We start from the raw sequence: 72,089 nt of genomic DNA, 5'->3' as shown, positions 1-72,089 counted from the left end.
GTACCTGGCATTGTGTATTAGGAACAAATGCCACGACTTTCAAGGAACTTTGCAAATGGACCTGGACATTGTCCATTTTCATTAAATTTACCATAATATTCACCACCTCTATCAGATCTCATCACTTTAACTTTTCTATTTAACTGTCTTTCTACCTCATTAATGAATATCTCAGGGATATCCACTGATTGAGTCTGTTCATGCAGTAAATATACATAACCGTACCGTGAGAAATCATCGATAAAGGTAATAAAATATTTTTCACATCCCCAAGAGGGAACATCGAAAGGGCCACATATATTAGTGTGTATAAGTTCAAGCAATTCACTGCTTCTTGTGGCTGGAGTCTTTAATGTGTGCTTAGTTTGCTTACCTTTAATGCAATCTATACACACGTCCCAGTCAGTGAAATCTAATTGAGGTAAGATTCCACCTTTCACTAGCCTCAAAATCCTTTCTTTGGATATGTGACCTAACCTTTGATGCCACAAGAAAGCAGAACATTCATTATGTGCACTACGTTTAATACCTATATTGTGTTCAACATTAAACAGGGTTTCAATAAATTCAGCATCAAGATTAAAACGATACAAACTATCAATCAAAGTACCAGAACCATAATAGTACTTAAGTTTGTATAAACCCCATTACAAATCTTAAAACTGAAACCAACATTATCCAACCTCCCTACAAAAACTAGATTTCTAGCACATTCAGGAACATAGAGACACTTTTCAAGATCTAGATAACGACCAGTGTCCAGGATCAATCTATAAGTCCCAATTCATTATATTCGTGCCTTCATTCTGTTTCCCATGAATAGGAACTTTTCAGTTTTGTTTATGGGTTGGATCGAAAGAAATCCTTATATAATATGAGACATATGAGTAGTTGCACCAGAATCTAACCACCAGGTATTATTAGGTACTTCAATAAGATTTGATTCAAAACATACTGAAACATAAAGTATACCTTTCTTTTCAAACCAAATCTTCCTTTTAGGACAGTCCTTCTTGAAGTGACCATTCTTCCTACAAAAGCAGCACTTCAATTCCTTACGGATTTGGCCCTCATTAACCTTTATTGGGGCACTGTCCCTTTTCTTGCCTTTCTTCCCTGATTTGTTATTGCTGCTGCTAGCTCCATTATGAAAAGTGAGATTGATGGAGTGTTCCTTCAATTTCTTTAATCTCCCTTCCTCTTGTATCAACATGGCCTTGATTTCCTGAATGTTCCATTTTTCCTTAAGGGTGTTGTAATTCACCTGGAACTAACCAAACTCAAGAGGAAGTGAGTTAATAATAAATTGAAATAAAAAGGATTCACTCACATCCATTCCCATTGATTTCAGTTTGGCTGCCAAATTCTGCATGCCAGTCACATGATCATGAATGGATTGTGACCAATCAAACTTCTTGGTCGTCAGCTCACTCATCAAGGATCCTACGATGGACTTATCAGCTATGTCCGATTGGGAGTATTCCTTAATTTTCAGCATGTACTCTCTAGCATTGTCTGTTCTAGGCATTGATGGCTTAACATTTTCAGCATGTACTCTCTAGCATTGTCTGTTCTAGGCATTGATGGCTTAACATTTTCAGCCGTTGTCATCCTCATTAAGTTCAAGCTTAGCTTGTTAGACCGCTCCCAAGCCTCATAATGAGACTTGTCAGCTTCAGTGCTGGTCTCTGTAATGGCTGCTGGCTTTTCAGAGACTAATGTCAGATCCAGGTCCAGAACTCCTAACTGATAATGGATTTGTTTGGACCAATCAGCATAGTTCAATCCATTGAACTTAATCAACCCAGTGCCCATAGCAAACATGTTAAAGGAAGCTGTAACATTACACATATACTCCTGCGTTAATGCTTTGAGTAAACATAAAATGGATTCAAACAAATAAAAACTTTAATTATGCATCTAGATTCACATTTGGGTAATATTTAAATGCATAGATTTAATCAATAATGATGCCAAGAAGAAAAATACTTTAATAGACTTTCATTGTGGAGCAACTTGCGAGCCTTTATGCAAGTTAGAGAGAACGCCCGTGCTCATTGTAGCACGCCCGTGCTCATTGTAGCACGCCCGTGCTCCTTTCTGCAATCCAGTTGCTTTTTTTTTTTTATTCCATTCAACTATTCAATAATGCTCCATACAATATACATGTTATCTTTAGATATACATTCATATTAATTCGTATAATGATAAGTCTCTTTAATGCCATTGATTATAATTAATGGTCTACCTTTGGGTAACCTAACAAATTATAATCAACGAGCTCAATTGTTCAATTTTCACTTTCATGTCATATAACGGCATCACACAAATATGAACAATTGAAAACTGCATAATCAATGTCTAAAACAATCCAAACAAGGCCACTTTGATGACTAACAAGTTTTCCATTCATTAAACATTGATTTATACAAAACTTTTATGAGATTAAATTAATATCTCAAAACTTTAACGACATAACCCAATAATATGTCAGAACCATTCTCTATAAATAATAACAAAATAATTTATAAAGCATAAAGAAAACAAACAGTTTTCAAATTTCTATAATTTTGGCTTCGCTTATACCATATAAATCAATTTCACCATACGAAATTAATTTTCATTAATTAAGCCAAACAAAACGCTATCATACAAATCTAGAACAGGTACAGGCTCTGATACCACATGTTGAATAAACTTTAATATAGCCCAGATCTATTGTTCATAGAATTTGTTTGACAAGAATATACAATAATCGGAAGCGTACCTTGATCCATAACGGCATATCTATGTTATCGGTTACCTCGTTGGGACAATTCGATTCTCACCGTAACACCAGATCTACGTTTCTTCACTCTGGCCTTTTGTCCGTAAGTGCTCTCTTAATGGTTAGAGAATAATCAACAACTGTGGGAGTTTCTTTTATGAGCTCTCTCAAACAAACTATCTCCGTATGTGTTTGAGGGAGCCGTCACACTCTCTTGTTTCTGTGTTAACCCTAATCTGTTGATTCCTTTTTCTTTTATAAGGCAGAGGAAGGGTATTAAAACCCTAACTGACTCTTATTCATTAAGCCCAATAACTATCATCTTGGACCACCTTAATTAGAACCACTCCTTTAATCACATGGGCCACATATAGATTATTAAAATAATCTAACATAAATGTGAGAAAAAAACATAAAAAAAATGATAAATTGTGTTGGAGTAGTGGTAGTGGCTCATAATTGGCGATAGTAAATAGTAGATTAGTATTTGGAAGATGTTTTTAACTTTGCAACCATTTATGGATTTGTTTCCATGAGATAATTGAGATTGCGCATTAGCTGAAAATGCAGTTTTAGCAGTAGAGATGCAGAAGACTGATAGCTAGTTTATTTCAACTGGCAAGTAACATATGATTTGTTTTACTAATCAGTTGTATGATTTATTTTGTTAATTAGTTGTGGTCTGGTTGGTCTTCTCATTTATGTGAATAAAAAATATATATATATATATATATGATTCGTTTTTAGATGATATATTGCCTTTTATTGTCTATAAAACTATAAAAACTAAATAAATTATATAACGTCAAAATTTGAAAATAAATAAAACTTTTAAAATTTAATTCCTATTTTATTAATTATAAATTTTAATTTGAAAAAACTCATTAAAAAAAACAAAATTTAGTTTAATTGATATTTTAAGCGAAAAAAAACTTTTAGATAGATATATTATAATCTAAGAAATTAACGAATATACTAATAGGCATACTGAAACCTTGCTTAGTGAATAGAACTCGATTTTTGTTGATTGCGGAGAATTGATTGAACAAGAGTGTTCCATAAACGACAAAATGGGGTAACTCATTCCTTAGCGGGTTCACCATTTACAAGCTAATCCTATATTTTGATGAACCCATTAGCTATACTATTAACGACGGTCTCCTTTTTTTTTTTTTCTTAAAAAACTACTATCCCCCTTTCGTAGTAACGCATTTTAAATTTCATGTCCGGTAAAAAAAACTATTAAATTTGTTTAATTTAAAATAAATTAATGAGTAAATTGACTATATTATCCTTAATTATATGTTAATTATCTAAAAAAATTATTAAATTAAAGTAGTAATTATTAGTCATATACAAAGAGTAAATATGGAAAAAAAATATTTATTACTCTTTAAAACTACAAATGTGACAAGTATTTTGGAATAAACTACTAGTATTTTCTTGAATGTGTCAAATATTATGGAATGGAGGTAATATTATCTATTATTACCTATACTATTAACAAATATAATACAGTCTATAGTAGTTCATTTAATCAAGTTAATTAAATCAAGTAATAAATTTGTCAACTGAAAAGAAAAGATAGAACAAGAAAGAAAGAAAGGAAGGAAGAAAAAACAACGACTTAGTTTTAGTTCGAATGATGATTTGAACTGTTAATCATTCCAATCTTTAGTGGGAAATTTCTTATTTTTCTCGGTGAAAAAAAAAATACAACCTGAATATATTTATGAAGAATTAAATGAATGAAAAACATCATGAAATTTTGAATAGTTAACAAAAAGAGAGAATTCCAAAAAGAAATCATACCTAGTTTGGAGATTTGACCAAGTAATTTGCATTAGGGATGGAGGTGGTATAGATATTTTAGGGTATCTGTCCGGTTTTATTTAAATAAGATATGGGCAGTTATAAATGAGTTTGAAACGTATAGATAATGAAATTACTATCAGTAATAGATACGAGTGCAGGTTTTTGGATATCCGCTTGTTGACGCCTAATTTTATGCCTCGACCTGACCCGATGATGATATGAGGACAAGGGATAAGGTATCACGATAAACCAGAAGTGTTTGAACTAAAAATTGAATCAAACCGCCCAAAGGAGCCTGACCCGCGTTAGGGTTGCGTCACGCAGCTAGTACCTGCGTGACGGCACTCTTAGCTGCGTCACGCAGCTCTAACAGGGCTGACACCTCTGGCGCGCGCCCGTGCAACGGCCTGCACTGTTTGTATGGATACGCGGCAACTGTACGAAAAGTAAGTCACGTCACGCAAGCTTACGGGTGCGTCACGCAGCTTCTACCCACGTGACGCGACTGCTCTGTTGCCCTAGCCATATAAATACTGCATTTTACAGCAAAAACGAGACTCTTTTTTTGAACATTTTTTGCTCTCATTTCCTCTGAAAAGATAACCTTCTGAGATTAAGTTTTGGATCAACGACCAGATCTTTTCCTCAAGAACTCAACTGAGTAAACTCGAGGAAGATCAGGTCATAGATATTCTAGGTTTAAGATCAAAAAAATACAAAAAGGACAAAAAGAGGAAAAGAGAGAAAAGAAAGAAAGAAAAAGAAAAACGATTTATTTTTGTGAAAAAGTTGGGTGATCACGCTTCTGGGATCGTGAAAAATTATACCAGTGCATGCAATCCTCAAATTTGAGGGCTAGGTAACGATTCTAACTTTCCTTTTTCATTTCTAGTATTCTATCTCTTAAAAATCTCATTTTCATAGTGTTTAGTTGACCTATTATTGATAAAACGTAAGTTTGCCCATTGTTGAACATTCCTGTGTTGGTTTTAATCGCTTTTAATAAAAAGACCACGTAGAAAAGAGTAGTTTGAAAGGTAGTTGCGGACCAGAGCAGTCGCGTCATGCAGCTACTACCTGCGTGACGCGACTGTTCAAGTCCAAAAGCCTTTAGCCCGGATTGGACCACCTGCGTGACGCAGCTGTTCATGCGCTCAGTTATATTTTGTTTTATATTTGTATTTAATGTTTCACTGTAAATAAATAATCAATATGTCTGAATATCTTGAATGAACCATGAACAGCTCCGTCACGTAGCTAGGAGTTCCGTCACGCGATTGTTCTTCATAGAACAGCTGCGTGACGCAACTGTTCTTCATAGAACAGCTGCGTGACGCAACTGTTCTAGTCTACAAGACCATAACCAGAGTTCCGTCACGCGACTGTTCTTCATAGAACAGCTGCGTGACGCAACTATTGCAAATCCCAGAATAAAAGATAAGAGTTGCGCCACGCGACTGTTCTTCCATAAAACACCCGTGTGACGCAACTGTCTTCCAGCTCTAGGCCCTTTTTTATTGTTTTGCCTTAATTTCACTTTATTAAATAAATTTCTAAGCTTAATCCAGGAAATAATCAACAATGGGTAAATCGAATTTTAATCAAATTAAGTCAATTAATCTATTGTGATTATGGTATTTTGAGATTTAATATTTGTTATCTCCTTTTGATTATATTATTAAATCCGGTTTGTGGCCCGCCTTTAACCATAAGGCAAGAGCGGGTCTTTTAATTTTATTTGATATGTATGGTGGATGAATGATGGATGTGATGTTTAATTTATGAATGAATGCAATGAATGTATTTACTTGGGACGGTTAATTAATTTTCCACATAGGAACTCGGTTCGATTTGTTCGAGTTGGGTTTAAATAATCGGCTTTTTCTGAAAATAAAATCAATTAGAAATCGTAGGTTGAAAGAGGCCGGTTTTCCCGGCGTCGGCTTCCAACGGGCCGACGTACCTAACTCCCTTACCTAGAATCGTACTTGGTACGCCTGACCAGTTTTCTTTCAAATAATTTGGCCTTAAATAAAATTGGGTTAAAAGAAGTCACTTTTATAAAATAAAATTGGAAATGGTCCCATTGCCGAAATAATGGGTGGCGACTCAAAATAATTTATAAGATCGATTTATCGGCATCGTACATCCAAAACGATTTTTATCACCTTTTTTCCAAATAAGAAAAAAAAATATATATATATATATATAAAAGATGTTTTCCGAGGTCCATCCGGGGTTCGGGATTTCGGCGAAAACACCGCTGCCCACTACTCGCTACTGAATATCCACGAGTATCCTATCCACTATTAACAAAAATTATATTTTAAATAAGTTCGGATTTGGATAGTTAAAATTCCCAAGTATCCTACCCGTATAAGGATATTTAAATGGGTATGGATAGCAAAAATTTAAACGGGTTCGGTTATGGATAGCAAAACTTTAAACGGGTTTGGATACAGGTATTTAAATAGATATTTAAATGGATATGGATATTTTAAATTTCGCAGGTATCTGCCCCGCTTCCATCCCTAATCCTTCCTTGTATAATTACTTTTTATGAATACACAACCCCAATCAATCATTTAAAGTGGATTTGAATATTAACTAAATAGATGTGCAATGAGCACGGATATTAAAATTTACACAGATTAAGATACGAGTAATTTAAAAGGAGTTTTTTGCTTTTAAACAAATTTGATATGAAAATTTTAAGAGCATCTCCAATGCAACCATGGATTGTGTCCGATGTGTTTTAATAAATAGAAATTTTGGATGGTGATGTGACTGAATATTTATTGTAGATATTAGATTTTAAAAAGGGTATAATGTATATCAGTAATTTAAAAACAATGCTTTCACTCAAGTGCAAGTTGATTTCTTTTGTGAGAATGATCTTCTAGTGAAGAGAACGACAATGTCGTAGAGTTTTCAAACATTGAAAACGACTAGTCAGTCTTAAAGCTTAGTTTAGACAGAGCCCAAAATATAACTGGATCAATGTCAATCACAGGCTATTTGATTTTCTTTTTGGAAATTTTGTTTAAAAAAAATATACAGAGCCCAAAAGAAGACAGGCAGCTGTACAAAGTGATTTTTCCAAAGTTGTTCCTTACTATAAAGCATGTAATTAGTAAATTAAGTGTGAGAGTAGACTTCTATCATAGATTCTAACTTTGTCATAGCTTTCGTCTCTCTTCTGAGAGTTTGTCTTGCCTAGGGTGCAAGTTATTCTGTCATTGTGCTATTGCTTTTCTCTTTTTTCATGGCTGAAGGTGACCGTATTTCTATCGACATGGCGAGCCTATCAGTGGGAGACGAGGATGAGGATGAAGGATTGCTTTATCAATCCAACGATTTGGTTGTTAACGAAGACTTGTCTCTTTGCTTGGTGGGACGTTTCATCACAGATAGGGTAATCAACTATACTGCTATGTCTCAAACCCTAGCTACTTTATGAAGACCTGCACGAGGCGTTCAAATTCGGGAATTGAACGACGGACTTTATATTTTTAAGTTCTATCATCCGGTTGATCTATATCGGATAATGGAAATGAGTCCCTAGACTTTCAACAACCACCCCATTATTTTGGAACGCATGGAGGGCTACTCTTTGCCTATTGAGGTCCTTTTTTTAAACTGTATATTTGGCTGCAAATTCATAACCTACCTCCTGGGTTTAGGTCTGAACGTGTGGCAAAAGATATCAGCGGAAAGGTTGGGGACTTTATGGAGTTTGATCCTGAATATTTTATTGATATGAGTGTTGATGTCTTAAGGGTACGGATCAAACTGGATGTCAGGCGGCCATTAAAGAAGGAATTTCGTTTGAAACAGGAAGGTAGTCAGTGGTTTTACGTGCGTTTTGCTTATGAGAGGTTGCCGAGCTTCTGTTTCCTTTGTGTTGTTATGGGACACACTGAAGGCTTCTACTGAAAGCTCATAGAATTTCCTCCAGGAAAAGTTGTACGTTCATATGGTCCTGAACTTCGAGCTTTGCCTCGTCGGAAGAAGGTGGAGATGGGTTCACGGTGGCTGAGGGGAGCGGATGATGCGAAGGTCAACACAGAATCCTCACGGTTTAGTAGCAGCGGATTTCGGGGGATGGCTAATCCATTATTCAAAAATCAGTTTGATGAGGATAAGGAGAGAGGCGGGTTTTCTGGGATTAATTCAATAAGGGTTAATGTCAATGATTCGGTTCCAACTTTTAAGGATCCTAATTCAGAGCAGTTTCTTGATGGGGACCAAACTGATGTTATCATTAGTGAAGTCAAAAGGAAGAGATTAGGCTTGGATCTGCAAGCAACTGCAGCCTAGGATTTTCTGGAAGGCATGTCTAAAGATCCAAACAATGTACCAGCGGTGGGCTCCGGCAAAATAGCCCGCCGACAGAAATGAGTTGCCTTAGCTGGAATTGCCGTGGGATGGGCAACCTACAGGCAACACAACACTTACAGTTTATTGTAAGGGGAAAAAGCCCATTTTTATTTTTTTAATTGAAACTTTATGTTCAAAAAATAAAATTAATGAAATAAAAACTCTGTTGGGTTATGACGATTTTATTTATGTTGATGCTATTGGCCATAGTGGTGGGTTAGCATTGTTATGGAAAAATGCTACCATTCTTAATACTTTTCTTACTTCCCAGCGATGCATTGATGTGGAGGTAAAAGTAGATTCCATTGGGGTTTGGAGGTTAACTGGATTTTATGGAAATCCTAACCGTAATTTACATCATGAGTCATAGCAACTGCTTCGACAACTATCTTTGATTAATGATTTGCCTTGGGTTGTTTTAGGGATTTTAATGATATCTTAGCAGTTACTGAGAAGAGGGGAGGCAGAAGGCAACCTGCTAGTTTAATCCATGGATTTCGATCAGCAGTTGAGGATTCAGGTCTAATTGATTTTCCAATGGGTGGTTACCCTTTTACCTGGGAACATGGTAGATGCTCTGGAAGGCTAGTAGAATCAAAGCTCGATCGAACCTTAACTAATTCTGCTTGGCGTAGCTTATTTCCTCTTGCGAAGGGACACATTTTAGACTATACTTCATCAGATCATCTTCCGATTTGGTTAGAGGTACGTACTATTATTCCTCACAATGGCCCTAGGCTTTTTCGGTTTGAAAACTCCTGGCTTAGAGAACCTAGTTGTCGAGATTTGGTGGAAAGGGTCTGGAATGAATCTGGAGCTGGAAATTTATTGGATAAGTTGAAACTCTGCTTGGAAGAACTATTAGTTTGGGGGAGGGAGTTATGCAATCTGCATAAACAGGAACTCCAAGCTTGTCATACGAAAATGAGGCTGCTTCGAGGTTCCAGGTTTTCGGTTGACATTCAACAGTTTGAAGAGGCTAAACATCGTTTATAGTTTTTGTTAAATGATAGAGAAATACAATGGAAGCAAAGAGCTAAGGTATTTTGGCTCAAGGAAGGTGATGCAAACACTAGATTTTGTCATGATATGGTTACTACGAGATTTAAGAAGAATCAAATTACGAAGTTGCAGGATTCTATGGGAGTTTGGAGGGAAAAGAATTCTGGCCTTTCTTCTTTACTGCTTGATCATTTTTCGTAGTTGTTTAATGCATCTCCTGGGAATATGGAGCAGGTGTTGGATGTTATTCCTTCTTATGTTACAAATGAAATGAATGAGGAACTGCTTGTTGAATATTCTATTGAAGAGGTTAGGGCAGCAGTTTTCAGTATGAAGGCTGACGAGTTACCAGGTGCAGATGGGTTTAATCTAGGATTCTTTCAGAAGCATTGGGACATTATTGGTATGCATGTTACAACGGCTGTTATTACTTATCTTAGGGAAGGGTCCTTTCTGGTGCAGTTAAATGAAACACTTCTGGTTCTTATTCCGAAGAAGGAAAGGCCGCAGATGGTAACTGATTTACGTCCCATAGCATTGTGTAATGTCTTATATAAGGTGATGAGCAAAATGATTTCTAATAGATTGAAATTATTTTACCAACGCTTGTTTCTCCTTCTCAAAGTGCCTTTGTGCCGGGTAGGAGTATTCAGGATAACTCCATTATTGCATATGAATTGATGTATTTCTTTCAGAATCGTAGAAGGGGAGCTGACTCTTTTGCAACTCTTAAAATGGACATTAGTAAAGCGTATGATCAGTTAGAATGGAGTTACATCTCGACTATACTTTTGAAGATTGGGTTTGCTCCACGATGGGTGAGTTTAGTGATGAATTGCATCTCTTCGGTAAAATATTTTATTCTTTCGGATAGAGATAAACTTGGGTCAATTATTCCATCGCGTGGTCTACGACAAGGAGACCCTATATCACCCTATATTTTTATTCTCTGTGCAGCAGGGTTGTCCAGACTGATTTCAGCTACCATTAATGAAGATTTGCTCCATGGCTGTGCTATTAAAAGGGGTGCTCCGATCCTTTCGCGCCTATTTTTTGCGGATGACAGCCTGCTAATCTTCAGAGCAAAACTTGAGGAAGCTATAAAAGTTAAGGAGCTAGTTGCTATTTATGGGAAAGCTGCTGGACAAGACATTAATTTCACTAAGTCTTCCGTTTGCTTTTCGAAGAATACGTCAGAACAGGATAGAGCAAATGTATGTGCAGCTCTTGGGGTAGAAGAGAAGCAAGACTTGGGATGTTACTTGGGCCTGCCTTCAAAAGTGGGAATCAACAAAAAACAAGTGTTTCAGTTCTTGAAGGATCGTATGTGGAAAAAATTGAATTCTTGGAACAAAAGATGCTTGTCTCGTTCAGGTAAAGAAATAATGCTAAAGACAGTTTTGCAAACCTTGCCTAATTATGTCATGAATTTATTTTTGTTGCCGAAAGGAATTTGCGTTGATTTACAGCAGATTATGGCTAGGTATTGGTGGTCGAAGGGTATTAATCATGATAAAGAAATCCATTGGATGAGCTGGGATCAGAGGTGTTTGCCGAAATGTGCAGGAGGTCTTGGGTTTAAAAAGTTACTAGAATTTAATTTAGCTATGTTGAGTAGAAATGCTTGGAGAATCTTTTCCCAACCAGATTCTTTAGTTGCGAGATTGCTGAAAGCTAAATATTTCCCTCATCGTAGCTTCTTAGATTCGGAACTTGGAGCAAATCCCAATTATCTTTGGAGGAGCTTGTGGGAATGTAGGACTTTGTTGTCTATTGGAGCATGTAGGAGGATTGGAAATGGGAGGAACACGCTAGTTTGGAGTGATCTTTGGGTACCATCTCTACCAGCTTCAAAAATATTCACACAACAACCTGCTAATACTTCTATTTTTTTAGTTGCGGATCTCATCATCAATCGCTGTTGGGATGAGAATGTTATTCGATCATTATTTCAGGAGCAGGAGGCAGCATCAATTTTGGCAATCCCATTATCCCAGGGACAGCAAAATGACGGTTAGTTTTGGAAGCTTAAGAGGAAGGAGCGTTTTTCTGTTAAAAGCCTTTATAGAGTTCAAACGCAATTAAATTTGAATGCAGAACAAGAGGAGCTCAAGATGATGTGGTCTCGATTTTGGAAAATAAGAGTTCCTCCGAAAGTTCAGAACTTGGTCTGAAGGGCCTGTAATTTAGTTATTCCATGCAAAGAAAATCTGCTGGTACGGAGGGTGGCGGTTTCCACTGTCTGTGTGTTTTGCAATGGGGGAGGAGAATCGGTAAAACATGTTTTAGTTGATTGCAATTTTGCCAAGTGTTGTTGGCAGGTTCTTAGTGTTGGTTTCATTGAGTCTGAGGCTTTGAATTTAACCACGTGGCTGTGTGAAATGTTAAAAATGATAAAGGTTGAAGACTTCCAATTTGTTCTAATGCTGTTATGGGCAATATGGGAACAAAGGAACCAAGTAGTTTGGCATGGCAGGTCTAGGAGCTCAATTCAAGTCGTCTCTTATGCAAGACGGGTGTTGAATAATTGGCTATTGGCTAAGGGGGTCAGCAACATGGTCCAAGCAAATTATGTGGCAGTGTGTTGGTTGAAACCTGCTATTTGTATGGTGAAATGTAATGTGGATGCTGCAATATTTGCCAAAAATAATGTGGGTCTAGGTTTGGTGGTTCGTGGGCCCCAAGGAGACTTTATTGGTTCTTTGCAAAAAAGGGTGAATGGAAGATTTGAACCTTTAATAGCTGAAGCCTTAGCCATTAGGGAAGCATTAAGTTGGATTAAAAGGTAGAGTTGGTCCAGCGTGATTATTGAGTCAGACTCTCAAATTTGTGTGCAGGCTTTGGTTGACCCTCTATATGAGGATGATTCTGCATTTGGTTCTCTAGTGTTAGATTGTAAGAGTCTTATTTCTGAGATTGTGAGTGTAAGCATCTCTTTGTTCGTCGGTGTAACGCCCCAAAATTTTCAAATCTTAAAATGATATTATTTTATCGGGTCATGATTGGTGCTACAGAGAGGGGGATAATATTTTATTTAGATCCGAAGAAGATATTGAGTATAATTAACTATGAATAGATAGTGATTTATCAGTCTATGAATAGTAGCACCGGTCTGTGAATAGTACTACCGGTCCGGGAGTCGGTATTATTTTGGTCTGGAAAAATTACTATATATGTTTTATATTTTTTTAATATTTTTGGAGTATGTATGCATGATTTTTATGGGTAGAAAGTAAGTAATTAATATGTTTGGAGAATTTAGATAATTAGTGAATAGTGAATTATGATGCTTTATTAATTAAGAAAATTTGAGGAATTATTTTTATGGAGTAATTTGAGAAATTTGTGGAGATAAATAATATTTTGAAGGAATTGAATTGGAGAATATTTTTAGACATTAGATGAGATTATTTTTGACTTAATCGTAGCCATCCAATTGTGGGAAAAGACCAAAACACCCTTAGTTGCTTTATAAATATCAACTCCAATAATTGAGCAATCACTTTTTCTCTTCTTCTTTTTCTCTTCAACGCCAACTTCCTCTCCTTCTTCTCTTTGTTTTTCTTCAACTTCTACTTGCTAAATCCACCAAATTCACCTCATCCAACTTGAGTTAAGCAATTAATCTTTGAGAGTGAAGCTAAAGAAGTGATTTTTGGTGACTAATTTCAAGAAATTTGGAGATTTTCCTACTTGGGTCAAAGGGTGGAGAATCTTCTACCAAAGAGAAGGGCAAGCTAAGGCTTAAAGAGTTTTAGTTAAGCTTGTTAGAGCTTGTTTTTAAGGTTAGTGTTCATAAACACACTTACCTTACTTGAATTTTTGATTTTGTGCATATATGCTATATTTTGGGATTTTGTATGACATGATTGATTTATTGAACTTTGGTTGCAATAACATGCTCTTGGGTGATGTTTGATGAGTATTTAATATGTGGTAGAAACCTCTACCTTGTATCTATGTCTTTCATATTCTTTTCACGGTTAAAGTAAGCTGAATTTGGGAAAAACGTGTTATTGAGTGAGATTAAGGACCATTTTTCGATCCTTTCTAGTTTCCGAGTCCTTCATAGAAGTTATAGGTCTACTTCTTAGCTTTCCAACCCATCCTCTTGTGTCCAATTTGGAGATATATAGCTCAACTTATGATTGAAACACCCAAACTGACTCTGTTATGTCGGACCACATGCATCACTGAATTGAGTGCCTATTTTGCCCACTTTGATGACAAGATTATGTTCTGAGTTCTTCACGAGAGTTGTTGCCCTGTGTCTTGAGACTTCCCTGGTTTTGGATTGGTTTAATTTGAATGTTTGGTGAAGTAGGAATTTAATAAACATTGAACTTAGTTCTGCTGAATCGGGTCTGGACTGTTGGTCTGTGTTCCTAGCTTTTGTTTATCATCTTACACATTGATCTGGGTTGTGGTCCCTTCATAACATTTGTAGCATCTTGTCTTAGCTTTCTAATGAATTAATTTCATTCAATTTGGAGACCTATAACTCAAGTTATGTCTTAAAAACACAGCAAAGGTCAAGGTTATTTTAATGCTGGAAATTTCATATGCCTCGAATCCTAGGTTTATTTGGATAAATGTATGTATGAATCATGTGTGATGAGGTTCTCTTGATTATTTGTATGTTTGAGGATTTATTTGACAAAACTAAGATATAAGTTTGAAAAGTGTTATTGTGGATATATTTTCAATGAATATAAATGGGACAAATTGTTGGAAATTTTAGGATAAAGTGTGGCATTAGTTTAGATAATGCATGATGAGGATAGAAAATGGATACCTTGGTGCATAAGAGTTATATTAGTATGCTTAGTTGGAGAAGAAAATTCCTCCCCTTAGTTTTCATTAAGAGGCCAAACCACTCTAGGGTGGTAAGGCTTACTTAATTATTATTTGTTTTTTTTTTTTTTTGTATGGTATGCTATCTCTATATATATGACATAAGTATGATTATTTTGATAACTTTCATATGTTTAGAGTTTTTAAAAAATAGGTATTTAAGGTGTATGTGCTTTGAATTTTGAACAAGGAAAGTATGATTTTATATGATAAGAAGTTTCTTATGATAAATTTCATTATGCCTTTAAGCAAGTTTTAAACGAAAAGGAATTTATGAGAAGTTTCCTATATTAAGTAATTATGTTTAAGTATGAAGTTTTCATGAGTCGCTTAAGTTCAAAAGTAAGCTTACATGTATGATTTCATATGATAAGAAATTTTCTATGTTAAGAAATTTTCATGAGTTACTTATGTTCTAAAGTAAGCTTACATTATGAATTTAAGAAGACTAAAGAATATTACAAGTTTTATGAGAAGTATTATGAATTAAGAATTAGAATATGGATTTTGGGCTCTAATATACTTGGCGTGAATTTGATGCGAGATTTGATTTTATTATGTATGATGAGCATGCTCGGCATTTGATGCCATTATGATAAGAAGCTATGAAAAAAAAACATATTACTCGCTAAACTTGTGAATACTCAATTACTTCTAATTCATAATCTAATTTTATAATTAGTATGTTAAGTTAAGACGGTGTCTCCGGCACCGAATGTGGCATCCGTCATCGGGTCTCACAGGACTGGGCAGAGGGTGTTACAGTTAGTCTGCTAATAAGGTTGCTCATGTGTTAGCTAGAGCGTCTTATTCTGTGACAGATCAGGTGGAGGAGTTGCCTATTCCACCCTTTTGTATTGAACAAGCTTTGAGGTTGGATAATTAATGAAATTTCCATTATTATTCAAAAAAAAAAAAAAAAGGTTCTCCAATGCATTAAGAATAAATCAGTTTCAGTGCAAGAAGAAAATAAAAAAATAAGAAAAAAATGAATAAATAGGAAAATAAAAAACTAAGTCACGCTGTCTAATAGACCCTCTGAAAATAAGAGTAACTCTAACGGGATTATGGATTGTGGCTTATCTAATTGCCAAATCACAGTTGAACAATAATATCTTTTCTAATACTACTATCTATTCAATCTGTTAAGCTGACATGTAAAAAAAAAAAGTTCACACTGTAAACCACACCCTCTATTTTTTAAAAAGTCTGTTAGACAATGTGATTCAACTATTTAATTCTTTTTTTACTATTAATTTTATTTTCTTTTTTCCACCATCTTTTTTCAGGCTCAATTTATTTTCTTTTATTTTAATTAGATACAATTTAAAAAAAAATACACATCATTATAAAATTCTATTTTGATTAGAATAGACTGAAGAACCATTTTTCAAATTCAATATTCACAAATAGATTTATAGTCACATCACTGTTAACATCTTTTTATTCAAAATGCCATATAAGCTACAACCCATAATCACATTGGAGTTGTTCTAAAAGAGTGCGGTAGACCGTAAACAATATCTCTTTTTCTTTTTAACACGTGAAATTCATAGATTAAATAAATAATGATATTGAAAAAAATTTTTATTTTTAACATTTAATTTTACAGACGTCGTAAATAAATCAACGCGACAGATGCATTTTGCGTTTGGAGTTGCTCTACGCAAATATGGCTGTCGATATGGCAGATATATTGCGGCTAGCAGCGCCACCTTCATCCCTAATCAAAGCCATTAAAAAAACAAAAATCAAAACAACTTGGGTTTTCATGTATGGTGTTCGATTCAAACAAAGCTCATTCTGTCTTCCTCTACCAAAGCGCTTTTTCTTTTTTGTTGCCTCATCACTCATCGTAGTTTTGCCTATTGACTTTTATCCAAAGATTGAATCTGATGACAACGGGTGGCCCTCTCCAGATCAAGCTCTGTGCTAGATGACCTCTGTGCCTCGCAAGTGCAGTCGCAAGGTATTCTGCTATTGTTAAAGCTTAATTATCCTTTTTATTTTTCTTTTTGTTAAAGCTTAATTGTCCTTTTTATTCCCTTTGTTAAAGCTGTAATCAAATGAAACCGCTCTGTCATGAAAACATGTTGTTTTTTGTTTTCCCTTTTCACTGTTGATTTGGGAAATTTCTTAGGGTTTTGCTATTGTATTTAGCGTACTAGTGTGACTCTGAACTGACATTTGCAATGGGTAATAGATGATAATTCTAAAAAGATTATTTACTCAAGTTCTTTCATGCCTTACCTATTTGATCTTATGTTTTTATGTTTTTTTTGCTTCTGTTCATGGAATTGTTAACTTTTAATGCAGTTCTGATATTGTTTTTGGATATGTATTTACTGCAATGTCCTTTTCTTTCCCTCCCATATGCACTTCTCTTTCTTTCATTTTCATGAAATAAAATTCTGTTAGTTTCATAAAAATACTGGATTAGCTTGTATTGTCATAAAAATAAAAATTTCTGGATTGAATTATAAACAAAAATGAAAAAGAACATACTGCAACAAATTAACATACTTATAACAGTACCTTATCTTATATCCACCAACACACTCCCAAATCTGTTTTTAGACTCTTATTTAGAATGCAGAAACTAGGGAATTGTGAGGGTTATTCATCTCTCCTTTTCTTTTTCTTTTTCTTTCTTTTTTTTTTTTTTCAGTTTCTACAGTCTAGGAGTTAGAAACAAAAAGTTAAAATGAAGTAGTTTTAAGTTGTTGAAATCAATTATACACAAACAATTAGAAACAGGAAAACATTGCCAAGATTCATTTATTGAATTTATTTCAGTTCCTAGGTCATATATGAAATAATGATCTTTGCCTTTCATTTCTTGTTGCCTCTTCTTCTCAAACAGCAGTTTGTAAGCACTACTTAGTTTTAACTGAGAGAGTTACACCTTATTGAATTCTTTATTGGAGATGCTTTGTGATGTTCACACTATGCCTAACCAGGCACTAAGACATTGAATTTCTCCTGAAATGTTTAGGCTGAGATATGTATGTCTATAAAATTTTTTAATCAATAAGTCATGAGAAAAAAGAGAGCAAAAGGCATTGATCCTTGGAGCCATTTGTAAGGTGCATATTTAAAACCTTGAAATTCATGAGTCCATCTTGGTACAAATAAATTATTAATCTATTGTTAGTGAGTTGACCTGTTTCGATTTTCTATTCAAAACCATAATCTGCTGATCTTTTTATCTAAGCAATGAATTTAAACATAATACATAGAAACTCAACTCCATTAATATTTAATACTCTTTTCAAAATTTGTGCCCTGTCTCAAATTAATTGAGCATGGAGCATTCTAGGCGGTAAGTTAAGCACAAGAAAGTTGCTAATGTCTAAAATGGATGTTTATAAGCAAAAAGAGTTTGAATATTGATCTCAAAAATAAATATGATAGAATAGTGACCTTGCATTGTTTTATTTGTATTTATATATATTACAGCGACAATACTGTTTTTCCTTTCTTTTTCTTTTTGAAAAAACAGTTTTGAGTTTTTGTTGGATGGCATGCAGATCTCAGGATGAATCTGTCTTTCCAATTTATATTGAATTCTTTCTGTTAATTCTTTTACTTAGTGCTGTTAAATTAATCACCTTTCCAAAAAGAATTCTGCTTTCTGTTGTTTTCTCCAATTTTTGTACTGTAACGAACTCCTAACTAATAATAAGGTACTTTATTCCCCTCGTAGACTGTCCTCTGGTGCAACCATAATTCTATTATCCAGTTTGTTTGACAAAAACACAATCTTGAGAATCATAAAAATAGTCAAAATTTTAGAATTTCTGTTTCTAGTTTCTTCTTTTTTTGAATAATTGTTGTATGTCTAAGATATGAGTTGTTTGTTTTGTTTTGAGTTAACATTTTGACTATGGATGTCAATATTTAGTTTGGTTCTTCTGAAATTTTGTGTCACAAGGTATATATTTGGATTGAAAGAGAATCAGTATTTGAGTAGAATATTAAGTGCAATGTTTTGTTTATTTAATATAGGCACAACTTTTTTTTTTTTTTTTTTTTGTTTGTTGTTTACTTTAGGTGCAATGTTCTGTTGTTTGCTGTATATAATAGATTTGATGAAGGAAATGTATGAAATTCATTAGGAAAGAATGGAAGGAGTAAGAAAATCTTGATGTTCCAAATTTTGTTGGGAACTTTGGAATTTGACTTTTTAGACTACATAACAACAACTGAGCTTTAGTCCCAAATTCCCAAATTAGGTGGGGTCGGTTGTATGAATCCTTTGTTTCCAATATTCACTCTGATTATCAATGCAAAGCAAAGTCTTATGCTTTTTGGACTATAATTAAATTAAATCATTATATTAATATTATTTTTGAGAATTGTAATTAAATTAATTCCCAAAATTAATTGTAATGTTTAGTTTTAAGTTTTGAATGAATATGATTTTCTCAATCTTATGCTTTGTTCATTACTTAATAAAGGGTTAAACCATACCCGATACCCCAAAGTTTACGACTTGTAACATTTGCACCTTAAATTGAACTTAATTTCTCTAATACTTCAATTTGAAACCTTTGTAAAAATTGCACCTAATTACAAACTCAGTCAAAATTGACATTAAAATATAATAAAAGTGGGACCCACTATAGTAAACTAACCCAACTCAGGTTAGAATCATCTAAACTTAACATTTTGTTGTTGCAACAAACTCAACCCTAATTCATCTAAAACCCATCTCTCTCTCTCTCTCTCTGTGTGTCGCGTTCTATCTCTCTACCATGGGTCTTTCCTCCATTAAAAGTGACTCTTCTCTAGCATAGGCTACCATTCTCGGTAATACACACTTGGATTTATCAGAACCAGCTTTTCGACCCATAAAATGTAGAGGAAGGTACCTTATAATCTTAAACTCATTGATTAATTAACGCCTTGTAATAAAAGACAAAACAAAAGCAAAAAGAAAGAATAAGAGCTAGGGTAATAAGAAAAATTGCTGCATCTAGATGGTTCCCAACCAAAACTCAATCGCCTGTGCTGCTGCAAACAGCTTGTACATGTACTATGCATAAAGATGGTCCTATAAATGTATTTGCTTGGTGAACTTTTTTGGGTTGCTGTTGGAGAAGATTTTTACAACAAAAACTAAAAGGATGTTCAATATTTGCCACAAGGTCTTAAGGTAAAATATAGTTTTTAAGCAAATCTTGGTGGGAAAGAGCTGTTGAAAACTTGCAATGCTTTTTTTTATTGATGCTTTGTCATGTTTGAGACTCCATCCTTTTAGTCCTAAGATAATTGTAGATTTTATTTTTCCCTTTTTTTTTTTTCTTTTTTGGTCATTGATTCTTTGTTCGTAGGAGGATCACCAACTAAATTACTGACTTGAATTGCTAGATTTTGATGTTATTTGGTGAGGAGGATGTTTGGTTTTTGCCACTAGTTTTATGATTATATTGTAGTCTTCTGTTGCCTTCCTTTTTGGCTTTTGCTTTATGACCGAGTAGAGAGAGAGATATATTGTAGTCTTCTGTTGCCTTCCTTTTCGGCTTTGTGCTTTATGACCGGGTAGGGTTGAGTTTGTTGGGTTTTAGATGAATTAGGGTTGAGTTTGTTCCAACAACAAAACGGTGAGTTAACTATAGTGGGTCCCACGTTTGTTATATTTTAATGCGAATTTTGATTGAGTTTGTAATTAGGGTGCAATTTTTACAAAAAGGTTTGAAATTGAGGCGTTTGGAGGATTAAGTTCAGTTTAGGGTGCAATTGTTACAAATTGCAAACTTTGGGGTATCGGGTATGGTTTAGCCCTTAATAAAGCAAATGATTTTGATCTTTCAATTTTATGTTTTACTTATTATTGCTATTAATTGAACAGAGCCAAAAGCTAAAGAGAGAGAGAGAGAGATATATTTGGGGTTGGGTTTTAGATGAATCAGGTTTGAGTTTGTTGCAACAACAAAACGGTGAGTTAACTATAGTGGGTCCCACGTTTGTTATATTTTAATACGAATCTTGATTGAGTTTGTAATTAGGGTGCAATTTTTACAAAGTTTTGAAATTGGGGCATCTGGAGGGTTAAGTTTACTTTAGGGTGCAATTGTTACAAGTTGCAGACTTTGGGGTATCGGGCACGGTTTAGCCCTTAATAAAGCAAATGATTTTGATCTTTCAATTTTATGTTTTACTTATTATTGCTATTAATTGAACAGAGCCAAATGGAAACAAAGCTAACCCCAACTAGTTTGAGATTAAGGCTTCGTTTTTGTACGCTTTGCTTATTATTTGATAAAACAAAGATGTAAATTGCTTTGTTTATTATTTTCTACTGATTGTATGCATTTTTTCTTTGGTATACTCTAGTTATTATGCAATTAGTTGATTTATTTTTTTATTTTCTATTTTTTTATAACACAAATTAAGCTCAATATCAAATCAAATTTTATGATCTTCATTAGTAAGCTGTCACAGTGTTTTGAAATTCCTAAATGGTTATTTCAAATTTTGTAGATAGTGCTTTCAGTTACAAGTTTGAGTTTTTGGGTTAAAATTTATTTGAGTTTTTGGATTAAAATTTATTTGAGTTGTGATATATAAGTTGCATGAATATTTTCACCAATAAGATAGTGAATATTTTCAGTTACATAGTGATGCCTTTTCACATATCACCTGGGACAATAATTATTGAAACCAAATAGAACTCTTTTAAAATTATCAATCACAAAAATTTAAATATTGTTTATAGCATAAAGCTAACATTTTTTTTTCAAACATGCAGAGATTTTCTTCCATCTTCTTGCAACTATAAGTTGTAGCTCATTACTCACTAGCTGAACATAATCATGGCAGGACCACCAGAAAATATCCCAAACCTGCAAACAATGGCGGAAACACAGCTTCTAAAGTCTCTAACAAAAATCTTAACTTCAGATAAATTCCCACTCCAAGCACTTCGTCCCTATATTCCCAATTTCTCTTCAAACCCTAATCTTCTTATTTCTCTCCTCTCTTCCAAATCGCTTTCTCACCGACCCACTACTCTCCTCTCCTTCTTCAAATGGATGCAATCTCACCTCCCTCCCTCTATTTCTCACTCTCCTCTCCCTCTCCTTTCCCTTCTCTCTCCTCTCCTCTCTCATCACAAATTCTCTGATGCCAAATCTCTTCTCACCTCCTTCATCGCCAACGACAAGTCCAACATCCTACACCATCACATCCTCCACCCTCCTGCAGTGGTAGAGAACCGTCGCACCTTGAAATCCCTCCTCGATACTTCAATTGGGGCCTATGTTGCCTCTGGTAAACCCCACCATGCTGCAGAAATTTTTCATAAGATGAAGAGGTTGCATCTCACACCTAACTTGCTTACTTGTAATACTCTTCTTAACGCATTGGTTAAGTATCCTTCTAAGCATTCTGTTTGTTTGGCAAAAGATATTTTTAATGATGTGATTAAACTTGGTGTTAAGGTTAATACCAGTACTTTTAATATTTTAATTTATGGGTGTTGCTTGGAGAGCAAGTTGGGGGAGGCAATTGGTCTTATAGGTAAAATGAAGGAGTTTGGTTGTTTGCCTGATAATGTTAGTTATAATACAATTTTGGATGTTTTGTGTAAGAAAGGGAAGTTGAATGAGGCTAGGGATATGTTGTTGGATATGAAAAACAAGGGATTGACTCCGAATAAGAGTACTTTTAATATTTTGGTTTGTGGGTATTGTAAGTTGGGTTGGTTGAAGGAAGCAACTCGAGTCATTGAATTAATGTCGCAGAATAATGTGTTGCCTGATGTCTGGACTTATAATATGTTGATTGGTGGATTTTGTAAAGAAGGTAGGATTGATGAAGCGTTTGGGTTAAGAGATGAGATGGAGAATTTGAAGTTGTTTCCTGATGTCATTACTTATAACACATTGATTAATGGGTGCTTTGAGTGTGGCAGTAGTTCAAGGGCATTTGGATTGATTCAAGAGATGGAGGGGAAGGGAGTGAAGCCAAATGCAATTACACACAACATACTAGTTAAGTGGTATGTGAAGGAAGGAAAGATGGATGACGCTGGAAAAACAATTAGGAAGATGGAAGAAGATGGATTTTCACCTGATACTGTTACATATAATACTTTGATCAATGCATATTGTAAAGCGGGGAAGCTTGGTGAAGCATTTAGGATGATGGATGAAATGGGGAGAAAAGGTTTGAAGATGAGTAGTGTGACTCTTAATACCATTCTTTATACTCTTTGTGAGGAAAAGAAACTTGATGAAGCATACAGGTTGCTTAGTAGTGCTAGCAGGCGAGGCTATTTTGTTGATGAGGTTAGCTATGGCACTTTGATCATGGGATATTTTAAAGATAAAAATTCAACTAAAGCTTTAAAGCTTTGGTGTGAGATGAAGGAGAAACAGATCATCCCAAGTATTATCACCTATAACTCTATGATCGGAGGATTATGCCAATTGGGAAAGACTGATCAAGCAATTGACAAGTTGAATGAGCTTCTAGAAAGTGGTTTGGTCCCAGATGAAACAACATATAATACAATTATTAATGGATACTGTCGTGAACGTGAAATCGAGAAAGCATTTCAATTTTACAACAAAATGGTTGAAAATTCTTTGAAGCCAGATATATATACTTGTAACATTCTTCTTTTTGAGTTATGTAAAGAAGGTATGCTTGAAAAGGCTCTTAAGTTCTTCAATACATGGATTTCAAAAGGGAAACAAATTGATGCAGTTACATACAACACAATATTATCGGGTCTTTGCAGAGAAGGCAGATTTGAGGAAGCATTTGATCTTCTTGAAGAAATGAAAGGAAAGAAGCTAGGGCCTGATTCCTATACATATAATGGAATTCTGGGTGCACTTGCTGATGCAGGTAGGGTTAAGGAGGCTGAGGAGTTCCTGTTAAAAATTGTAGAAATGGGAGAGTTGCAGGGTCAGACCTTGCTGTTGGATAAAGGGGAAAATGTGAACAGCGAGAAGACTCAAAAATATGATCTAAATTCAAATGCTTTCTCAGAACAGATCAATGAGCTGTGTGCTCAAGGGAAATACAAGGATGCGATGCAAATTTTTCAAGAATCATCCCAGAAAGGCATTGCTTTAAATAAATCTGCCTATATTAGTTTGATGGAGGGACTTGTTAAAAGGAGAAAAAGTATATCAAGAGCTACTTTATTATAATGAGCTCCCTTGGGTTTCTCGACGGTGCCCAGAATGTTTAACATCGATTTATTTGCATCCAACAAGGAGTTAAGGTAAGAATTCTTTTACAACCATTAGTATTATATTTCACACAAGTTGTTTGGCTTTTTTTGGTGTATTGGGGGGTGGGTGGGTGGGTGATAATCACAGTTGAATTTACAAACTATTGGTTTGGGGAAAGAACAGCTACTGCTTAAATGTTTTAATGTAGATGATACTTGAGGATAATTGTGTAAGATTTACCTTATGTAGCATCTTTGTAGTGATCATTTTTGCTTTTTTTGTTTCTGTGGTAAGAATAAGTTGTTCTATCCCTTTTTATGGTGTTAACAGGGAGAATATGACAGTGGACAAGGTAAGGAAGCACATAAAAATATAATGGTCACAAATCATGATGATGATGGTGTAGCCATTTCCTTGCTTCTAAAATCAACAAATCAGAGGATGTGATTCTTGGGGAAAACAAGTGATGGTGAATCTGCATTCCGGTACTTCTTTAATCACAAAAACCCAAATAAAGTAAAAAGATTTCAAACAAAAATTTAATGGAACCTCGAAAAATCCTCTCTTAAAAGTCTTCAATCTAACAAAAATGGTATGCAAAACAATTATCATTATATTTAAGTCAATATTCTGATCTGTATATATTTGAAATTCATTTCTTCTTATGTTTAATAATTAATAATCATAGATAGAGAATGGCGATATACAATTACTGAAATTCTAAATGTAAAAATCAAGCCACACCCCTTTTGGCCAGGCTTGCAGTTGCAGCAGCAGCTGTTACTGATAGATATCAAATCAAGGTGAGACCTCCTAAATCTAAGCTTCACAAGTTCTGTGAGGTTGGTTTGCATCCAAAGATGGCAAGAAGAGGAGCAGCTCTAATTCTTTGCTAGGTGATTAAATTAAAAATTATTATGTTACTCTTTGTGGTTATTTGTATATACTTGACATAATAATTTTAGTGGCTTAATTAATTGATGTTTGGCGGCTTAGATTCAACTAGATTAGACGTGGACGATGCTTTTATTCAGCAGTTCAGTCTTAATTGATTGAAAAGTCATTTATTCCTCAGATTATTGGATTATCATGGGACAGAAATTGATTATTAGAATTGGAAATTAATTATTGGAAGAATTTTGGTTTGACTGTCTGTTTAAGACTTAAGTTGGGAATTGTGTAAGTTAGTTCTGTTTGTTGTTGTCGCTGATGCCGGATATATGTGTTTCAAAGCTGATGTATGATCTGTCAATTTAAATTTTAGAAGAGTACTTGTTCTATTAAAATTTAAAAGGAAAATAACATTTCCTTCTCTTTTATTCTTCAATAGTTCTATTTTTGGTATATTGGAATTGGAATTGGAATGAACTAACAAGTAGCTTTGCCTGTTTTCATAACCCCTTCTGTTGCACCTAGAATTGGAACCTGAGACCTCCTGATGGAAATCTCAATAACCACTGGAGTATTCCTTAGAAACATTCTTCAATGGTTTTGCAACATGTGTGATGCCCTTGCTAAGGGGCCCTTTGAATGACAAAGGCAAATAAGCACATTGAGGATTGAGCAAGAATAGTTTATACTTCAAATCGAGAAGTTTCTACTGTAGTAAAAGTTCATTTTTTCAGTATTGAATTTCACTTCATTGCAGAATGTCAAATGAGAGGATCTGTTTTATGTTTTAGTATAGATGATAGTCAAGGACAATTACATAGTTTACCAAAATCTTTGTAATGATACTGTTTGGCTTTTGCTTTTCTGTTTCTTTCTTAGAACTAAGTTGTTCTGTCCCTATAAAATATTGTTAAACAGGGAGAATGCAACAGTAGAGAAGGTAAAGGAAGCATATAAAAAACTAATGATAGGGAATCATCCTGTCTCTGGTAGTGGCCACTATCTTACTTCTAAAATCAACGAAGCAGAGGATGCAATGCTTGGGAAAACAAGGGATGGTGGATCTGCATTATGATAAATTGAAAAATAGGTTAGTTTTGAGAATGCTCATATGATAAAATTAAATTTCCTATCCTCTCTTTAAATATTTTATTTTGGTTGATAAAGTATTGCTTATAAATGAGCTGTGTTGGCTTTTGTTAGGGCACCAGAAACTGAATTTTGTCTTATGGTGTTTCAACGGTAGAGCCATATGATATGCCCCAAAGTAGCTTGATGTAAAGGTGCTGAAAATTTCATTGTTGAATTGCAATAAACCCTTCTTAGTGATTGTTTGCTTTAACATCCAAAAGAGGGTATTAAAGTTTATTTTATTCACTTATAGTTTCCATAAGTACATGATTCTGAATCACTTCATTGTGATAAATCTGATTTGGGTGATACTCTTGCACATGCCTATACTTTTCTCTGCAGTGCGTTTTTTGTGATTTATGTATGCAAATAATGTGTTTGATGCGTGTATTATATCCAAACCTATTTTAGGGTGCAAATTGAGGTACAATGGTAAAAAATTTTAAAAATAGAGTGCAACTATAATTAGCAGCAAAAACCAAAGTAAACCTATTAGGCACATTTCCAATTGTCATGGTTAGAATATGGAAACAAAACATATATAGTTTTCTTTGTGAAGTTTCTTTTTTGGCATACAATTGGACTAGGGAAATGGATATTTTGTAATGCTGAAAAACTACTAAGCCTGTGATACCATCTTACCTCAATAATAAAAAAAAAATTGTGAAAAAGAAAAAAAAAGCTCTATGGTGCTATTGATAGGTCAACACAGTATCAAATGAAATTATGAGAGAGATAAAAAAAATGGATAATAGGAAATAACAGTTTTCTTATGCAGGTGTTCAAAACAAGTTCTCAAGTGGTGAGTTATCAACACCCTAAGAAAAGTTAACGACATGCCGGTTAGCAGCATCAAAACTTCCACTAGCTTTTTGGCTTCTAGAAAAGGAAGATTCCCTTTGCAGCGGAGGTCCAAATTTATCCTCAATGCCCCGAGTAACATGTCTGCCTGCCTCTCAACCGGTCAAGAGGCTTTGTCTGCCAAAAGGTGCCATCAGTAGGCAACCTTCGTAAGACAGCACAAAGCCACTCGTGAACAGGTCTAAGAAGACGCTGATTGACATAGTTCCCTACGGTGAGAAGAAAGGTGATTGAGTTACTGCAGTCATAACAAGCTCTTGCCTAAATGCATTAATCAAAATTATGGAATATAATCTTATTATAAGAGGAAATGGTCTCGTTCAATGAGGTACCACCAATTATTGGACTATTGAGTAACTCTAAATTGATTTTTAGCTTTGTATAAATCTCCATATTACTTTTGCTTCTTAGTTATAACAGGGAAAGGTATATATCCTCAATCAAAAGTAAGTAGTCGTCAATTCGATCCATCATCATGGAAATTGTTATTCGCTGCCATCAGAGTGTGGGATTGTCGATCACAGCGAATAGCATAGTTTTGATAAGAAAACTGCCTTGTTCACAGTGATTGAAACCTTAAACACAGTATAGCAATTCCGGTTACTTAGGCAACGGTGGATCCGATCAATTATACATGCTCTTTTCCAAATTAAAGTATTATGTAAAGTTGATCTTCATGCAATTTTTTGTAGATCTTGGTTGTATGGGGGCTAAAAATCAATTTCGAGTTTGGTTATTTAATCGAATGAGGTCATTTTCTCCTGTGTTTATGATAAGGTTATATTTCATGAATTTGGTCAATGTATCTAAGCGAGAGTTTACAATAACTGCAGGAACTCGAGGTGAGGGTGAATTCTGGACCTCTGCAAAGGGAATCTTCCTTTTGGCCAAAATTGGTGGAAGCTTTGATGCTGCTATTCGGCTTCATGTTAGTAACCTTTCTTGGGTTGTTGATAACTTGTGACACGATCTTAAGAAAACTGATATTCCTATTAATATCCATTTTTTTATCGTTATTTATCTTATAATAGAAAATTATTATTTTCTATGAGAAAGTCATCATTATTGTTTTATTTTATTGTAGGTACTCTGTTATTATAATTTATATTATTTAATTGTTTGTGTTGTTTGGGAATGAAATTTGCGAGAGTAGAGAGTTTTTATGGTAATTTGAGTCATTGAAAACACCCTAACTCTCAATTTCTCAACCAACCGAATTAGGTTGAAAAAAAGTTAAATGTTTTGGAGAGTTTTTATATTATCCATGTTTATTTTTCTAAAAAAATCCCAAAAAACCCTATTGCATTTTTTTTTTTCCTTTGCTTTTTTCATCTTCTTGCATAGTTTAGGTACTTAATATCTATAAATAAATATTTTATTTAAAAAATAATTCTAATCAATTCTTATTTACAGATTAACGCATTTTGTGAAAGGGCTATTTTTGTAATCCTCGTGTTTAAAATTACATTTATATACCTTCAAACAATGTTGTCATAACTGGACTGACAATGGAACCGATGCCATGCTGAGCTAAGGTTGGATCGATTCAACTGAATTTTCTATTTTTTTAATATTTATATATATTCTAATTGTAACAAAAATTATTTTCACAATAGTTAACATATATAATATATCATTCTCATCAAATATTCATTCTATATAATAAATTAACATATTACTAAATTTATATAACAAAATAATAATTAAATATTCATAAATTTAATTCACATTCAATCCAAGTTGAAAGTTCAATTTTAGGTTCCTCAAAGATACAAATTAATTTTCTCAAATACACGAACCATGCCAAATATACATAAAAATAACACCACCTTTTTTTAAATCAACATCATATTTTACCAAAAATCTGGTTTTTCAGTTTCCTTACTCCGGCCTGCTCCGAAAATGCTGTGAGAAAGGGAAGATCTTGGTTCTGGAAGAAGCGGGTTCCGGCCCCTCCGCATCAAGATAGTCAATCGAGAGAAGTCTTCATCCTCAAGTCTTGTTCGGTCAAAAAGAACTGTCTGTCCACTGCTTTCCAGTCTTCGCTTCGCCCCTGCTCACTTGGATAATAGCAGGGGCTCGCCAACCGACTTACAGCCGACTACATCATCAAAACCCACTTCTTTTCTGGTTTTTATTTATTAAAGGTCCAATCCAACTTTTTTCAAAAAACCCAGTTTTTTCCTCAAAAACCGAGCCAATTTCTGAACCAGACAGCCACCTGGTTTGATCTGATTCCAACAACACTGCCTTCAAACCAAATAAAATAGGATTATTCAACCTTCGTTTACCTTGCATTCTTCTCAAACTCAAAAAAGAGCATTGTCTTACTTTAGTATAACTTGTGTTGCCTTGCCTTCAATTTACTAAGTCTAGCTCAGCCCAGCCAAACGAAGCCTAAAGAAAATAATAGCTGAAGATTTTCCATTACATGATAAGAAGTTTTGCTAATTCATTGCTTTTTGAGTAAGACTACCTCACTACTTTGCTATTCTATTTGGTTTCCTACCAAAATTCATTGCATAAAATGAATAGTCAAAATCTATGAAGCGATAGTGCTCCATGGAGATAATTGGCTTGGTTCTGAGCCGAAACCTCTTACAGAAAATACAAGAGTGGGGGAAGAGAACAAAAAACAAAATAGCCATATGACTGCCTGCGCATTGTACCATTTGTAATTTGGAGTACACTGATTCTAATTCAAAAATTAAAAACCAAAAATTTGACTCTGGCCTTGTTAAGTTAATATAAATTGCGGAAACGGGGTAAAAAAATACAACAACATAACTCAAGAGTACAAGATCTTACAACATATGCAGTAACTGGGGAGTTTATACATTATGTCTTCACGGTAGATGCTTTCTTGGCTGGATTGTACACACTGAACTCACCAAAGTCCCTTCTGCCACTGGCAAAAATAGCGCTCACAATCAAATCCTTTGGAGAAGTAAACACAAGTTCAGTTACTAAAAATGTGAAAGTCAATGAAGAAAATTAGACTACTACTTGTTGATATTCATAAGAAAACATGGCACGTGAAACAAACTTTATGATACACTGGTCCCTAGGTGCGAGCCTGGACATGGTCTCCAGAGAAAATGACTCATCATGCACAAATTTAAAGTGATGACTACACGATTCTCGCTACATTGAAGACATTACTGGGCATGGCACTTAAGGGTTCTTACAGACGTCTTAATAGTTTTAGAAGAGTTTGGCAAAATAGACAACCAATTTTTCTTCTCTCTTATTGAATTTATCAAGAATTTCAGTATATGGTCATCATAGCTTAACTTGAATTAATAAAATACTCCACTTTGACTTTATTATGCTAAATTTTTGGACAGATCTAACCGAATTTTTTTAAACCAACAACATGGTATGGAAAATCAATAGCTTTAGAACTAATTAGAAAGATTTTACTTGTCATGTCAATTGAAATTCTGCCAAAATCTAGGATTACTGATTTACTAAAATAAAAAGTAAGTGAATGATTTGCAGATGCAAATTAATGTTTAATGATTATGCTGCAATCAAATATGGGTTCAATGACAGCGAAATTAAGGTGGTTGCCTTGGCTTCTCAAGGTATTGTATCAGGGATCTTATATCCAAAGAGATACCCAAAGATCTGGGGCAGCCTAATCTTGTAAACATGGATTGACCATGAATTAATGAGATGCATCTTACTGAAAGCATTGTAGAAAGCATAATGAGGCAACGTATCTGTGCATTATATCCCAACCAGCAGGTAGGAAACGAGGATGAGTTGCTTCAACAAAAACTTGTCTCCATCTTTGACAAAATTCACGGATTCCTTCCTCTCCATATTCTTTCAGTATATGATCCACAACTTGCTTTCCATGTGGTCCATGTCCTAACAGAGATAGCTTCGAATTTTTAGGCAAAGCACTTCCGTTGTGTCTAGGATAATTTGAGTCAACTATTTCCTTAGGTGGACTTCCTTCACAATTATCATCAACATTTCCAGTATGAATTTCTTTTTCATCAGAAATTTCGGTGTCATCTGAATTTGTGTCCTTGTAAATTGTAGCAGATTGTAGATCAGAACAGACAGTTGTATCAGTGACTGCTGTTGTGAAATAGTCTTGATCTTCAGTAGTTTGAGAACCACCTAGAGTATCAATTTTAGGTGTGTTCTCAATGGTAGATTTGACCACAGAAACCACATTGTTCATCTGCTTGTTATTTGGAAGGATATTACCAAGAGAATGTTTTGAAGACAATCCCCTCTTCTTCTCAAATCGTCTTCTCTCATGAGGACTCATGCCAACAAGCAAAGCTCTTTCTAAATCTTCCTCAGATATCTCCCTTCTTCCATAATATTGTTTGACAATCTACAACAGGCAAAATTATTTTGATGAAAATCTTAAATTTCCTGTAGAACACAAATGAATAGCCAGTAGCATTATAAGGTATGATGACTGCATGTATAATAGAGGAAAGAACAACCAGCTCTTGAAAATAAATAAATATTTATAGACAAGTATGAATGAAAGGAAGATTTTGTATTAATGGTGAGATGAAATCCACAAATAGCAGAATCGTGGTTACAGCAATCTTAGTAGCAACAATGGAGAAAAAAAAATAATTTAGAACAAAATAAAAGGAAATCTTGATTCAAAAGAACCAAGCCAAGAGCAAAAGCTCTCCAACAGAATTCTCTGCTCGAAACTTCTATCCAAAAAGATGCCCCCAGCCTTGTCCTTGCTTCCCTTTTTATGCTGTGTTGGTACTCCTATCATAACTGACTGTGACAGGTGTCCCTTTTTCATTCCTTGAATCATTCCTCTGATTTCTTGGATCACTAACCAAACAAGCAGCAGCCTTTGGCCTCCTTGAGTAAACTTTAAAGGGCCTGGGCTCGTTTCCATCAATACTTCCCCCTGAATTAACAGCCTTGTCCTCAAGGTTGTAACATGGAAATTGCCCAATGAAGTCAGATGCATCTACCCAAGTGGATTCTTCAGCTAAGTGACCTGTGCAGTGAACAAGGAACTGTTTGACGTTGGTATGGTATTTAATGACATGGTGGGTTTGCAATATGGCAATAGGTTCCACGACAGGTTCTCCAACATCTTGCAGCTGTTCGGGCAGTTCGGTGACCACTTTGTGCTCCCCCACGACTCTTTTCAACTGAGATACATGGAAGACCAGGTGTATTCGGGAGGATGGCGGCAGGAGCAGCTTGTATGCGAAGGCTCCCACCCTAGCAACAACCTCGAAGGGGCCGTAATAGCGCGCTGCAAGTTTAGCATTAACCCTTGCGGAAACTGATTGCTGCCTATAGGGCCTGATTTTAAGGAATACCTTGTCGCCAACCTGAAAGTGCACATCTCACCTATGGCGGTTGGCATACTTAGTCATCAAGTGCTGAGCCTTTGTAAGGTTGAATTTCAGTTGGCGAATGATCTCATCCCGGTCTTGAAGTTGGAGTGACACCTCCTCGACCCTTACTTCCCCTGGTAGGTGTTGGAGAACTGTAGGGGGAGGACGGCCATAGACTATCTCAAAAGGCGTTTTCTTTGCTGCACCTTGAAAGCTCATGTTGTACCAATACTCTGCCCATCCCAACCATTTTGCCCAGCTCCTGGGTTGCTCGGAGTAGAAACAGCGGAGGTAGGACTCAACACATCGGTTTAGAACCTCAGTTTGCCCATCCGTTTGGGGGTGGTAGGCTTATGAGAACTTGAGTTGGGTGCCTTGGAGCTTGAACAGTTCTTTCCAAAAGTTGCTTAGGAAGAGTGGGTCACGATCACTTACCATAACTCGTGGAAACCCATGTAGGCGAACAATTTTTGAAGTGAACAATTCAGCCACCCGTTTAGCAGTGAAAGGATGCTTTAGTTTCAAGAAGTGACCGTACTTAGATAATCTGTCCACTACCACTAAAATACAATCAGCCCCATGCGATCGCGGTAGTCCGGTGATAAAATCTAAGGCGATTTCCTCCCAGATCATATTAGGAATGGGCAGTGGCTATAATAGACCTGCTGGGGATTGAGCCTCGTATTTCTGGCGCTGACAAACCAAACAGGCAGCCACGAACTGCTGGATTTGCTTCATCATTCCCGTCCAATAAAAACTTGAGGCAATACGGCGATAGGTACGATATGCACCGGAATGACCCCCGGAGGGAGTCGAGTGGAACTCTGTGATTAACAGCTGTAACCATTTAGAAGTGGCAGGGAGTACCAGTCGACCCTTGAAGTAGAGGCGACCATGGATGAGGTCATAGTGAGGGTGCTTGGTAGGATCCTTTTGCAAGTAGGAGGCTAACCGTTGTAGTACCCCATCAGCTTGAATTTCCCGGTTGATCTCTTCCCAATCTGCCCAAATAGAACTTGATAATGCTTGGAAATGATGGTTGTCCTCCTTCCGGGATAGCGTGTCGGCAACCTTGTTGGAGGTACCCGGCTTATATTCAATATGAAAATTGTAGCCCATTAGTTTGGAAATCCAATATTGTTGAGCTGGGGTGATTACCTGTTGGGACAACGAGTGACCTAGGCTTCGTTGGTCGGTGCGCACCAGGAAATCTCGGCGAATCAAGTATGGCCTCCAATGGCGGACAGCTAGGACTAAGGCCATTAATTCATTGTCATAGGCTGATCTCTTTGGAGCTGAATCAAGAGTGCCTTTACTAAAGTAGGCGATGGGTTTTCCTTGCTGCAGTAGGACAGCCCCTATCCCCGTCCCGGATGCATCACACTCAACAACAAAAGGCTTTGTGAAGTCTGGCATAGCGAGTACAGGAGATGAAGTGACTGCTTGCTTCAATGAGTTAAAGGAATTTTGTGCCTGTGAGTTCCAAGAAAACTGTTGTTGTGATTCCTTCTTTAATAGTGAAGTGAGAGGCCGGGCTAGTTGACCGTAATGGCGGATGAACTTCCTGTAATACCCCGTAAGTCCTAAAAATCCCCGGACAGCTTTTACAGACTTTGGGGTAGGCCACCGGAGAATACTAGAAATCTTAGCCGGGTCCATAGAAACCCCCTCTCTTTAGATGATGTGACCCAAGTACTCCATTGATGACTTGGCAAAGGAACACTTCTTTGGGTTAACATGTAACTGATGCTGTTGTAGAAGGTGCAGAGTTATGGATAAGTGTTGAAGATGAGCGTCCCAGTCCTTACTATATACAAGTATATCGTCAAAGAATACCTACATGATACAGCGAAGGTGAGGGCGGAATATGTCATTCATAACAGCTTGGAAAGTGGCAGGAGCATTCATAAGCCCAAAGGGCATGACCAAGAACTCGTAGTGCCCTGTGTGAGTCCGAAAAGCTGTCTTGTGAATGTCAGGTGTTGATGCTCGGATTTGAAACAATCCCGACTTCAAATCTAGTTTGGTAAAAAAACAGGCACCGTAAAGTTCATCAAGCAATTCCTGAACCACAGGAATCGGGTACTTGTTCGGTATAGTGGCTTTGTTCAATTGACGGTAATCAACGCAAAAACGCCAACTGCCATCCTTCTTGCGCACTAGCAGAAACGGGCTGGAGAAGGGACTATGGCTAGGTTGTATAATTCCAGCAAATAACATCTCAGACACAAGTTTTTCAATTTCATCTTTCTGCAAGTGGCCATACCTGTATGGTTTAACAGAAATCGGTTCCTGCCCTGGTTTGAGAGTAATCTGATGATCATCCGGTCTATGTGGTGGAAGGGACTGAATTTCTTCGAAAACCTTTTGGTAACGCTCAAGCAACTTGTGCAATGCCAACTCTTGGGAGGATGAAAGTGCACAATCATGTAACGGGGAAACTTCGGTGTCAACTCCCCAAAGCAAAACAGAGTAGTCTATATCCGAGAGTTTGCAGATAGACTTCATGGAAGGAGGAGTACGCAAAAGAGACGGATCACCGACTAGAGAGATTGACTGGCCCGCATGACAAAATGCCATAGTCATGTTAGCCCAATTGCTCTGTATATCACCCAAGGTTTCGAGCCAAGCTATGCCCAGAACAAAATTAACTCCATGTAATGGAAAAATAAAGAAGTCGCCCACAATTTCATAGGAGCCGACCCATACCTGAAGCTGGCGACACATACCCGAGGCTGCAATTCTATGACCGTTACCGAGATGTACGTAATATACCGGAGTGGTGGTGATTGGAAGTCTGAGTTCAATGCTTAGTTGGGAGGAGATGAAGTTGTGGGTTGCTCCACTATCGACCATAATCACGACCTCCATAGAAGAAAAAATGCCTTTGAGTTTCATGGTTTTAGACTTTGAAATCCCACCAATCGAGTTGAGAGAAAGCTCTATATTGGAGAAGTGAGCTTCATCCCAGGTGACGGGAGATTCGGTCTCAACTGTGGCTTCTAATTCGGCCATTTGACCCGCATCCACCATGGTTTCATCTTCACTAGCAATTAAGGCACGAAGGGCGCGATTGGGACATTCATGAAGGGGAGAGGAGGGCTGTTTGCACTTAATACAGAGGCCCTTGGCTCTGAGGCTTTTGTATTCTTGGTGGGAGTAGTGGCCGGTGGGTCTTGGTTGGTGTACTTGGGTGGCAAGTTTTGGGGGTGGTGCAGGAAGGGCTAAAGGACGTGTAGAGGGATCTGGTGGTTTGAGGGAAGGAGGTGTGTCACGTTTATGGGCAGGAGGCAAATGGTGTAACTAGGGCTTGGAGGTTTTGGGCCCAGCCCAAAATGTGTTGTAGGTAAGGTCTGTTTGGTGGGAGAAAAGGTAATTTCTCTTTCAATATCTTTTGCCACTCGCATCAAACGCCGCAGATCAATGGTATCTGGTGAACGCAGGCGGAGACGAATGTCGTAGCGGAGGCCGTTGAGGAAGTAACCTAAGAGCTGCTGGTCGGAGAGAGATGGGGTTTGGGTAGCTCTTGAGATGAACTCTACAATGAAAGAGTGGACTGACCCGGTCTGTTTTACGGCAGCAAGGAGCTCGTAGGGGTTGTTAGAGTCATCACTGCTGAACTGAGTGACTACTTCTTCTTTTAACTGTTCCCAAGAAAAAGTAGGGTCGCGTTGCCGAACCCATCGAAGCCAATGAAGAGCTTCTCCCTCCATAGCCACAAGTGCCATCGGAATCTTCATGTTTGGCTCCGTTCGGTGGAGCTCGAAATACTGCTCTACTCGTGCAATCCAGCCTATCGGGTCTGACCCATTGAATAGAGGCATGTCAACCTTCTTAATCTGGTCTGGAATAGAGGTGGGTGTTGTGTTTGATGGTGTGATGATGGGTGTTGTAATCGGCGGTGTGGGCTGTGCATGGGAAGGTGTATGTTTGGGAGACGAGGAGTCTCCAGATTCTGTTTGTGTTCGGCCGGTGGAGAGAGCGGATACAAGTTGGTCAAACTTGGTTGTGAGTGAGGACAGTTGGTTTGTGAGGGATGTAAGGTTTTGGGTATATTCTGTGTGGAAGGATGCTTGGGATTTGTCAAGGGTGGTGAGATGATTTTCAATGGTGGAAATGTTCTCTATCTGTTCAAATCGTGAATCTTGTCTTGTGTTTGTCATTGTGGCTATGAAATTGAGATCCGGCAGGTCGGACCAAATTGATAGAGGAAAGAACAACCAGCTCTTGAAAATAAATAAATATTTATAGACAAGTATGAATGAAAGGAAGATTTTGTATTAATAGTGAGATGAAATCCACAAATAGCAGAATCGTGGTTACAGCAATCTTAGTAGCAACAATGGAGAAAAAAAAAATAATTTAGAACAAAATAAAAGGAAATCTTGATTCAAAAGAACCAAGCCAAGAGCAAAAGCTCTCCAACAGAATTCTCTGCTTGAAACTTCTATCCAAAAAGATGCCCCCAGCCTTGTCCTTGCTTCCCTTTTTATGCTGTGTTGGTACTCCTACCATAACTGACTGTGACAGGTGTCCCGTTTTCATTCCTTGAATCATTCCTCTGATTTCTTGGATCACTAACCAAACAAGCAGCAGCCTTTGGCCTCCTTGAGTAAACTTTAAAGGGCCTGGGCTTGTTTCCATCAATGTATCAAGCAATAATACTGCTTAACGATTTCCTATATCCTCAATGAAATGTGCAGTAATTTACGAGGAACTGAATATCTACCGCTGCTAGTTCAACATTGACAATATTAACAGAGGTTATCATTCTCATCTAAAGATCAGATAAGTTAACCTTCGTACTATAGTTACTAACAGAAAAAATAATCATTGTGAATCAGCATAGACCTATTCTTACAATGAAACATTCTGCTTTTCTTTTCAATGGCTCTAGATTGAGTCCTTATGTTGCAGCAGAAATATTATAGTTTGGATTGACAACACTGAATTTTTTTTCTAAACTAAGCAAAATGACTCTTATGGCACCATATGTATATTTTTCTTTACCATTAGCATCAGCTCCTGCAATCATAGAACACGCAAACAGACAATGTGTCTGTACCTATGCCTACGCCTATTAAACATGGACAAATAGAATACCTACCGAAATACAATCTTCCAAGTCCCAACTAAGCCATGGAAATATCAGATTCCAAACCATTCACAAAGGCACCTAACTAATAGTATCACACGTAAGAGCTGTAAAATTCTAGTGCAAATCACAGCACGCCTAAACTGCTAACTAGAAAAGATTAAAATTTTGTTTTCAAATGCATTATCATAGTCAATTCACAATTTTAGGCATCTGTAATTCCTATCAGAAAGTGTCATTCATCCTCAGGCAACATAATTTCCATCTAATAATGCTTTTGAGGGTTTCACAAATTAAATCTTCTCCAAAGATTGCCAGTGGAAAAGAATGGTATACGCCATACCGTAACGTATGATGCCAAGCTATGTGGCTGTTACATAAAGGAACTATGATGGCCTTTTAACAATTGTATTCAGCCCTACCAAGGATCTACTGCATCCAAAATACCTCAAGATCTCTTTCTTGCAGCTTAGCAACAATTGCAATTAATACGTACTAATACTGATTCAACAATCAATTACTATAAAAAAAGGGGGATAATCAGTATAAACAAGACTTGGATTTTTTAATATAGAAAGATTACTATGTCTATGGACCTGCATCAGTTCTTCTCGGCGCTCCAGTGGCATTCTTGATCCGTGGCGCAGAAGAGCCATAGCAGCTATACGCAACTGTAAGGGAGATACCCCCGCCTCCTCATCGTTCATCACCGAAGAAGATGGATCAGGTATGACAGGGGCTTCTTTGGAATCAACTACTTTACGAACAAACAACGGAATTCCAAATTCCGCAACTACTTTTCTCTTGTGTTTCTCAGCAGCAGCATGAGCAATTTCATGGCAGTCCACACAGAGGAGGACTATATCATGAGAACGATGGCTTTTCAAATGCTCAGGGAAGTGCATTCTGTAGCATGAAGGAATTATTCGATATCGCAAGTAATGATTTCCTTCACCACATCCAACACATATATTTTTCTTACTTTGAATGTAAAAACCATTGCCTTCATCTTCTGGGCGACCCTTTGGTTCAAAAAGTAGCATTATGGCAGGGGGTTCATCTTCAATGAGTTTTGCCAGCTCCCGTTGAAGGTACCTGTAAAACAATAACCTGACCTTATTAAGTGCAGCCAATTTCTAATTGATAAAAAGAGTAAAAACATGTTAATTCACTAACCATTCAAGCTTTCTACGATCACAGTAACAAAGCAATCGACCATCATTTGCATAGATCCTACAGTTATGATACACTGGAGCTTTGCATGAGAACTTCTGAACAAACAGGTCTCGTGAGGCCTTCCTAGCAACCTGTTTAGAATTTTTAAACCCATTTTTCTTGGAAACTGAACTATTTTTTTGTCTCAGGCCACGAGTAACCAATAATGCATAATTATAAGCAGACAACGGACAACTCCCTTTCTGACCAAGGCATTTTTGAAGAAGTGCTGAGAACATATCATCAGGGTTGTTTCCCTTGTCCTGGATCAAGAAGCAAAAATCATCCAAATGACTGCAAACAACAGGGGATGGAGATGATACAGAAAAATTAAAATTCACGGGATTGAGATTCATATCGGCTTGAGATATGGTATCATATATTTCTTTTGGATTTGTTGGAAACTTGTCTGCAAGGGAGACGATAGCCTGGTCTGATAATACATATCTTAAACTCTCATCGTGTACACGAGCCTGAAGGAAATGTAAACCACACGGTTATATTAGACAATCAAAATGCACTGTCCATCTCATTGAAATAGAAAGAAATATGTTCCAAAGAATAAACTGCAATTTGGGAGAGTAAATGGCATCTTCTCTTTAGAGACAAAAGTAAGTATCTAACATGACAGTTACCAGCAACTGGGGGAGAAAAACTGAGAGCTACCAAGTTGCATAGGAAAAATATCATCCTAAAAATTGACTCATGTAACTAATTAATATAGCAATTTAAGGGTAGGGTATGGAAGTCATCTTCAGTTTGACAGGCCACTTGATACCCCGGCTACATGCCAGATAATAGGTAATTTAACTACTAAGATATAACTGCATATACCAATTTGGGACACAATGATTCTATTGTCATTTTTAGGAATTAATTGAACTAGGCACGGATAACCACAAGACCAAGAAAATTACTTATAAGAGGGTCCACACTAGCAATTATGATCCTCAAAATGAGATTTGCATCCTTTGCTTCCTGCATGGTAGTGCCATGAGCAAAAGCATGGTCAAACTGTGACAAAACATTCTGTTGAAAATACTTCTATATTATGATGCAGAAAATCATAGAGGAGATTCTTTTTTGATCATACCATCAGTGATACTTAAGCTAAGCCAAGAAAACAAGAAAATCCAGTATCCTTGAAGATTTTCATTTGGAGGATTAAACAATATGCCACATGTAAGCAGGTGCTACACTGATGCATTGGCAGGTTAATTTCTGTGAAGGGTGTACTAGTTAATTATAAATCAAACAGGAAGTCACTTTCTCTAATAGATAATTCTACATTAATTGCCTATTAAAAAAATAAAGCTGAAAAATAGAAAATATGTTAATGAGGTGTGGAATAAACTCCCCCCAATCTTATAAGGTAATGAAGCTATTCTACATCATACAGCAAAATTACTGAGAAAGTTATCACTAACCATTAAATCTCGCCATGTGCACAAGCGTCTCACAAGACCCTGAAATGAACACTGCAATGTTAGTAATGCATATGGAGGTTACTTGAAATGGCCAGATTTAATAAAGATGTGCAGCGTAGTGCACCTGCATCTCACATGAAACCGATGAACCTCCTTGACCATTCAAATGACGAAAACAAATTGATGATGCTGCAGATTCTCCAGGAAAATCTTCAACCTCTTTATTGTAGAGTTGTAGACAAATCATATTTGAGCGGCGACAAACCTCAACAATAGAATTTAAACTGCCGTCTGGATGAGATGGATTTTCTGGTACATTAATATGTTTAGCCCCTTGATGCTATAACACTTCATATATGTGTTGAATGGTTATTTACATAAAATTATGTGTAATTCATAAATGAAATGCAAAGAATAAATATGTTGCTTTTGATTTGAGCTAGTTCTTTCTTTTCATCTCCTTTTCAAGAGGCATAATGCTAAGACTTATTGTTTTGAGTATTGCTTCAGTGACACAATCTTTTCATTTTTATTGAACATCTATAACAGCATAATCAAGATAAAAGCAAAGGTGGACAAAACATGAACACCAAATAAAAACATACCATTGTCTTGTTTGAGCTCAGCAATTAAACAACCCGCAATATACAATAGATAATGTGCATCTGTTCGAGCGTATTGTAACATCTCTGCAGATAAAGGACGTTGCCTCCAGTCTTCACGCTACAATTCAACGTAAGAATGTCATATTCATGGTTTTGTTTAGGCAATGTTATACAAATGATAAATTTTTTGAATTTATAAACAAAGATTTCAAACAGAGAAAAAGAAACAGAATTCTATCAGAAAGATAGCTGACAAGCTTCATCCGATGCAAGAAGATGCACAAACACTGACATTCTCAATCCCTAACCTGTAGTAATTTATTTGTAGATACGCCACAGTAAGTTTCAAGCAAGTATGCTAGTGATTTCTGTGGTTTTGACAGCACCTCACATGCCTGCAATATTAGAGCATGAACAAATTAAGAACCATATAATATGGAATCATAGCATCTGTCCATTTTATAATTTAAACTGATTCTTCTGACCACAATTGATCAACATAATGATGGCAAGCAGTAATTGACATTTAACCTATTCTCATGTAAATCTCACCTTTGCAGTATCAAATAAATTAACAACATAAATATGAAAGTCTCTTTGTAGCCAAAGAACATCATTATCAGCTCCATGGAACACCTAGACCACAAAATTTTCCATCAATAACCAAAAACAAAACTTCCATTGAAATAAAACCTGTACTAAATATTTTCCTTAGCAATAAAACACATTAATTCAACCGCTTAATTACTTTACCTTGCAAATACTAGGATCAGCAAAAACCGGTCTGAGAATTCCCATTGCATCATGTAATGCAATCGTATCCACCAAATAATCCTCCTCCTGGGTGGAAATCTGCTCATGCAAAATTTGTAAAAAAAAAAAAATATGATCAAATGTACAAAAGTACAAAAATACATTAGAATTCACACAATGTAAGTAAGACAGAGTTAAAATGCTTATAACCTGAACTAAAGCAGTGAAGCCTAGAAATGACCGCAAGCTGTGCTGCTCGGTATCAACAGCAAAAACCTTCTCTTTACTCAAAAAGTCTGCTAACTCCTTTAACTGAGACTCTGTCTCAATCCAAACATATACATTATCCATTTCCTTCAACTTCATGTTGCTATATATATCAAATTCAAATCTGTAATTCTCTATCAAAGCTGTGATCTCCCTTTCATAAGGATGCAAATTTGAAGAATTATCTGCCAGAACATCAAAAATAAAAAAACTCAAAGTTTGAATATTAAATAAAACAATACCGTGTTTGGTTGCTACTTAATTAAAGTTCTGTAATTTGGTCATTTTCTGATTTTCTATAATTAATCTTTCATTGAAACCAAACAGAGAGCAAAAAATTTAAAATTTGTACCGTTAGAGGAGTTATGGAGCTTTAAGTGCTTGAACTCAGAAAAAGAGTTATCAGCTAAAACGCGCTTGAAGCCGAACTGCGGCTTCTGGTCCGATTGTAAATAGCATAAACTGGGACGGCTCTTTTGCTTTCGGCGTCTACGATACAGTTCTATGAAAAGGATTGAGAGTGCTGTTAGAGAAACTACAGCGACTGCGATTCTGATCTTGTCTCTGTGTTGCATTCTTGTCTCTTCTTTTTTTTCCTGTTTCTGTTTTTCCTCTTCTGGCCGGAAAGTGGAGAGGTTTAAGGAGGCGGAGACGGAAGTGGAGGTCGGTCCGACGATTATTGAGCTAAAGCCCAATTATGCTTATCATTAAGGCCTTTTATATGCTTTTATGGACTTAAAAAACTTTTCATGGGCCCATATTCTATTCTCATGTGCAGGAAACCGCCTTTCGGTTTTCAAAATTCAGTTAATCCGTTTCAATCAAGAAGTGTCAACCAAAAAAAAAAGTTGGAGCCAAAAACAATGGAATCCGTTAAATCGCGAGAAGATGATATTGAAATGGAAGCAATTGCTCTTTCAAGTCCATCAATGGAAGAACTAGCTAATGATGTGTTAAACAATGACAGAAAAGAAAATATATCTCATGGGAAAAATGCAAAATTGGGAAACATTTTGATTACAATAAGGGAGAAATTCAACGTAATCGTGAACTTTGTTGCGGATCAATGGCTAAAACAATATTGCCTTGCTGCCAAGTCGGACCAAACTAGGGTTTACCAAGTTTGGCCAGGGAATAATGTAACAATTTTCATCTATAATTTCTATTGGATTGTTCTCCAATTTTGCTTATAATGCTAACTTTTCTTGCCGATCTTTTAGGTATTTTTTTTCCATGGAAGGCTTGTATGCGGACCGGATCCTAAAGGGTTATTGCTGACAATTGTTTCAATAATAGTCTCTAGTTGGATTTTTGCCATGTACACAGAAGATGATTTACCAGTTCATTCTAGTCTGTTAGTGATCATATCTTTGGTTCTGACACTAACTGTTAGTATTAGACCTCGTCTAATTATTATAATTGTTTGGCCAATTGTATTCCATTTTCATTTTCAGAATTGTGTTTAATGAAATGCAGGTTCTACTGAACTTGTTTCTAGTGAGTACAACTGATCCAGGAATTATTCCTAGAAATCATAGAACACTTTCAGAAGAAATTGGTTCGAGCAATGGGGGAACCAGAAGGAAGAGGGTAACAATCAATGGCATCGAATTGAAACTAAAATACTGTCATATTTGCAAAATTTATAGGCCTCCAAGGAGTTCTCACTGTGTTATTTGCAACAATTGTGTCGAGAAATTTGACCACCACTGTCCATGGGTTGGCCAATGTATTGCATTGGTAGGTATCATGTTATATTTATGTGTGTGCATTATTTAACCAAACCGACTAGTTTGGGATTAAGGCTTAGCTGTTGTTGTTATTGTTGTTTTAATTTGAGGATGGTAAACCCAATTTTGTGTCTGTGCAGAGAAATTACATATTCTACATGACATTTGTGATCTCGGCCTTGAATTTCTTTGTGTACATATTTGTATTCACTGTCTGGAGAATTCAACAAAGAATGTCGCGAAATGGCAACGGATTGATTGGAATGATGATGAATTATCCAGAGACAATGGCATTGGTTTTGTTCAGTTTTGCTGCTATTTGGTTCTTGTGTGGTCTTGTTATCTTCCATGTTTACTTAATTGCAATAAATCAGGTTAGTTCTGTTTCGTTGGTTAGATTTTTTATTTTCTGTATAGAAAAGGGTGATTGTTTCCAATGCTTTCTGTTTTTGAAATTGCAGACAGCATATGAGAATTTCCGGAAATGCTATATGGGTTCTGGGAATCCATTTAACAAGGGAATTTTATGCAATATTAAGCAGGCTTTATTTTCACCATTACAGCCTTCTAGAGTTGATTTTGGTGCTCAGGTAACAACAATTGAACTGGTGAAAATCTTTGAGGATCAAATGGAAGGAGACCAGGTATAAATTAATGTTTTATTAGCATGTAATTTGATGGAAAAGTGATAATTTATAGGAGCAGAATATATTTGTAAAATGATAATTTCATGCTTCACTTTTTAAATATTATCAATAATCAATAATGGCACATAAGGCATAGCCCAGTGGTAAGTGCAATCGATTCATATTCGAATCTCATTCTCCTGATACTCAAAAAAATCAATAATCAATAATAATAATAAAGGAAAATTATAGTAAAATCCCTGTGATTTGCGAAATACAATTAATCCATACCTATCTTTTAAAAAATATACTATGATTTCTTCATAGTTTATTTTCGTCAGACTATAAGGTCTTTTTGTCAAATTTTTGCATCATTTCCGTTAAGTATCTTATGAAATAACAAAAATATCCCTTTTATTTTAAAAAAGGCAGGGATAGACTAGTTGTTGGGACCGCGCATATCCTCATCCAACCCCAGATTAATATGATATTGTCCGCTTTAAGCTAAGCTCTCACGGATTTATTTTTGGGCATCTCCCAAAAGGCCTCATACTAATGGGTTGGGTTTGAACCATTATATTTTGGTTCCTCTTCTCACATTTTTCCGATGTGGGACTTGGGAGGATATCCCAACACTAGTTGTATTTTTCAAACATAGGGATTGCATTGTAATTTTTCTGGTATAATATTTTAGTATCTTTCCCTTGACCTTTGCGTTTTTTTGTTAACTTAACGGAAAAGATATAAAAGTTGGACAAAAAGACCTAATAGTGTAAAACTATTTGGGCAGCAGGCCCTCTCTTGCCTCCTAGTGACTAAGCAGTATAACAGTTCACAATATAGAAAAGGGGCCAAATTGAATGAGATCTACAAATATGACCATCCATTACTTGAATAAATTTTTGTTAGCTTGCAAAAATGGTGGTTCTTGCTATGATAATTGATTAGTATCATTATGTATCAGGTGTTGTCGGATTAGCTTTCAGTGTGAAGAATTTGAAGTTTTTTAAATTCTCATTATCTATTTAACTTTTTATCAATTTAATAAAATTTATTAAAAAATAAAAATTACCTCTTGTGATTCTAAATAATTTGGGCACCTATAAATTATAGTGTATCTTTCTTTGTTAAAAGGGAATTGGCAGATACCACATGGTGCTCGGGGCTACGGCCACTAGCCACTGGCCAGCAAGAGCGTGGGTGTGTGGTGTGTGATGGACTGCCTGCTTGGCATGGGAACCAATGTTTGCATTTATAAATGGAAGGCCGGTGAAATGGACCATGGGACACAATCATTAATTTTCTTCTATAATAGAGCTTGAGGTTCCATTAAAATAAAAGAGAAACTGCATATGGCATATGGCATATGGGTCCTCAGCAAAGAAACGATAAGGAATGGGTTGTTCCAAGCTTTCTTATTCATTATAAAGCATGGAGGACTAGCAAGCTTATCACCATCCACAAATACAATTAACTTCTCCAGTTGTTTGTTTTAAGAACATTTTGTGTTATCATCAAGGCTGTTTCTGTTAGTAAGAAACTTCGTAGCTCACTTCATTTGTTAAGGTCAATTCCTAATAACTAATCCTTAGATGCACAATATTTTATTGACTTTGTTTCAAAAGGAGATTTAATATTATATCTAAATTAATTTTAGATTAAAAAATGTATTATAAATTGTAGCATCTACGCATAATACAGTATTTAAAATATCATAAGAGAAATCGAGACTTGTATAGATCCTAAGTTAGGATATATTTAATTTTAAATTTTAATAGAAAAAATTAGAATCATTTTAGTTGGTTTGATTTTTATTATACAAAATTGAAAAACTTAAAAATTTTTAAAAAAATTAAATTGATTCAAATAAAAAATTAAGTTAAAAACAAGAAACCAAACTGATTTGAGTTGGTTTAGTTTGATTGAGTTTTTAAAATAAATTAACTTGGTTTGATTTTTCTAATAAAATATTTTATTTATTATTGTTTATATTGGTTTGCTTTAATTTGAATTAAAGCTATTGAATGTTGACTCCTAAAAGTATTTTTGCAAATTACACTTATATATATTGTTATGTTTATGATACGTGATTTTGTTACCTTGACAATAAACTCAATTAAATTATTTATATTTTAATTCATATGAAATTAAGAATTCATAAAAAACGTGAAATTCATTTATAAATAATTATTTAAATTATTTAAAATGTGAAATTATTGAACTCCATGTGTTTTGTGTTTAAAATATATTTAGCATTTATTTTAATAAAATTTTAAATCATGTCGTTTTGTTCGTGTTTAGATTAAAAAAATTATTTAAAATGCCCTTAAAGAAAAATAGAGATAGAATAAAGAAAAAAAAAGAAAGTGAGAAGAAGAAAAGGATGGATAAGAAAGAGAGAAAAAGATAAAGAGATATGGGGTTGGGGCGAAGATGAGTATTGTGATCGAAAATTTTAATTGTAAAATTTGAAATTTCATCAATTTTAGTGGAAATTAGTTTAATCCTAATCAATTAATTAAATCCATGGAATTAAATAAATATTTTTTTTAACATACCAAAAGATAGAAAATTATGAATTCTATAATTTTTTTATAAAAATTATTTATATAATCAGGATGGAAAGAATATATAGTTCTTAAGATTTGAATTTCTAATTTTTTTGTATTATAGGATAAATAATTATAAATTGCTGAATTATTAGCCTATGTATATATATATATATATATACATCTTAAAATACCTTATAAAAAAATTATAATTAAAATAGTATGGCAGATTTTAAATTAACCTCTTTCATGCTACTCCCTGTCTACTCCAGTTAAAAATCATACTTCAAATCAAATGGGCCATCCTGTGGATTATGCAATTTAATATTTTTATTTTTTTTTAAATAAAAAAATAATTAAGAGAAAAAACAAAAGAAACTTTTGCCCCCAATAAGGTTCTTTATTAACGTAAATATCTATTTATTTTTGCCCCCTTGTGATTTAGCAAATCTGTGAAAGTTTAAGGTAAAGCAATGAAGTGGGTCCTTAGAGTAGACGATCTGTCGTTAGTCCTTACTTGTTTTTCTATTAGCATTTGATTTTATGTATGTGACCATAGAATGATTATTTCTTCCTTACATCCATTGATATTCAGGCTTAATGCATACGTTTGTCTCTAAAGTTTACATAATTTGTTTTGTGACATTCTCAAATTTGTAAAAATCTATTATGAGACTATATTTTTATATTTCAGTAATAACTATATCCTTCGTCAAAATAAAATTTAAAAGTGCAGGGTCATTATTAATCTCTTGCAAAATTATTTTATTTCAATAAAAGACATAGTTATTATTGAAATATAAAAATGTAGACCATGATAAGTTCCGCAAATTTGTGAATCCTACAAGACAAATTGCATAAGCTTAATGGACAAATCTATGCATTTGGGAATTGATATCACTCTCTCTTCAAACAAGAATCTTCCTTTTTTCCTATTCATTCAATTTGCCAATTTCATGCAAAAAGGACATTATTAGTTAAAGCAAATATGTAATCATGCTTTTATCATTAGTCTATTTTGTAAAGCCTTATACTAAGAAAAGCTGTTATCATAATAATTTTCATATATAGGAGAGATCAACTTTTGATATGGAGTATGAATTTTCTCTTTTCTTTTCTGTTTTAAAGATGTGAAAGTCTTGATTTATAAGATGATTTTTCTTTTCTTTTTTGATAAAATAAATAAACATTATAATTTTCTTTTATAATTTCCACAGAACAACTAAAAATAAATTCAATATTATGTAAAATTTCAAACAATTCAATAAAAATTACGCGAGAATCTAAAATTACTATGAACAGAAAATTTTTACGCACTACAAATTGATAAGAACAAGTTGGGAGCCTAAAGAAAGTTGAAAATAAAAAAATCTGTGAGAATTGTTTGGATGGGTGTAATTGTTGTTTAAGTTAACTGTTTCTTCATGTATAAGAAAGACTAACGAGAAGTGAATTTTAGTTTAAATGAAAAAGGAAGTGCACCGACTAACATATGGGTCTCGTGTAGCGGCAGCTTTCAGCTCTGGGTTACTTAACAAGGGTGACAATAAATGGTGTAGTAAAGCGACAGGGACTCTTTTTGCAAGCAAGGTACCCAACCAATTTATTCACCGCTATTGCCATAAATCTTTTTTTTATTATTATTTATAAAAAAGGCTTAATTATTCGATATAACACTCAAGAAATTATATTGGCTCATCAAATTAGTGAAAATTATTATGATCGATAAAATTCAAATTCGAGACTTCTCATTTATCACATAAATTAGAAGATCAACTAGACCACACCTAATTAGCTCATCTTTTCATTTTTTCATTATTATTATTATTATTTTGGTCACCATTCTCTCAAAGTTGAAACCCTTGTATGCTCCTATATTGTTTAATTCCAAATTGATTCACCCAGATGAATGTATTTTCTTAAAAAAATTTAAGGGTCTATATGGATTTTATTTATTTATTAGAAGAAACATAAACATGTGAGATGGATACATAATACGCTATATGAATAATTTCTTCACGCTAAATTTTAGATATCTAACATGTTATTTTTCTCAGAAATTAGTCTAAGATCTTATATTGATCTGAAATAAATTGAATATTTAATTGTCATTTGTTCAAAAAATTTAACAATTCATTAATAATGAATATAAGTTAAGTACATAATAATATTTCCATCAAAATAAGAAATACAAATATAGAAAATTGAAATCTTCTACTTGGAAATGTTTTTGATTTTGACAGAAGAGGTTAATCTTCTAGATAAAAACTGGTTCATTTTCAAATAGAACATAAAAAACTTTTCACAATATTGTCTCACACATTGTTTTTTTCGGAACTTATTACAATTAACACTCGCAGAATAGTTTAATGTACCAAATTTTAATGGAGGAACATGCCGTATTACAAGACTCCATTAAAAAAAAAACTTATCCGAACTCGAAAATCTAAAGTCTTCAACTATAAGCAACCAATAATTCATTTTGTATTTCAAACTACGAGAGAAATAAAAGATCCACATAAAAATTCCTCAATAACGAGGAACAGTTTCATGAAATGAGAGAAATTAATAACCCCACTAAGAGAGTACCAAAAATATTGAAAGTCTATCAACTATTAGAGATTTGAGAAACTAAATCTAAATTTTGTTCTAAACCATTATAAGTTTAGAAATTATTAAAAGAAAAATTAAATAAAATAAAGAAAAATGATAGAAAATGATGAAAAAAAAATTCTGATTTGATTGCTAAAGTACATAGGGAATGGAATTGATTTGGGACTGCTAAATGACTTCTTAATTTTGGTTTTATGAAGTAAGATGCTACATTTTTATAAAAGCTTAATTGTTGAATATATGACATAGCATTCTTAAACCAACATGTTTTTATATCCTAAAATGTGGACAAACTCAGATATGTTTTTTTTTTTTTTTAACAAATTTGTCTCTTTTTTTTTATCATTATTGCTTTATTTTCATATTTATAGTTTTTTTGTCTCTCTTCATTAGGGTTGTTTCTTCTTTATGAGGTTTTATTACTAAAAAAAATAATATAATGTTTGATTTCACAAGGTTGGAGACTTTAGATCTTCATTTCCAAGTATAGATCATTGATCAATGGAGCGTAGTAGTATGACATGTTTCTTTATTAATGCTATTGATGAATAGTGGCGAAAACTCATCTGTGTTCGTTGTATGTTACAAATTTTTGAAAAAACAATTTAAATATAGACGATCCAAATAAATTATTATTTTATTACTATTATGAAGATTTATATTTTTTGTCAATATCAACTCTAAGCAAAAAAATGTTATTTTAGTTTCATAATTCAAAAGAATATGAATTCTTTTCTTCGTTAAAAAGATCAGCAAACTCTATTGATTATTAATAGTAAAATTCTATGTCTGATCTATATGAATATTTATAATTCTTAATATTATTATTAATGAAATACATTTTAAAAAAAAACTAACTCTATAATAAAATTAATAAAAATATACGTTTTTTTAAATTATACTTATAGTTTATTATACGTTTTTTCTATCTCAAATTATACGTTTTGTTTCTTTGATTTTGATACTTTGATTAATTAAGTCTTTTTATTTGGTCTAGATAAATTATATTCTTAAACTCCTAGTTTTACTCAAATAAGTTTTCAATGAAGCACATGACCACACGTGACGTGACATAAACAAATCAAAACTAACCATGAATATTAAATAAATGGATAAATCATTAAAAAATTAGTAATTTTAATTATGCCTTAAATTTTTTTTTTTTTTCAGTACCCAATTTAATAAATAAAATATTATTTTCCTTATACCTATGCTCTCTGAACGCAGATCTTGAAGCATGTTTCTTTTCAATTATGCAAAATAAAAAATAAAATTTCTCTCTCAACTTTATATATGATTTGAATTTTCTTATGTTTATTTTGAACACGACAGTAAAATATTATAAATATCTATGTAATTTTGATTTAGAATTTAAATTTATAAAAAGCCAAGTTAAATAATAAATTTACCTGTTGTCAATACTAAAGTATTTTATATTCAAAATGAATATATTATTTTTATTTTAATATTCATATAAATAAATATAAATGTTTATTTATTTATAAGCAGCGATGGTAGAGAAGGAGTATAATTTGGGGACAAAGACTAAGTTAAGGTGTTATACGGTGATTTTTTGGTTAGTATGACCATTAGAACGAGTGTGGATCTTATAAAAATAATATTTTATTTATTAAATTGGATACAATTTGAAATTATAGTGCTATCTATCTATCTGTCTATCTATGTAAATATATAAAAATAGAAACCTAGAAGCTTATTTGGCATAATTTTAAAGTGTTAAAATGGTTACGTGTCAAAATGTTAATCTATTGAATTGGAAGTAATTTTTATATTTTAAAAACTATTTTTATTATAATTAATTGACAACTTAATTAATATAATTAATAATATCTTTGGTTTTTTAAATAATTAATAAAGTTATTAAAATTATTAATATTTTAAAAACTTTTTACTTTCTTTTTTTTAAATAATTATCAATATCATTAATATTTGTTCTCTTCATTTCTTTTCTCCACTATTACAGAATTTGTGTGGATACTTATTTCAATATAAATAAAATCAAATTATACTGTGAACAAAAAAATAGATTCTTTATAAACAATATAAGACTATTTTAATGTCATTTTCTCGATGTGAGCTTGATCAATATGGTGATGGCAATGGAATTACAGAGTGTATTCAGTTTTTAGTGATCAACTGAGGTATGATTTTGTGATTTACAAATTATTCTATAACTATTAAATTAAGATGTATTTTCTAATGTCATTATGTGTGATAGAGAAATATTTTATGACATAATTAATGTTTTTATTTTATTTTGTGAAAAGAGATGATAGTACTTCTCAACCTATTTCAAATTAAGACAAACTTTAATGGATGTTTTTTAAAATTTGAATGTTTATTGGATTATGTGAGGATTTTAGATTATTTATTAAATTCAAATTAAAATAGTTGATTTTTATAAAGATTATTTCAAAATCTGTTAAAATGTTTGTAGAAATTAAAAATTTTAAACTTAATTATAAACCTGATTTATGTATGTATATGTTAATATGTTGATCCTTTTGCAAGAACCTGAGAAAAAAAATATTTTTTATTTTATTTTTTTGGACATGAGTTAAATATAATATATTGGATTTGTCTTAAAAATATTTTTATTTTTAAAAATTATATAATATCTGCACAAGAAGTGCGGAAAATAATTAGTTGTAACTAAAGTTAAAGTTTAGGGTATTAGGAGAAGAAAGTTGAATTTAGAGTAAAATTAAACATCTCCGGTGTTTTTTCTTTAATGATAGCTCTAAATAAACATAAAATCAAATTTTTTAGTTAAACGAAACCGTTTATTTGCTTTAAATAGATTAGTTTTTTTTTTTCTGACAATTGTCTTGTTCTTTGAGCTAAAACCTGTAAGTAAGTCTTACATTTTTTTTTTTTTTTTGCATTAAATACTAATCTTTTTTGTGACATGCATTGCACGTTGTTAGTATTCGATACTATTTATCGTTTATATTCATTAATTTATTCTTATATAGTATTAAATATGATTATAATTTTTCTCTTATATTCTCTAGATATTTATATAATTTTAAAATAATTAATAATATTCATATTATAAGCAAATAATATTTTTCTTAAACTGATTTTAATATGATAGAACAAAATTAAAGTCAAGTATATTTAATAAAATAATTATAGACGATAAAATAAAAAAATTATTATTAATTATAAGATTATATTTCAATTTTTTTGAAATGATAAGGTTGAATAATGAGCATCGATTCCTTTAAAAAAACTAAATAATATGATCCTATGTTATTGAATGTTGATTTGAGTTCATGAAAAACTTAGATGCAGATAAATAGATATAAATAAGAAAAAAATTCAAAATTTTAAAAATAATATATATAAAACGTGTGAAACGTTATTTTTTAAGATGTGTTTATATATATTTTTTTTTTTGCATTTTGAAGTTTATTTTAAAATTAAAATACTAATCTGTTTTTTGAAACAATTAATATCGTAAATAGAAACAATTAATATCGTAAATAATCAATGATTGAAGGTTCAATTAAAATAATGTATTAAATTAATAATATCATCTTTAAAAAAATAATATTAAAATAATATAATAATATAATTTAATCAATTAATAAAAAGTATTAAAAATTATAATTTATCAATTATTAAAAACTCAAGTTATTTAATAAACTCAAACTATTATCAATTATCCAACAACTAAGGATATTTTAGAATTTCTAAACTTTCACTAAGGTTATTACAGGTCATTTTATTATTCTTTTCTCATTCCCAGTTTTATATATAATATAGATATAGATTTTAAAAGTGATACGAGGATATTAGCTGTTTTAATAGCTAGTGTTTTGTTAACTCTTTATTTAGATAAAAGTATTTTTCTGAATAAAGAAAAATAATTATGGAAAATATTTAAGGAAATGCATTTTCTTTATTTGGAAAGAGAGAAAATATTGAAAGAAATAATATTTTACACGTCCAATAGGGCCATATATTTTAAATATCTCCAATTTGGAGAGAAAAAATATAGAAAAGTGAAAATCTGACTGAATTCTATTAAATTACCGAAATACTCCAAATTAATTAATGAACTTTAAACCTTTGTAAATACTCTATTATTTAAGTGAAGACATAATAGTTAATTTTTAATAATAATTTTCTTTTCTATAAAATTTTACCCTGATCAAACAAAGGAAAATAAAATTTTTTTTATTTTAATTTATCCAAATATAAAAGTGGAAAACAAGTATAATTATGGAAAAAAAAGTTGACAGTTGTTCATTATTTTGCTCAGTTACTTACCTTCCTTCAATATTTCTTTTCTCTCTTTTCCTAACAAAGCTAAATGTTAAGTGAGTAATGCCAACATTTCACAATTCATTTTTTCAATCTTCAAACACTAATATAAACACGCTACCCAACAGTATAAACAATAAAATTAAATAATAAAAATAATAAAATTAAACAATAAACTTCACTTTCAAAACTATTGAATTTTAGTTTAAGAGTTGTTAATTAGACCACAATCTAAAAAATAAGAGTTAAAAAGATAATATAAAAATTTCCTCAGTAATTATCTGCTATTAAAGACAAAAGGACTGTCTAAAATTGCAAATGGACAGATTGCTGTCTAAAATAGATTACATTACAAATTATCGTTAAATTAATAATTGAATATACAGTGCCTTACGTCAATTATGCACAAACCCAAAAAAAAAAAAAAACAAACTAATGTGATATGTGCATCTTATCTTAATCCTCACAATAGATTAATAAAAGGGTATTTTTTGAATTACACAACAGGATTCATTCATCTCCAGAATATAAAATAAATAATACGTATATATGTATTAAATTAATCCAATTTTAGCATTCTATCTACGGTGAGGGTTTGTCCAAACCGACCAATAGGGCAACTCTCTCGATGTTATGAATGGTTGCAAATATTTAATATTTTCTCAAAAAGTCTGTTTAGAATTTCACTGTACTTGTGCTTGATCTTGATCGATTAATTGAATTAAATAAATTTCACTGTAAATTAGTGGTAAGTAAAGCAGGGTTAAAATCGAAAAATCAAACTGAAAGAATCTAGTTTCGGTTCATCAATTAAGTTTCAGTTTCTAATTTTAAATATTTAGTCAAACAAAAGTTTTTAAACAATGAAGTTGGCCTGCTCAGAGCAGAGGAGATGTCCCAAATCAAATCTAGGTGAATAGGCAGAAGGATGTCACTTTTTAGTGGAAGAAGTAACCTAAAATTTAGTGCATGTTAACTACATGATGGCACGTGTCAGGTTTCCTCGTGAGGTGGGCCCTGTCCCATGCAAACTGTTACAGCGTCCACGTGAGCTAAAGTGCAATTCGTCACATGATTAATGGACATGGTATGGTAATCTTCCCAGTTGGAATTTGCCACGTATTAAGCTGCTAGATCTAATTCACGTGTCGTTCACCAACATTTCCAAACTCCAAGCCTTATTTCTTGTTCTCTTCTTTATTTTTTTGGATCTCCATAACTCCAAGCCTCATTTCTTGTTCCCTTCTTTATTGATTTTGATACATGAACGCACACTCGACCGCAGTAATATAATACTCCAGGGACAGCTTTCTATTTTGAATAATATTAATTAAATTGGTAATAATTTTTATTATGGAAAGAATTTAAATAATTTAAAATTTTTTATTTTTTATATTTTCTATAAAAGATAAAAAGATCAATTTGACCACACCTAATTAATAATATAATGTTAATTAATAAATACAATTTACCTGGGTTGTATAGACATGAATATGAGATACAAGATATGAGACACGACGCAACATAGATACGGAATACAATAAATTTTTAAAAAACAAGTATGAATTATTTAGAAAATTGATAAAATGTAATTTAATTAATTTTAATTTTTTTCTAAAAATTAAATTTATATATGCATTTTTTTAATCTTTGCAATTATCTTAAAATATATCGTAACAAAGGGAGACCCAATGCATAAAATTGCCCCAGAATTTTATAGTTTTATTTTTATGTCACTATAAAATTTTCAAGAGATCCATCATGCCTCTGAAGGTGCTCCTTTATAACAAAAATTGCAATTTCATTAAATAAAATAATGAGTCTATCAAAATTTAGGGTGTCATAAATAAAACCCTAAAATTAAAGAGGAATTTTACATATTGGGTCAATAAAGGATAAATTATTTTTTTTCCTCTTATATTATACCTCCATCCAAACACAGCTTTAGCTGTCCATGTGTGATTTGTCTGCTGCTTTGTTTTTTTTTTTTTTTTTTAAAATTATTTTTTAGGGGTGCCTTGGATATTAGAACTAGTAACATTTGTTTAATGGCAATGCCATAAACTTCTTCGTGTTTATTATTATTATTATTTTTTTAGCTAAATACATAAATTCACCTCATAGCTTTGTAACTTTAATATTTTGGTGCACCCTGAACTTTGTGAAGGATCTATCATGTATTTAAATTTGTAAATTCTGATAATATTACACGTCTTTCGACATTAATATCTATAATTTTAGAGTTTTTGCCTTTTATCTACAAAATATCGACTTGATACATAGTTAGCATGACTTTTGGAACAGTAGTTTACATAAATTTCAATTTTTTAATAAGTATTTAATTGATCTAATTTTGCAAGTTGAAGTGTTCAATAAAATAAATTTGAAAATTGAAGTGTTTAATAGATATAATTTTATAAGTTGAAATTTTTAATGAATTAAAATAAAAGTTAAGGGTGCCATAAAATTAAAATAATAAACTTATGGGATGAATTTATTTATACGCCCTTTCTTTTTTCTTTCTATTTGACTTTCTAGAGAGTCAAATTTCGAAAATGAGATCTTCCTTTGTTACTAATTAGAGTTTGATCTTTGCTTGTTTCGATGTACTCCAAAAATAACACTCATATATTCATTAGACATATATAATTAGAGAAATATGTGCAATCAAATTCATACATAGAGGTCTTCTTAAAAAAAAAAGTTCATACATAGATGTTATTTAAATTTAATATACATGAATTAATTAGAAAATATACTTGATTACAAATACTAAAAAAAATTATGAAGAACCAATTCCGTGACTATTTAATTTTAAAAAAACATTTAATAATTAATCGGGGTACAATTCATTGGCTCTAGCTATTTATTTATTAAAAAAATATTTATTATTAATCATTTAACTCTTAATTAATAAATTGAAAGAAGAGGGGAAACCCAAAGGTAGAAGTTTGATTTTTTTATTTATAGGAGGTTAAAAATGGGTCAAAGAGAGATGACATTTCTTTTTGAATGATATTTACAAAACATTAAGAAAATCAACTAGAGTAGACTCGATGAGCTATGAATTTGAATGTTTAATAATAAGTAATATAGCAAAAATATTCAATAAAATGCATAGATTTATTTTTGAAGTTTATGCGATTTGCCTTGTGGTACTCTTAAGTTTATGGGGATCCATTATGATCATGCACTTTCACATTTCAGAAATAACTATGCACATCGCTAAAAAAAATAATTTTGCAAGAGTTCAATCATGATATGTCATAGTTATGCACTTTTATATTTTCTTTTGATAATAGTTATTATTAAAATGTAAAATGTAGAATTATGATATGTCTTCTACAAATTTAAATATGCTACAAACAAATTGCGTAAATTTCAAAAGCAAATTTAAAGCATTCAACAAATAGCATATAGATCCGATGATATTAGTGAAATACATAGACACACACATCAAGAAATTAAGAAGTGTTACCAAATGCAGTAAATCATTTGACATTGGAAAAATATAAATTAACAAGTTATGGAGGAGGATACCTAATTAGCCCCATTTCTGAAGGAACACTAATGGCCTTTATACCCTTATCTCTACAGTCTAGTCTACCATGCGATGGTTGATTGGTGAATGGTGATAAATAGCGGTTAGGTATCTTTTGTCTTGTTGTTCATGTGCTTCTCAATCTCATCCTCCTATCTAAATTAAGTACCACAAGGAGATATAACCGAATCTAACTCCCAAATGCTAAAAAACAAAGAGAGAAAAGAATCTTACTCCTCAAGTCCCTTTACAATGCCACTAATGTAGCAAAAGGTAACTTTCTCTTCAGATATTAGAGATTCACTTCTAAGAACAATGTATGTATATATATATATATACAAAGAGCATTTGGTGAACCAGTTTGAAAAAACTTAAAGGGATGAAATGATTAAATTAGTAAGTTGGCTGTTTACAATTTGGAAAAATTGAATTATCTAACCCAACTGAGTCGGTTGAGTCAATTAGTTTTTTGCTTTGATTTTGATAGAAAAATTAAAATTTTCAGTTTGGTTTGATTTTTATCAAAAAAAATCAGTTTAAACCTATGAAAAGTAGTTAAATTTGAACCGAATCAAGAAGACTCGGTAAGCATCTTTTGTCTATTTGCAGGAGGTTGTTGTCCCCTACCTTTCTAGTTCGGCTAAACTTGAATTCGAAACTATAATAAATATGGTTTGATTTGATTTTATACATATTTGATTTTAGTCCAAATTAAATAAAAAATTTCAACATATTTAATTATATTGATTCGTTTCGATCTAAATCGAATTAGCGGACACTAATAAACCAAATGCTCATGTATACTGATGAGTTTATATCTTAAAAGGGCCCGATGGAACAAGATAATAAGATAACTTTCCTTTTAACTATCATTAATTTAATTTAATAAGTTAATTATGAATTAAAAAATGTTTATTCTTTTCCATTTTTGTGTGTCTCTACTCTTTTAAAACTACTTTATTTACTAATTTTCTAAATGTTTTTGCATAGAAATGTTTTTCTTTCCTTTTAGTTTATGCATCAACATAACTTTTAAATAATTTTCTAATTTTAAATAACTCTTTTTTTTTTTTTTTTTTGACTGTCAAAGCATACTAAAATACCGAAGCATGATCTGCAATGCGTTAGGTATTAATATTGAAAATCGCTTTCCAAGTAGAGAAGGAATTGGTAGAAATGTGATTTTCAGTTACAGAATTCATTTATAAAGGAAATTAATTGCAGTCCCTGACAATGCTTTTCCATTTCATGTTCTATGGTCATGATCAAATTGCAAAGCAAATGTCTTTTGAAATTGCAAAGTATAATTCACAAAAGAGACAAACTTGATAAAATTTAATTCATATAATGAGACAAACTATTTCCTTTATCTAATATTGAACTTGAAATAATTCACAAAAGAGATTTTCAATGCATTCAAATTGCCAATTTCATTGAAAGTAATATTATTACATTAAAACTGCTAGTTTGAAGGATGGTTTCAATTTTATTTTTATTTTTAGATGTTATGTAACTCGAAATGCACTGAAACCATTGATTAGTATATATTTAACCATGTTGTTATTGATCTCAAATTTAGAGATGGAATTGGCTGCTGCAAGGGCGGCACAGGAGTCCATACTAAGTGGCTCTCCTTTGTCAGAGGATTTGAAGAAGACTGGATCACCTGGGAAAAGAAGGTATTTGATGGTTATTGGAATTAATACTGCTTTCAGTAGCAGGAAAAGAAGAGATTCAGTTCGCGCAACATTGTTATTGATCTTGTAATGCATAAGCAATTATGTACTTTCATATAAATAGTAAACAACAAATGTTTAATTTTTTAAAGACAATATTTGCCTTTTTTTTTCTCTTTTTCATTTGCATTTTTTATATTATTCATTCTCTATATTTATTATTTATTATTTACAAATTTCATAGACACATTTCATAATTCATTTATATTTAATTTGCCTTTTTATTACATACATATGTATATGTAATTAAAACTTTTTTTTTACTCAGACATGAGTTTTTTACAAAAATAATACTGTTATAAAAACAATTTACCACTGTAATATCAAATTAAACTATTTCTAAATTTCATATTTATCTTACCACGGATCGAGAATGTTTGCATTAAAACCACCGACTCAACTGGCAGTTTTAGTACAACATAAAAAGTACCTAGTATTGATCATTAATAAGCAAAAATAAATTAGAAGAATAAACAGTAATTTTTATTTTGCATTAAAAACACCAAATATTGCTGGTTTTAATAAAATTAAATTATCAAATGACTTTTCACTATAACACAAATTTTCTTTTTGAGTGTTAGGAAAAAGGGATTTGAATCTGAGTCTATTATTAGGTCATACATGCACTTATCACTACGCCAGTGGCAGAGGCACATACAGTTGATGTCCACCCCCTGACTTGAGATTTTTTTTTTTCTTAACAATTATTAATATATTTCACAAAGTGAATCCCCTTAAATTGTTATATTTATAATTTGTGAACCCCATAAATTAGTTTGAATGCCTTTTTAAGTATAAAAAAATTTTGAGTTAATAGTTTGTGAACCCTTTAAATTAGTTTGAGTATTATATATGAGTGGGCTCCATGACCATAGGGTCCTATCTCCATCACTACACTAGGCAATGCCTTGGCATATGCCACTAATATATAATTTATTTGATGGTTTTAATGTAAATATGGAATGTGACCGGTCACAAGATAATAGTATTTTGTTAATAAAAAAATTTTATTTACTCAAAATATTTCTTTTACTAAAACACACACATTATTTGATGGTTTTAGTGCATAAAATTTTGAAGTCTCAATTAATGTAAGTTGTTCTAAGATTCCCCAAAAATGAGTAGTGAAACAGGAAATCCACTTGACACACAAAATAGAATTCAAGCCATTTGATAATTAATTTTTTATTAAAACTATTAATTTAATTTATTATTTATTTATTTGGTTACTCTTTTTTGCTGCCTATTGATCGGTGCAAGTTACTTTTTATGTTGAATTGAAATCACCAATTGAATTGATGACTTTAATGCAACTTTCTCTCTTTATGGATAGGGATGACAATGAGTTGGGTACCAATTTAAAATACACTACTCGAATTCGAATATAGACCTGATTATAAATTAACTATTCAAACTCAATTATGATTACTCTTTTAAATACCCAAATTCATTTAAATACCTGTTTAACATTAAAAATATTTTTATTTTTAATTTTTCAAAAATAAAAGTAGGTAATAAATTATAAAATTATTATTTTGATTTAATACAAAATATAATATAAACATTAAATATAATTATAGTATTAATTATAATTAAAAATGTGTACATATAATTTTCTTTTAAAAATAATTTTTTAAAATATTTTTGAAATATTAATTAAATAGGTAATAGATAGAGGATACCAAAGTCCTTAAATTTGAACCGGCCCAAATCCATTTATTCTTTATTCAAATCAGCCAAAAGAATTGAATTAGATCGGTACCCGCGATTAGGATAAAATTGCCATCCATATCTATGAGCGGAGAAGTATTAGATTTTTAAATAGTTTTAGTTTCACCAAATAGTTTTTACAAAATATTATTTTTATCAAAAATTCCGATAAAAATGCTTATTATTATTTTAAATAAAAAAATAAAAGAAATTAAGGCCCTATTCCATAATAACATTCGATAACATAGCTTTTAGAGGTTGAAAGAGTTTTTTATGAAACATTAAACACTCTAACATTTAGTGTTTGGCTTTTAATGTTTAATTAAATTTTTTGACAATTATATCCATTGTGTTTTTCTTTCTGTCATTTTTTATGATTTTAAGTTAAACAGCTAATGTCAAAAAAAAAAAAAAAAAGTTAAACAGCTAATTAAATTGCACACTTCTAATTTAAAATTGCTATATATCAGCTAAAAGCCGTGTTTGACAATAAATTTTTAAGTAGTTTTTAGTTTTTTTTTTATTAGTAAAAACGCTAGACGCTATATTAGTTTTTAGAGGTTAAAGTAACCTTTTATAAAAAATTAACCCTATAGTTTTAGCATTTTGTGAAAATATATTCAAATAGGTACTAGCTATTAAAATGACTAAAAGATACTAAAACATCTAGTAATTACCAAAAACAGTTAATTTTTGCCGATAGCTAATAGCTGGAGAAATTCTTAGGTAGATTTAGTTTACCATATCAACTATAAACTCATTCAATGAAATAAAGCCACATGAGCAACTTACTTTTTTTTCTAAATTCTTCCACATTTTCTATTTGGTTAGAATCTACTACGTCAACTGTAGGCTCATCCAATGAAATAAAGCTACATCCTTTTTCCCGTTCCACATCAATAATTCCTAGGCAATAGGTTTTTCATTTCTAACCAAAAGGAATACGTGAAAGAATTAATAGGAAATAAACTAAAAAAAACAAGTCACTTTATTTCATTGGGTGAACCTACAGTCGATGTCGAAAACTGTGTTTACTTAAAAATTTCTCTACTACAACAACTAATAGCTACTAAAAGGGCTATCGTTGCCAAACAAATCCATAGTAGGGTCAGGGGCATTAATGTCAACGTAGTAAACTCTTTTTTTAAAATTTATTTTAGAAAAAAACACTGTACTGCAGTAGAGATTGTTTTACTCAGACACAGAGTCAGGGTTAATAAATGAGGAAGGTCTGACAAGGAAAGTTTGGTAAATTCAGAATAATAACAAAGAATGAGCGGTTAGTAGTGGGTCTTCTCACTTCTGTTCAACGTCCCTTGCCTGCAAAGCAGAGATGAAGAATTTTCCTTTTTCTTGTCAATTAATTTTTCTTTTTTTTTTTTTTTCCCCACAATTTGTTCTTGTTGAGAGAACAATATATACAAAGCTAAAAGGATAAAGGAAAGAACAAAAACATTAACATTAACAAGTTAAAAATAAGAAAACAGAGCACCTTCTCTGTTTTATCTGTTCTCTCCCTCTCTGTCTCAAAACTTGTTCATGTTCTCGTCTTTCAAATTTTGCCCAAGTCCTTTCCTTTTGCTTCTTCTCTTTCTGGGTATCTTCGATTCGGCTTCTATTCTTTGCTTTTCAGATGGGTTTTCTGTTAAAGAAGCTATTGGTCTGTGAATAGAAGAGAGGACTTGTAAACATTAAGAAAGAAAAACAAATAGAAGGAAGAAAGAAGAATGTCTTCGAAGAGCAGAGGAGAGCAGAGTTCTTCTAAAAGTTTTATATCACAGAAATGGACTCTTTTTCTTTGTTTGTGTTGTTTCTGTGCTGGAATGCTATTCACCAATAGGTGTATATTTCTTAATTTTCTAATTTTTCCCCTTTTTCAATGAACTTTCAGTTGGTGCAATTCTTTGTGAAGGTTGTTTTGTTATGTGAGGATTTTTTTTATCCAATTTACTTTAGTTCAATATTTTCATAGGACGGTACATGCTATTTTTGTCAAATTTTGAGTCTATTGGTTTCTTTTGAGATCTATATGTGGTAGGAGACGTATGTTTTAATCAAATGGTGCCTCTTGAATTATTTGGAATCTTCATGTTTTGGAAGGTTTTCTTGAATTTATAATTTCTGGGTTTTTTTTTTTGGAGGTCTATTAATTGAGATCCAAATTTAGAGTCTTGTGTAGAATCAACGTTTGCAGTGTTATTTTTGCTTTTTTCTATCTTTTATTTATTAATTTTACGGGCAAGTTTATTCTGGTCTAAACAAAGAAGTCAAAGCCACTTTCATTTTACTTCAAATGTTTTTTCTTATTTTATTTTTTATTTTTTTCCCTTCTTGGGTGTTGGTTATTGCTGGAAAAATTGGAAAAAATAGCTCCAGCTATTTATTGAACCTGCTTCTACATTAATGGATAGAAAAATCTCTGGCTCTCGTTGTACATTGTCATTATCTTTATTCAATATATTGTAGTTGTGACTGCAAGTGCCTGATAAAATTGTTGAATTAGCCATTTTATAAACACTAGAATAAACCAGTTGGCAGGAAGAGAAGATCTGTTAGCATTTAATTCATTTTCTGAATTCTGTTGCAGTCAAAATTTATATAGGATAAATGTTATCATCAAAATTACCTACATGCTTGTTATTATTACTATTATTATTGTTTTTCTAAATTCAAATTGTGATCAAAATTTCATTGAGGTCAATTGTTGTTGGCACTTTAATTTATGATGACAATTGGAGAAAATGGTGACAGGATGTGGGCAGTTCCTGAGTCCAAAGGTATCACGCGGACAACCGCCATGGAAGCCGATAAACTAAAATTGGTTTCAGAGGGTTGTGGAATTAAAACTGTGGGTATCTATCTCTATTATTATTTCAAGATTTTCTTTTAGTCTAGCTGACAAATTTACTCAAACATTTCCAGGCGTTTATCTAATATTATTATTAGTATTCTTCTTTAATTTCCTCATTCAAATGTTTGTTTTTTGTCTGATTTGCCCCATTAGTTGCATCAGAAAGAAGTGAGGCGTGACTCTAAAGATATTATTGGGGAAGTGTACAAGACTCATAGTGCCATACAGTGAGTATAGCTTATAAATGCTCATAACTGTTCTTTAAAGACTTATTTTGAGTACCAAGCTAATCATACTAGTGGATTATAGCACATTAGATAAGACTATCTCAAATTTAGAGATGGAATTGGCTGCTGCAAGGGCGGCACAGGAGTCCATACTAAGTGGCTCTCCTTTGTCAGAGGATTTGAAGAAGACTGGATCACCTGGTAAAAGAAGGTATTTGATGGTGATTGGAATTAATACTGCTTTCAGTAGCAGGAAAAGAAGAGATTCAGTTCGTGCAACATGGATGCCACAAGGTTCATAGATTGTTCATTTGCTTCTTTTCTTCTTTCTTATCAATATTCTTATGCCATTCTGTTTGCTGGTTAGATATCTTTACCTTTTGAATGGTTTATTTGAAAAATTATTGATACTAGGTGAAAAAAGGAGGAAACTGGAAGAAGAGAAGGGTATCATTGTTCGTTTTGTCATTGGTCATAGGTGAGAGTTCTAATCTCATTTTATGATTTGAATATGTGGAGGTACATTTTGTGCTAGAATTTCTATCTTGATATGTCACATTGCCAGTCCCTTAAGTAGAACTGAAAGTTCTGGCCTTTGTACGGATGAATATTAATATTTTTTAATTAGAATTTTTATGCGTATTATCTCTTCAAGTTGTGAGGTATATATAAATCGATTTAATTCAGTATAGCTAATGTATTCTAGGTCATGGTCTTCACTAAACACATGATATCATCAAAGTCATCTTTCTTGAATGACCAGATGTATCTTGGTGGGTACTGGAAAAAACTTGAAAAAATTGGCTTGCCAACATATAGCCTTGAATACTAATGCTTATGATCACCTTACCTGGAGCATTCAGCTCATTTGGCCTCCCATGGACGTGGCTTTTATTATCAAGAATTAATTACATATTTCATAACGTTTGAGATAAGGTGACAAGTTTTTCCTTTCTGGAATAATTATACGCATAAAATGACTTTGGATCTCATGAAATGTGTTCCAACTTCTTATATTGGAACATGGTAAAGGTATAATATAGAAATATAGAACTTACTTTTGGGAATTGTTAGAAATATAGAACTTACTTTTGGTCACTTTCTCACAAGCTTGATCGGTATTGATATTTATATACACAGTACACTTCATTTTATCATCAGCAGAATGTTCAATCTACATGACTAAACAGCAGAGTTTATTTACAAGGGATCATTATTGTATATCAGTCTCTGAGACAAAGTTTATCAGCTGTGCATGGAAATTAATCTGAAATAGTTTCAAAATTTTGAATGCCATCTTATTTCTAAACGTCAAGTAAACATTGATGAGTCTCGTGAAAGTTATGAATTATACTTGTGCTCTCTAGAAATGTGATTAACATAACTGAAAACTAATAGATTTAATGTGCTTATGCTCTGGAGGCATTTTGGAGAAATGTGCCACTTCTGAATTATGCTCTCTAGAAATGTTCTTATGGATTTAATATAATTTAAAAAACTATTTTTATGTTATCTAGTGCCACATCTGGAGGCATTTTGGACAGAGCAATTGAAGCAGAGGATAAAAAGCATGGAGATTTTTTGAGATTGGTAAGGCTTTTGTAATCTATTCGTCTATGTTTTATATTTCATTAAAACTATGTTCACTTAAAGGGGTAAAAAGGGGAAGTCTGGGGAAAAGCAAAGTACATGAGTTCTAATGTTTGTGATTCTATCTTGTGAGCAGGACCATGTTGAAGGGTACCTTGAATTGTCTGCAAAAACAAAGATATATTTTGCTACTGCTGTTGCTTTGTGGGATGCAGATTTCTATGTCAAAGTTGATGATGATGTCCATGTAAATATAGGTACAACAATATATACCTTCTCAATACTTCTTTTGTTAGTGGGAGATATAATTAGGTGAAGGTGTTGTTTAACGTGGTACTATTTTTCTGCAATTGAGAAACAAAAATCAATGTGGAAAGACGTGAGAACAATTATATGTGTACTCATATGTAAAAAATTTAGGTCCTTTAAATTTTTTAAAGCCTCTAGCATATGACAGTTACTATTAATGGCCTTTTTTAGTTCCTATCAGGATGAAGATTTGTTTTATTGTGTTAAACATCTTGTGGTAATTTGTTTTTCATACTTCTCTGCAATGCTAATCCATTTGCTGGTAAGTTGATGCAGCAACACTTGGAGAAACTCTAGTTAGACATCGAAAGAAACAACGGGTATACATTGGATGCATGAAATCTGGTCCTGTACTTAATCAAAAGTAAGTTAATTTTTTTTAATCATTTCGCGAAGAATTTTAAGAAAGTAATTGAGTAGTAGATTATTAACTGCTGATTTCACTCAACAGGGGAGTAAGATATCATGAACCAGAGTATTGGAAATTTGGTGAGGCAGGAAATAAATACTTCCGCCATGCTACTGGACAGCTATATGCAATTTCAAAAGATTTGGCTACGTATATATCAATAAACCAGTAAGTTCCATTTCATTTGAAATGTAAGATGCAGGCTTATGAGTGCTTTCTTTGATAGTATTGCCTATTTGGTGTTATGTTCTTGCATTGTGATAGCTATTGTGGACAATTATCTCAGGCATGTTCTACACAAGTATGCTAATGAGGATGTTTCATTGGGATCTTGGTTTATTGGACTTGATGTAGAGCACATTGATGATCGAAGACTTTGTTGTGGCACTCCACCAGGTAAATGCACAGTTTACTAGATAATTTGAAACTTCTATTTCCAACATTATCTTAGACAACAATAAATAAGGCATTTTTCCTCTTCTCTCTTCTTTTTTTTTTTTTTTTTTTTTTTTTTTTTTTTTTTTTTTTAAATAAGTAATTGTAATTACTGTCTTGCTGAAGAATACTAGTTTTTATGTCACACACAAGCAAGGGATGAGCCTCTATCGACTCAATTTTAGCACCTGCAAAAATTATACTTCACTCCAGAAATTGAATTGATTGAATATCTCATTGATGTGATTATTTTCTTCATTACATTTTTGTAGAAGGTCAAGTGAAGTTATCATACAACAGTCTTCAAGAAAGTTCACTTAGAGTTAACTAATAGGTTTGCCCTTGAAAATCAATAATTCATAGTAGATCTTCTCATGGGACCTCATTGCTGCTTTCACCATAAAATTAAGAATACTTATTCAGGAAAATGACAATTATCCTAATGACATCAAGATTTGAATGGAAATGCATATCCTGTACGGTTTTCCTTGAGCACTTATATTTCTAGTTCAGTTATGTTGAGTTCTTAACATGTTTTGAAATTCTAATGTCTAGCACCCTTAATCATTGCAGTTGCGCTCTTTTTGGCAAATTGCATTTTGCAATTTTTAGGGCTTAGCAAACAATGGTGTTTAATATATATATATATATATATATATATATATATATTCGGTTTTTCCTGGACAATGAATTTTCAAATGCAATTTTAAAAAAAAAAAAATTCATAACTCAACTTTGAAAAGCAGCTCCAAGCTCATCCAAAAATAAACAAGAGTGCCAAAGATTTGTAGACTTCAATGGGAAATTAACTGAAGTTTCAACACCATCCTTTTTTTTCCAATATGAATACCGATGGATTATGTTAAAGTAGGAAGTTCTAAATTTCTTATGCAATTTCTGCAGATTGTGAATGGAAAGCACAAGCTGGCAACATCTGTGTTGCTTCATTTGATTGGACGTGCAGTGGTATTTGCAAATCTGCTGATAGGATTAAGGAGGTCCACCGCCGATGCGGGGAAGGTGAGAATGTTTTGTGGAGTGCAACTTTCTAAGAGTTTATCTTAGTGTCTTCCAAACTCAGGAGGACGATGACTCGGCGTTAAGCTAGTTTTAAAGAATGAGGTGTACCTAGTCTTTTACTTTAACTTTTGAGTATAGGAACCAAATGCCAGTGTACACCAATAGGCCTAGAGAGATGGGGAGAGAGTGAGTTGATATCTGTTTACGTTACACAGAAAGAGAAAGAGCGACAAAGAGAGAGAGAGAGAGAGAGAGAGAGAGTGAGAAAGGCCTTGCAATTTGGATCTTTTTCCATTTTAGTGAAGGAAATAGACCACATTAGCTAGCTTCCAAGAAAAGAGGCAAAAGGGCTGTCACCATTCAACCATTCTTTGATGCTTAGAGAGCCAATTTGTAAGTTACAGCTCTATGGCTATCAAGCTAACAATAAATACAGAATCTTTCTGGTGGCTTTATTCTTTCCTTCTTATATGATTGTGACTTCTACTTTTTTTTGATTGCCTTTTCAAGTTCTATTAGCGTACAAGTTAGCAGTAGGTCTTAAGTTTGATCTTGATAGCCTCTGCTCTTCAAGGATTTCTAATGTAAAAAGAAAGAAAAAGCAGCAGCTAACCTCTTCAATTTCTAGCTACTGGAAAGCCGAAAGAAGAGATTTTAGCCCATAATTAACAATTAGCATCCCAATTCTTTAAAACAACTGATCCCATTAAAATAATTAAGATGGTGCTTTTTTAATAGTACCATTTAATATTTACACTTCTTTTGTTATAAATAAATTTAAAATGTGCAATTCATTTAGAAACTAATTCTAGATAAAATTTATTTTTAATAAATTTTTCATGTTTAAAATAAATTTAAAATTTAAAATTCATTTTTTTAAATACCATTGCATAATAATTTTAGAATTTAATTTAGTTATTTTCAAATTCAAAGAATATAATTCTTTATTGTTTTTCATATCAAATACAAAATTTAAACTTATAAATGAATTCCATAAACTTTTGTATAATTGATTAAAATTTAATTTTCAGTATTTATTTTGTGTGTTTGTCCTACTTGCACTACATATATTTACATGATTATATGCCATTTATATCTACAATTTACCTTCAAATCTGCTTTTTAAATTAAATTGTCAATGATAGTAATAGTAATGGTCCATGTCCATCCATCTTTGCAAGGAAAATAGGTAACCATCGGGTACTTAATTAACTTCATGCAACATATAATATATATAATTACTAGGTATTCATCATTTGGGAAAAATAATAGCAGAATGTAGTTGAAATTTATACAAAGATGGTTGTAAGTTGATTACAAATAGATGGTTGTTGGAGCAAGCTTATGGAAAGAACATTTGCAAGGTTGATCACCATGGTTTAGGTATGAGTTCGATATACACATCGCAAACTTTTCCTAAGCTAGCCTTTTTGCCTCTAAAGACGAATAAGAATTAGTCAGGTTTGCCAACCGTTAAAATGGACACGAATCTGAATAACTGGTGCAAATATAAAAAAAGAACTTCCTTTTATACATAGGTTTGCCCCTCAATGTAACACCTACAATTAGAGGCAACACCATCTGGAAATGGCACAACTTGCTGCCATTTATTACACACTTTCAGAAACTCCCCATCCAATTAATATATGTATATCTAAAACTGCCCTAGTACAAAGATATAAAAAACCAGAGATAAAAAGAATACTAAGAAACTCTATATATATATATATATATACAATGTCATATCATAGAGCTCCACCCAACACCAAACAAGATATTATTAGTGCTCCAACATATTGTGCGAGTTCAATTAAATATAAATTATTTAGGATAATTTAAAATTGTATTATTTTCAAATTAAAGATAATTTATTAGGGGTATTTATATGATTAGATTGTTATAAGCAAATGAGAGAGTAGAAAAAAAAAAAAGCAATAAACTTATTATTAAAGTTATTAGTTATTGAAAAACAGAAAATGAAGGGTTTTATTATTTTAGAATGAAAATTTTTACAAATAGGGAGGAAATTAAAATTAGAAAATTAATAAAAAAAAATATAATACCACCTTAACATTATATATATCTTCCAAGGAATGTCAAAATAATAATAATAGAAAGAAAAGAATATATATGTAGAACCTACCTTAGAATCCATCCAGAAAGCAAAGAACCAATGAATTGAGAGTGGTAGTGGCACGTGATATTGGCACGGCTCAATCAAAAAGCAGGGCCCAAAACATTTCAAGCACGGTTTTCTTATTGAACCGGACCAATATCCCGTTGATCAACTCACTTCTTTTCTTCTCATTTTTCACAAATTCGTCAGACAGACGATAATAACAGTATTCTGTATTTGAACTGAACCCAACCATGCTCAAAATCTCTATTCATACAAAATGGAAATATATATGCCAAAGAAATATGAAATATCACACACATTTAGAGTTTAAAAAAGACATAACATGCAAATTGTAGTTATGGATAATGAAGAAAGGCAATATGGGTGAATAGAATTAGAATCAAGAAGAGAAGTAAGAGCAAGTGCCTTTAATAAGAAGGAATACCCTAGAAAATAAGGGAAGGTATACGGTAGTTTAGCATTGAATAAGGGACATTAAAGTGTCCAACTACCCAAGAAGAGAGGAAGTTGGAATAGTAATCAAATAAGAGTACAAGATTCGTGAAAAAGCTCACACTTGGGGAGACAAGTCTGAAGCTTTTAATGTTAGCATTTAATATAAAGCAAAGCAGGGATCTTCATTTTGCTATGGGTAGGTTGGTTTTTGTTACCTTAATTATCTCCCTGAAGGTACTTCGCAGGTTGAGTAACGTATTTAATCATTTTAATAAATAAATAAATAAATAAATTATTGATGCCATATCAGTTTGTTTTTTAAGAGATGTGTGAGGAGCTGCGAAAATTATGATTGATTCTTAAAAATCATCTGAATTTTTTATTCTGAAACTAATCTGATATTTGTATTCCATTTGCTAAGTACTCTGGAATTATTTTATCATAACAGCTAATAAATTTACTATTATAAATTTAATAGTTTGCCTAATAATTGGAATTACTATTTAGTTTTATTTTTTTCTTTTCTTTTACTCGATGTTGGATTGATGAATCTTGTTTCATTACAATCAACAACTATAACAATTTACATTTTGTCTCGAGCACGGATGTTTTCTTTTCAATTATAATAATTTGAGTAGTGAGAGGTCTCGAGTTTGAGTTCTCTCGATCACATGTGTTTTCATCAATTTAGTGAGCCAAGAGAATGGCTACTCCGTGTTGTGTAGACTGCAATGTTATTTCAGCCCATAAAAACCTCCAATCAATTAAAAAAATAATATAATGAAAATATGAGAATTTTCAATAAATTCCTCACCTTATTTGACCCGCACTGTTCCATACAGTGGATTTGAATTTCAAACTTGTACCGTTCCAAATAATTGAAAGGAATAAGATGGAAATTGAGACAAGAATGAAATTCTATTCTTATGTCTCAATGTTTTGAGACGAAACTGAAAATAATATAGTTTTCACCTATGTATGTTAGAATAGCGGGCTTTAAGACCTCATTTATAGACTTGAATCTTGGGATTGACATTGGTCTGGCCTGACTTAGTAGCTGAAGACAACCCTGATTAAAGAAAAATAGAAAAAATATGCATTCGTGCTGGTCTGGCCCTTTTTTTTTTTTTTTTTTTGTTCTGCGAAGGATATCATTTGACACCAGAATTTTCAATTTCAATTCCGCGTTTCTTCTTCACCCGAGGTAATGCAATATCGACGTAATGTAAATTTTTTAGTCTTACTTTTCTTTCTTTCTCTTTTTGAATTTTTTTTTACTTTTTCGGAAAGAAATAAAGAATTATATAATATGAAAAAAAAAAAAATCATACTCCTTATTATATTTGATATTATTATAATATGAAGTAAATGATACTCAGGAAAAAATTGAGATGGAGGCAAAAAAGCAGAGAAAGGGAAGAGATAAATAAGACTGATATTAATCGAAACTTATTATTTTCATAACTTATTAGATATTTTTTTTAGATAAATAATTTTTTTATTTTGATCTTTGTACAATCAATTATATAATATTGAATATTTGTTGTAGTAATTTTTTGAATTTGTTGTGTAGTTATTATTATTATTATTATTTTGTAATTTATTTTGTTTGCTAGAACAAGAGATTGGAGAAATCTTTCACTAATCAAGTAAGTAAATATTTACACAATTAATTTAATTAAAGAAAAAAATAATTAAATTCGAATAATACATTTAAATAATAAAGAGAATTTATAAAATAACATCTAATAAATTAAAAATAAATTTATTATTTATATTTAAAATGATATTTATCATTTATATTTAAATTATATATTTAATAATTAAATTTTAAAATTAATATTCATTTATAATAATTATCTATATTTATATTTCAATTTTGAATTTTGAATTTTTTTTCTTTTTTTATAACATCACTTAAGATACCTAATTAAAACTTACATTATCGACTTACATAATATTCACAGAATTTTATAAATTAATTTAAATATTATATTTGCATCAGTAGCAAATTATAATTGGATAAAATATATTGAGTTTCTAAAAATTAAATAGTAATTAACACTTATCCTTTTACTTTTATAAAATAATTGTGATGTATAAATAAAAGCTTAAAAGTTTGAAAATTCAAACAAGCTTAGTTTAAATTTATTTTTAATTTATTTTTATTATTCATTTAGTATAGAGTTATAAATAAAAGTATTTTTAAAATAAAGAACAATATACAATAAATAGAATAATCCGCGCAATGCACGGAATTTTGCCTAATTTTT

At 32.7% G+C, this 72,089-nt stretch overlaps 4 protein-coding genes across 26 annotated transcripts; 3 read left to right on the top strand and 1 right to left on the bottom strand.

Moving 5' to 3' along the window:
• Positions 1-16,459: 16,459 nt before the first annotated feature.
• On the top strand, positions 16,460-27,965 carry LOC105648161 (uncharacterized). 14 transcript variants are annotated; one of them, XM_089719536.1, is made up of 8 exons: positions 16,460-16,787; positions 21,573-24,059; positions 24,340-24,905; positions 25,819-25,990; positions 26,104-26,183; positions 26,810-27,118; positions 27,585-27,642; positions 27,726-27,965. In XM_089719536.1, exon 2 carries the CDS (start codon positions 21,637-21,639, stop codon positions 23,983-23,985), a length of 2,349 nt encoding a protein of 782 aa, XP_089575662.1. In that variant the 5' UTR covers positions 16,460-16,787; positions 21,573-21,636; the 3' UTR covers positions 23,986-24,059; positions 24,340-24,905; positions 25,819-25,990; positions 26,104-26,183; positions 26,810-27,118; positions 27,585-27,642; positions 27,726-27,965. The 14 variants fall into 14 exon arrangements, with proteins under 14 accessions (XP_089575662.1, XP_089575659.1, XP_012089853.1 ...); XM_089719533.1 differs by having other exon boundaries at positions 26,810-27,220; XM_012234463.4 differs by having other exon boundaries at positions 24,340-24,494; positions 24,767-24,905; positions 26,810-27,965.
• A 630-nt stretch (positions 27,966-28,595) lies between these two features.
• On the bottom strand, positions 28,596-42,296 carry LOC105648163 (Polynucleotidyl transferase, ribonuclease H fold protein with HRDC domain-containing protein). Of its 9 annotated transcripts, none has more exons than XR_016320141.1 (14): positions 41,955-42,295; positions 41,546-41,787; positions 41,336-41,434; positions 41,135-41,218; positions 40,891-40,977; positions 40,583-40,700; positions 40,102-40,286; positions 39,978-40,016; positions 38,512-39,023; positions 37,932-38,445; positions 30,582-31,249; positions 29,701-29,800; positions 29,224-29,305; positions 28,596-29,142 (listed from the first exon to the last, which is right to left on the bottom strand). XR_016320141.1 is itself a non-coding variant. In XM_089719524.1 (13 exons), exons 1-12 carry the CDS (start codon positions 42,175-42,177, stop codon positions 29,731-29,733), a joined length of 2,841 nt encoding a protein of 946 aa, XP_089575650.1. In that variant the 5' UTR covers positions 42,178-42,295; the 3' UTR covers positions 28,596-29,142; positions 29,701-29,730. The 9 variants fall into 9 exon arrangements, 6 of the variants coding, with proteins under 6 accessions (XP_089575650.1, XP_089575649.1, XP_089575651.1 ...); XR_016320140.1 differs by having other exon boundaries at positions 29,224-29,289; XM_089719524.1 differs by lacking the exon at positions 29,224-29,305.
• A 140-nt stretch (positions 42,297-42,436) lies between these two features.
• On the top strand, positions 42,437-44,028 carry LOC105648178 (putative protein S-acyltransferase 7). Its single transcript, XM_037638954.2, has 5 exons — positions 42,437-42,741; positions 42,823-42,990; positions 43,079-43,342; positions 43,473-43,706; positions 43,794-44,028. The coding sequence occupies exons 1-5, from the start codon at positions 42,466-42,468 to the stop codon at positions 43,980-43,982; spliced, it is 1,131 nt and encodes a 376-aa protein (XP_037494882.2). The 5' UTR covers positions 42,437-42,465; the 3' UTR covers positions 43,983-44,028.
• Positions 44,029-61,657: 17,629 nt separating this feature from the next.
• Positions 61,658-67,696, top strand: LOC105648164 (putative beta-1,3-galactosyltransferase 2). Of its 2 annotated transcripts, none has more exons than XM_089719338.1 (11): positions 61,658-62,240; positions 63,152-63,248; positions 63,414-63,478; positions 63,561-63,772; positions 63,893-63,956; positions 64,996-65,068; positions 65,205-65,325; positions 65,654-65,741; positions 65,829-65,954; positions 66,073-66,182; positions 67,125-67,696. In XM_089719338.1, the coding sequence occupies exons 1-11, from the start codon at positions 62,128-62,130 to the stop codon at positions 67,271-67,273; spliced, it is 1,218 nt and encodes a 405-aa protein (XP_089575464.1). In that variant the 5' UTR covers positions 61,658-62,127; the 3' UTR covers positions 67,274-67,696. The 2 variants fall into 2 exon arrangements, with proteins under 2 accessions (XP_089575464.1, XP_089575463.1); XM_089719337.1 differs by having other exon boundaries at positions 61,659-62,240; positions 63,405-63,478.
• The last annotated feature ends 4,393 nt before the right edge of the window (positions 67,697-72,089 follow it).

The sequence above is a fragment of the Jatropha curcas genome, chromosome 3 (assembly GCF_041381405.1).
Source record: "Jatropha curcas cultivar XTBG-Jc1 chromosome 3, XTBG_Jcur_1.0, whole genome shotgun sequence".
Classification (NCBI taxonomy): Eukaryota; Viridiplantae; Streptophyta; class Magnoliopsida; order Malpighiales; family Euphorbiaceae; genus Jatropha; species Jatropha curcas.
This window is presented reverse-complemented; position numbering and strand designations above follow the sequence as displayed.

Bases quoted from the DNA above. Each gene is read 5' to 3' on its own strand.
- LOC105648161 (XM_089719534.1), top strand. From the start codon at position 21,637: ATGGCAGGACCACCAGAAAATATCCCAAACCTGCAAACAATGGCGGAA.
- LOC105648163 (XM_089719524.1), bottom strand. From the start codon at position 42,177: ATGCAACACAGAGACAAGATCAGAATCGCAGTCGCTGTAGTTTCTCTA. The intron at 39,024-39,977 runs GTTAGTGATAAC...CATTTCCTTCAG, and splicing joins GCACATGGCGAGATTTAATG to GCTCGTGTACACGATGAGAG. The intron at 38,446-38,511 runs GTTAGTGAATTA...TAATAAGGTCAG, and splicing joins GATCGTAGAAAGCTTGAATG to GTTATTGTTTTACAGGTACC.
- LOC105648178 (XM_037638954.2), top strand. From the start codon at position 42,466: ATGGAATCCGTTAAATCGCGAGAAGATGATATTGAAATGGAAGCAATT. The intron at 42,991-43,078 runs GTTAGTATTAGA...AATGAAATGCAG, and splicing joins CTTTGGTTCTGACACTAACT to GTTCTACTGAACTTGTTTCT. The intron at 43,343-43,472 runs GTAGGTATCATG...GTGTCTGTGCAG, and splicing joins TTGGCCAATGTATTGCATTG to AGAAATTACATATTCTACAT.
- LOC105648164 (XM_089719337.1), top strand. From the start codon at position 62,128: ATGTCTTCGAAGAGCAGAGGAGAGCAGAGTTCTTCTAAAAGTTTTATA. The intron at 63,773-63,892 runs GTTCATAGATTG...TATTGATACTAG, and splicing joins TGCAACATGGATGCCACAAG to GTGAAAAAAGGAGGAAACTG. The intron at 65,742-65,828 runs GTAAGTTAATTT...TTCACTCAACAG, and splicing joins GGTCCTGTACTTAATCAAAA to GGGAGTAAGATATCATGAAC.